Source organism: Protopterus annectens, chromosome 2.part0, assembly GCF_019279795.1.
Source record: "Protopterus annectens isolate FY-2018-M chromosome 2.part0, PAN1.0, whole genome shotgun sequence".
In the NCBI taxonomy this organism is placed as follows: Eukaryota; Metazoa; Chordata; order Ceratodontiformes; family Protopteridae; genus Protopterus; species Protopterus annectens.
The window spans coordinates 1042084993-1042157081 of NC_056728.1; positions in this window are offsets into that span (position 1 = coordinate 1042084993).

The window sequence follows — 72089 nt, forward strand, 5'->3', positions numbered from 1 at the left end:
TTCTAACCTGTCTCCAAATTTTCCACACTACTCTACATGCTTACCACATGCATAAGTGACATGCATAATTTCTTCACATCTCCAATAGTCCAATGTAAGGTCATAACCCTCTTTTACAAACCCACTTGGCTTTCTATACCATCTGCAAACTAACCTGGTATAAACATTCCCTGCTGGCTCTACCTTTCTAAGGTGACCCATACTATCCAGACTTTCCCCATATCTTATCATCACTGCAGTAGACATCCTCCTTGACCAACCACTCTCTCTCTTTTTACCTATCGCCTTTTAATGCATGTGCTTCCCTTCGGTAATTATGTAGCCACAGTGCTACCTTTTTCAAACATGGCTATCTTAACTATGATATCATGCACATTTTCCATTACCCACTAGTCTCCATTTTACTCCTTGTTGCACCCTTTCTTCTTTTTTTCAGTCTATCACTCTCCTATAAAAGAGCAAGTCATCAAACTTTACCTTGATTTTTTCTTGACCTCATTAAACCTTAACCATCTTCCACTTTCCTGTACCTCGAATCACCAACTCTCTTAATCTTCATCTTCTCTTAGCATATTAACCTATGCTTATCTTTCCCAGCAGCACTTGAGGTATTATTAGGCTGTAATGAGTTAAAACTATTTTAACCAGGTCCCCTGGTCCCATTCCTCTCCTTTTCCTTCCTATAAAACTCTTTCTCATAACAAATAAATACTTCTCTAATATCTTTATGAACAGTCCTCTGCATTGTCTGTGCCTTCCTAATCTCATTAATCCATCCATTTTCTCTTTGGTCTTTTATTTTCTCCATTAGCATCTTCAGTTCTCTTTCACCTTTTTTTCCACCATCCATCCTCTCTGTTAGCCATTCACATACTTAGTTTACATTGTTTGAAATTCTTTAATTGCTCCATTAGCTTTTTGTGTATCCTGTGTATGTCTCTCTTCTCCTAATCCTGTATACATTATTTTCACTACACCATTTTACTTTGTTTTTCTAGTCTTCCAGATCTCTTGTTGCATCTTTCATCTTTCTCTTCCTGTACTCCCTAGAAACTTTGTCCGCCATTTTGCTTTCAGACCATCTTATTCTCTAAGACTCACCTTGTGGTCTTCCTATAATTATCTTTTCTAACTGTCTCTACCATATTCTGCATCCACCTGCTATATTCTCCTTTTACCCAATATCCCAGATTCCATTTTCAACTCTTTCTGACTGTCTCTCCATCCTGAGAATTCATTCTAACTCATGATATGAAACACTTTGCTCACTGTATCTCAGATGTATAATTTTCCTCACAGTTTATCACAAAATCATAGCAGGTGATCTTCCAAAATCATAGCAGACAAAATGTGTATATGTATAAAGTCATACCCCTGGGAGTGAGGGCACAGGTATGTAAATGTACCTTTTATGAAGTACAACCTATAAATTTAGAACCCTTGTGGTGCTAACAAGTGAATACTTACATAGTTGTACCAAGAAAAATGTATCCTCAATGCCACTGTAAAAAGATATATGTGCATGTTTCCTTGGCTTGCCATACTTGACAGTCTCAGCTATAATTTAGTTAGCAGAATTAGTATAAACTTTGTATGTTTTATTTCTCCAAAACATGGTTGTGGAACTTCCACTAAACACCCATTTATTTTGCAAATAAATAAAACCATGAAGACCCTACAGCCAACAACTAAACCTGTGCTCCAAGTATTTCTAATGAAGCCACTCAGCCTGTAATTTTCTTTCCCATCTAGGCCATTTTTAATATTATTCTTTCTTCTCCAGAAAAAAAAAATCTTGTTCATTTTAGTTCCATACAATATGTCGATCCAGTTACAATAACATTCCATAATGTTATCAACTGTACAAAATATGCATGTAGTGCATGGAGCACCACGATTACACTCAGAAATGGCTAAATCACATCCTAGTTCAGCACTACTCTAGTGCGAGACCCATCCATAACAACATGTATGTGCTGCTAACATTGATACTACACTAAAGCAGATAGTGATGACCGGAAAATTGCAGCAGCAGGACATGGGTTTCCTTTCAACTCCTGTTTCTGTCTGCTGTCTGCTAAAGTACACACAGCATTTTGAAAATAGTGATACGTAAGGATGTCAACCACTCCACCACTGCTTCACTGGCTTTTAAAGCCATTACAAAGCATTGCTTTTTGTTTTTTCTTAATCTTACTTTTCACTAGTTAGTAGTACATGGAGCAGATAAATCTCCATGCACTTCAAAGAATTTTGATCAGATCTCCAGTTGTAATTATTATTTGTTCTTGACATGGATGACATGAAATTCACCATACATACGTACCGATCAGTGACCCAAACATAATCCTGTATTTTTTCACAGCACTGTATCCTTTTAGCTCATCCTAATATTATAAAAGCTTTGCAGAGTACAATTACACATACATACATAGACAAAAAACAATGTACATGACCATCGCTTGCAGCTACATGCATGACCTTTTGAACACTAGATGTCTGCTAGCAATCAAATGAACAAATAAATATATAAATAATATCCCATACAAATTTAAAATTCGTTCATGATTTTGGGTCTTTGTTTGTGCTAAGAGGTTGAAAGGGTATGGTGGGGGGGGGGCTTGCAATGGGCTGCACAAAAGGCTTCCAATAACATCAAGCTGAAATATATATCTGGGGCATTCTTTATGCATTTATTCATTCATTTGATTGGAAGCTGTTATCTAAGGTCTCACACACACACCAACACACACACACACACACACACACACACACACACACACACACACAGACACACACACACATGCACACATTCCCCCACACAGACACGTGCGCACACATTACCAACAATTACATCCACTTGCATGATTTGTTACATCTTAGATATCTTCTTGAGATTAGGTAAATGCATAAATAAATAAATAAATAAATACATAAATAATGGCTTAGAAATGCATTCTAGTTTGCTACTGTCAGAACCAACACATAGCATTTTCAATGTGTCTAGTGATTTCCAAACAAGCGAGTATAATCAGTTGTTGATTGATAGAACAAAAGAAAGTGTACTTGCTGAACATGACACTTTTGCTAAACCCCTCTTCTCTGATAAGTATTATGCCTATGCATAATAAATGTATTGACAATATAGTTAGATATATTATGAAGTATAATAGGCATAGCACAATGATTAAAAATGAAATTTGTAAGAACTGGGTAATATTGCAATGTAATCCTGATATCAAGGAAATAATAGGTGCTAAGCCTTCCTTTACTTTTAGTAAAGACAGAAATTTGAAATCACAGTTATGTTATAAAGATCTGATGCTAGATGAAGTTTGTATATATAAAATGAATATTAACAGAACTATTCCACGTTATAATTGTTCTGTTTGTAGCAGTATTAATGTTGAGACTACTTTTGTACATCCTATATCTAAATGTATTTTTAACTTTACAGCATTTACCACATGTTCTACTGAAAATATAGTTTATTTGGCAAATTGTACAAAATGTGAACATTTTTATATTGGGAAAACAAATCAAAAATTAAAAGAAAGAATGCAGTCACATTTATCTGAATAAGATATATGCACTATTTAAGCATACTATGACTAAGGGTAATGACTATCGTTTTAAATTTAGAGTTATACAAAATATCCTATGCAGCCCGACTGAAGAACCTCCAGTTGTACTAGGTTGCATACAGCCTACTCAGAGGTGATCTCTGCCTGACATACAAGGCCATGTCCAACCCAGAACTGATGGACATGCTTCACCTAAAAACCTTATTGCCTCGAGCCACATGCTCTAGGGATCTAAACCTCACCACAACAATAAATAGGACATGCTGGAGGGATAGATTCCTTTCCCAGAGACTTCCCATGCTTTGGAACAAGATCCCAATCTACATTAGGCAGAGCTCCTCGCTAACACTCTTCAAAAGAAACCTTGACGAGTAAAACAGAAAGTTTACCCCGGGGATCACTTCAGTGGCTCTGCTGGACAGAGGCACAGGGAACTAATCTAAGGGGATGGTGAAAGCCAACACATTCTGGCTAGGCTTATAAATGCCTTCAGGCAGATAGCTTAGTACTCACCTATGAACCTATGAACCTTTATGTTAATCTAAGGAGCGGAGATATAAGTACTAAAACTGAAATGGCAGAATACAGGTGGATCAATTACTTCAGGGCAGATAGACCACCTGGATTAAATGTTAAAACCAGCATTAAACATGTCCTGAAATTTAAGAGAGACTTTTTATAATCTTTTATAAATTAAGATTTTTTAGCAGGCATTTTATGTTTTCTAATATTCCTCTTTATTATGTCAATTATAATTGGTTAATTGATTAATTAGAGAATGCTGGCAACTAGTGTAAATAGATTAATTGCAGAATTGTATTTTGTTCTAGCATTGATAGAGTTGTTAACTCAAAAGCTTTAGTGTTTTTATCTATTTCTGCATTTTACTAAAGCTTTGATGATTGAGTCCCTGTTTGTTTTTTTTGTCAAGTCAAAATATTCCCATGCAGATTCTTCAATGAAAACGACTTGCAGCAGATAAGCACTATGCTTCAAGAGTTGGCTTTGAAAATAGATGGATTCCAAGAGAACTTAGAAAATGTGAGAGAAAATGGTCTAAAACAAACAGACATTTTCAAGAAAATGATTCAGCAACATTAAATTAAAATTACAGTCATCAAAATGCCTTATTGGATGTAGAGGGAAGACTCGAAGAAATACAAACTGAAGTTTTACTAAAATAAACACCTGGGTACTAAATAAACTAGACACTAAGGGGAATTCAATAAAGCTTACATGATAATGTTTACCATGTGTACATCACAGTGCAATGTGCACATGGGCAAGAAAACTTTTAGATTCAGTAAACTCTGCCTAGCGGTGTGCAGTGGCTCGCATGTACATGCAAATACAGAAACTTTTGTGGCATGCAAATTACAGCATAAGTAGTTGAATTTTATGCTAATGAAGTGAGTTAACACTGTGGAGTGATTCAACAACCTGTAAAACAACCATGTAGACTCCATGTCCATGTTGGCTGTGTATTCCAAAACCTTCCGAAAACAGCCATGGAAATGAGTCTACTTAGAAACAAGGGCAAGTAAATCCTTTTACATTTGTACAACATTGCCCTTAACATGTAGCACCACACATATTCTGACCTAATTACATAGGGTGGATGCTAGAAATTCAGTGCAACAATCATAATAATTCCATTTTAAGTGCAATGACATAAATACAGTTTCGCTCCCTCACCCCCAGATGAAGAATATACTTGTAAGTAATGCAAGCTGCTAAAATGTGTAAACCTCCATGAAACAGAGTATTATACTGTAACATAAGCATATGCAGAATGTAGTCGATGGATTACAGTATTCTTATACTACACTGTTTCTCTGCATAAACAGTTACCAACTGTATAGATTCCAGGCTGTCAGCACAGTGAAGATGTAAATGAGGTCAAGATTCATTAGAATTGTTGAATCACAAAAAAGAGTAATTGTGTAGGGATGTTCACTTCATATAAGCACTTCCACAGTGTTCATGTTGAATGCGTGGAAACAAAGAACACTGACATCAGGAGGGTGTATCAGGTTACATTTGCAGAGGTGAACATGTATGACTGTGAAGGGTGAAAGTGCATGTGAGCAGTGCACATTTCCTAAGTTCTGTGTCATCCTGTTCATTAAAATGTATAGGATCTGTCTGCATTAATTTAAATTTTATTTTTTTAATTTTTGTCCTTGTTTGCACGATATGGTGCTTAGCACAACCATGAGAAACAGAAGACTGAATGGCAGGTTTCTCTGTGTTATGTAATTATTTCTGTGGCAGCACATGTATGTGTTAGGGCTGAGAAATAGATGGTCCTTGGTTCGACTCCAGGGTATGCACCATTTCTTCACTTTTTATGGTCCATGTTTGTGTGATATCCTAAGAACAGAGGAAATATCAATTTTACATATGCTTATCTAATTTACTTGAAGGTGCACAGAGTTTACCATGTAGTGCACTACCCTGAAGTACTGGGTGCCATAGATTTCACTCATATATACATTAAGGCACCACCTGGTGAACAGGGTACAATCTACATTAACTGCAAAGGATACCACTCCATCAACTGCTAAGTCATGTGTAATGCCCAGGGAATTATCTTGAATGTGTGTGCTGGCAACCCTCGCAGTTATCATGATTCCCAGGTCTGGCACACATCACAGCTGTACCAGATGTTTGCTAGGGGGACATCCCACAGGGCCATTTACTCAGAGATGAAGGCTATGCCCTGGAACCATGGCTGATGACACCCATCAGAAGTACACACACACCCATGGAAGAACACCATAATGAGGCACACATTCAAACTAGAAACGTCATAGAGCATGTGTTTGGGCTTCTGATGTCACAGTTTTGGTGCCTAGATATATCTGGTGGAGCTCTGCAGTATAATCCACACACATGTACACAAATATTCACAGTATGTGCTATGCTCCACAATCTGATACTACTGAAACAGCTGCAGCAGGATCAGGAAGGGAAAGGGACACACATCCCCCCACCAACACCAAGGTCACTATAACCTCAGTCTGAGTAGGACTTGGAGAGGGAATCACCAGCTGCTGTGGTTGGAGGCAGGCAAAGGAGTGTTAGGTGTACCCTTGCTTTGGCTAAGAGACAGTGCATAGCATATCCACTGACCATCTAGGTACCTAATACCTTTCTCTCTACTCACATACATATAGTAAAATTGATGCCAGGCACCTCACACAACTTTTATCTCCCTATGTATTGGCTGTGTACTACTTGTATCAGAGTCAGCCCTGAACTAAAACTGTGTCAACCACTGCATTTGCAATGTAAGTCATGAACATAGAGCGTATTCTTTCATAATATTATGGCATATCCTTGCATTTCTTAACTTGATACAGTAATCAAATAAATGTTGTTGGATTTTCTATCTTAACATGTGACAGCAGAGCAATGATTTTACTTATATGTTCCAATTAGTAAGTCTTAGGCCTCAGGCATCAAAGATTCACACAGTCAACCCTCTCAAAGGTACTGCTAATCACTGCATGCACTCAGTTTACCACAATACCTTTGTACTGGTAAATCATTAAAGAGAAAAGTTAGAAAGCAATGATACACATGTAGCTTTTGACTTCACAACCCTTCCCAAGAGCAAACAACAGGCAAGATGCAGTGCAAGGAGAGTAACCAGACCATCATATCTTTGTTTGTGCCATAGCAGTAATTCACCTTTGCTACCACCAAAAGAACAGTATATGATTGTGTGTGCCATCCAACTTGGCCTGTAATTGTTGCCAACTGCATATCATATAGCTCTCAAAGTTAATATCCTCACATGATTTAAGGCCAGAGATATTGAATGGCTTACATTCCGCATGTCTCACACTACAGGTCAGATGAGTGAATTACCAAGAAACACAGAAATGTAAGACACAGCTATATATTTGCAAGGATAATCATAACAGGTTGTATGCTCAGTAAGTGTGACACCTCCAAATATAATAATGATAATGAAATGTACAAATAACAGCTTATGGTTTGATAGCAGTGTACATTCCTTTGCAGTTGGTTGTGTGAAGAATGACTACAGTCCTTTGCTGCAAAGCTGTTTTGGTGGCAAACAGGAATAAGGCATCCATCCTGCTTTCTGAACATGCATTGGTGTGAAAGTTCAAATCCCAAGCTATGTAGAAATATCTCATGTATACTATCATGTTCTACTGTGTATGTCATACATTGGTTTTCCTCATTTCAGGTATTTCTCCATTTTTTCAATTTATTTATTTATTTATTTAAATTTGTTGACCGGGAGTGTCCGACTGGACGTAGGTCCATTTTCAGCGGAGGCCCGGGGAGAAAAGCTCCACAGTAAAATAAACAGACAGTAGTTACACTGGATTACATAGTGATTAACAATTTAACATATTTTACTTACAACATATTTACAGATGAAGAACATAGTACATCAGTAGACAACTAGAATCTATATCTGTGAAGTACATAACAGACAGTAACAAATGTTACAATGAGAAGTTCCTGCTGTATAATAAGTACTAGGCTTATGAGCATCTGAGCTTGCTATAATCAAGGCAGTTAGTCGAGTGGAGAGAAAGGTAGTGGTTGGATGGGGTGGATGATATTAGAGTGGGAGTTGCAAGGGCATAGCCAGCATGTTTTTAGGTGCGCTTTTAGTAAAGTTTTGAAGTGGCTGCATGATGGTTCGGAGGTAATTGTGGGTGGGAGTGAGTTCCATAATTTGGCTATGGCGTGAGAGAATAGTGCTTCACCAGCAGAGTTATTGGCTTTAGTGATCTGCAAGTGATTTTTGCTGCTGGATCTTAGTGGGCTGATGGTGCGATAGGGTTGGAGTAGATTCTGGAGGGATGGGACATTTAGTGGATGGTTTGCTAGTTTGTGGGCGAGTGAGAGTTGATACCACTGAAGGAGGTGAGGGAGTTCAAGCCAGCCCAGTTCAGCAAGTGAGAGACAGTGGTGACTACGGTAGGATGCCCCTGTGGCGAATTTGGGGATTTTGTTGTAGCAGGTCTCTAGCTTGTTTAGATCACATTGCCTTAGGTTGGTATATATTGGAGAGGCATAAAGTAGGGTGGAGATAAGGTGGGAATTTGCTATTGAAATCTTTGCTGCTTTGGTGAGAAATTGCTTATTTCTGCATAACGCTCCTAGTTTTTTGTGGACTTTTTTTATGGCCATGGATATGTGAATGTCAAATTTTAGTTTATTGTCTATTTCCACTCCTAGCAATTTGGTGTGTTCAGTTGGGTATATAGTGGTGTTGTCTTTTGCTGTGATGTTAAAGTGAGAGTTGTTTTGAGTATGTTTGGTGGGTTGGAATTTCTTATTCCTATTGCAGAAATAGGACAAACCAGACAACCTAGGAAGCAGGCAACCTCAAATATAAACCAGATATATTCAATTATTACTCTTGGGCATCACAAAAACCAGGCCTGGAGTACAGATGGAACTATCAGATGTTTGCAATGTGACTCATGTTTATGCACTGCTTACCTATGTGCAAACAGGTGTAGCTTGCATGTGTGTACACTTTGTTCACCATCACAAACACCAGCTGCTCACTGCTCTATGGGACTGTATACATCATGCTTTATTATTGGTGTTTATTTTCCATTTCTTTTGCCTGACATCAACCTACATGCGGAAACATTACAAACAAAGGCCTGATCTAACTATACATCATATATTTACAATACGTTCATGTGTTAGTCCACTCAACACCACCAAGCACTACAACACTGGGGTCTCTGTACTTTTTCCACACAAATATTAACCACACTACAAAGTGTAACATACTGTATAATATTGTGTGCTCTGTCATGGGCAGGGACAATTGGTGGCACTCCCACCCTCACTCTACTAAACTCAAACATCCAACTATGCTCAGTAAGGGTACTTGTGTTGCTACACAGCTAGGTTTCTAAACAGCCTAGTGCTATAAGTGCTATTAGGCTACAAGCCTCATAAAACGTTATGAAGCTATGTACCTAGGCTGGCCTCCCAAGCTGCTTTGCACCACATGGCCTGCTGATGTCATCAACTATAAGTGCACCTCCACTCTTGTATAAATCAGACTTGTGTCACTGGTGCTTGTGTCAAGTACTGTGTTCTGTAGTCTGTGCACTTAGATAGGCAGGGGTTCAGTTCTCACTGCAGTCAACTGTGTGTTGTGTGTGTCTGCACACGTGTCTAGTCAGCAGAGTAGCCACAGTATCCGACAGTGACTTCTCTAAGAGTATGAATTGCCAGTATTTTCATACTTGCACAAGCCTACACATCCATTTCATGCAGCCGTGCCAACCTATCTGTTAGAAAAATATGTATTAACATATGTGTGCAATGCTTATTTTAAATAAGGGAAGATTAACACGTTTTTATTCTATATGCAGCATTAGTTCTATTTAAAACTGAAAACATGCTTTTCTGAAATTGTGCTTTCTGACACTGCAAGATGCACTCTGACTTAGTTTGCTAGCACAGCAAAATACATGTTTATGCCTTGGAAATGTACTGGAAAGCAGGTGATTTTCTGTTAGGTCAGGAAATTAAATGAAGAATAATAATAATTTCTGTAGATCCATTCATTATGGACAATAAGCTCTGTTCCTGCTAATGAAAAAGTGCACAAACTGCAAGAAAGTTAGATACTATGAACAATGAACTGCTTCAGAAATCTGTACTTGCATTGTGCTTGAATTAGCCATAGTACCTAGACTTGTAACATCACATAGCAAGAAAGTTATAATTGACCGGTGGTCGTCAAGGCCATCCTGTTTACTGAAAAATCTTTTTTAAACTTTGAAGAGTCAGCTAGAAATGTGAGAAACATCTGTAAAGTAACAGAATTGTGAACTGGTGATCTGCTACGTCAGCCGTAGTGGGCAATGTCTTGAAAGAAAGGTATAATAATTGTGACACTTCCTGATTTAGTCAGACAAACTCTGTAACTGCATTTTTTGTCTCCTTGCGCAAGAATAAAGATACCTGAACTGAACCTTATGCTTTTGGTCTTTTGAAGTATTTTTCTTTGACATTTTTTGGTCCTTTGGAGACGGAAACCCTTGTTTAGCCTGGGATCAGATGATCCAGGTGGCATGAAACTGCGCAGGGAAGATACCACATCGGATCTTCTTCATTGAAAGACCTCTGACTGAATTGTCATGCAAAAGAGGCCAGCCACTTTTCTGATCTAAGACTGAAGACGGGTTCCGTTTGAACAGTGAGTGACCAATCGCTGAGGCTCAGGTAGGGTGAATCTACTTTTTTCTGTTTTAGATCAGGGACTTGATTGTATTTGTTCTGTGAGAATTTTTGTTGAAATTCAGGGACAGAAATATTGCTATCTTGTCATAGATCAGGGAAACAGAATAAGTAGGCAGGTAGTCTGAAGAGACTGTAAACACTTGGTGGTACCACATTAAAAATAAAAGGGTTATGTAACATTTAAAGGTTAGAACAAAATGGGTAATACGTGCACAAAAACGAAAAGACCCCAAAGCCCACTGTTAACCGAAGATGCAAAATATATGCAATCACAGCACGCCAACAACGTTAGATTTTATACTAAATGGGTTAATAAATATGAATTTGATGGGAAACTAGAAAGATCCTCACTTATCAAACTTATTAGACAGCTAAAAACTGATTCTAAAGGTCGGGTTAAAAAACAGCGTAAATTAGGAGTTCCTCAGGCACACAGGTGGATTGAGGTAGCAAACTGAAGAGAACAAAAGAATAAAAATTCAAAAGCAATGTTTCTAGACAAAGAGGATAATAACTTAGTTATAGCATCGGCCCCTCCGCCCCCTCCGGTTCCGGTTCCCTTACCAGTTCCCTTACCGGAATATGAAGCAAAAGAACAAACTGGCCTACCTCCACAATATCCAGTTATTCCTATAAAACCACTACCGTTTGTTAGAGATCCTATCGAGACTAGGTCTCGAACACGTAATTTAAAAGGGGGATATTGAATTATATCAAATGAATGGAAATTCACGGGCTATGAGTGAAGAAGAGATATGCCCACTCATAGAAGTACCAAATCCTCAGGCAGGACAAGACGGGCAGGACCCAACTCTCTTAGTATACAGACTGTGGACACTGGAAGACATCCGGAAAGCCACAGAGGGAATTCCCCATCCAAAAGTTAATTTTAGAAAGTTCTTAGAAGACTTACAGGGCATGAGATTAAGTTATCACTTAAACGGAGAGGAAGTAGAAAAAGTAGTCAGACAGATAGTAGGTCCAGATTGGCACATGATCAGTGGCAACTGGAATCCCCATGACGCTGCACTTAGGCCCCTCCCACATAGCAGCGCAGAACTAGATAACAGAGTGAAAGGTCTGACAGACCGAATTTCTGAGAAATGGAAGCCTAGGGCAGACTGGACTTGCATTAATCAATGCATCCAACAAGAAAGTAAAACTGTTGATAGATATTTTGCCAGATTATTAGAATGTTTTAACAATCACTGTGGAATGCAGGTGCCTGGAGACCAGACACAAGATTCCCCATATGAGCAGCAGTTAAAGAATGCATTTTTGAAAGGCAGTATTGCACCCATAAGTAGTTTCATTACTAAACATATGGTAGACCATCGGACAAGCAGATTACAATCACTGCTTGAATATGCTAGACATGCCAAAAGGCATTTTAATAACAAAAAGAAAGCCCAAGTATTTGCTGTGGAAGATGGAGAAGTTTATTTAGTACAGTCCGGACAAAAGGGCAAAAAGAATGCCCAGGGAAAAAAACAATCTGATCAGCGATCAGAGGACTTTGAAGGGAGAAAGAAAAGAGGTGAGTGCTTCAAATGTGGGAAAAAGGGACACTTGGCAAGGGATTGCAAGAAAAATAAGAAGGCAGCAGTGGAAGACAAAAACGATGAGGGTGAGGACTGACTATATGAAAGTCAGGAATCACTAGATAGGAATAATAGAGAAAGGACAAATGAGAATGTGATAGAAGAAGCAGAGAATGTGATAATAGAGGAAGTGCAGGAAGCTACTGATAGTGAAGAAAACGAAATATTAGACCTAGCCTTACTAAGCTTAGAGCTCTATCTAGCTGACACAAAACCAGAAGTGACACTCCTGGTAGAAGGGAGAGAAGTCAAATTTTTGTGCGATTCAGGGGCATCACGAACCTTGGTACATCCCTCCAAACTACCAGAAAATTCAGAATCACATGACTTTATACTAGTAAAAGCAGCTAATGGACAGCTGTATCGGGAGCCTCTCTCCCATAACATTACAATAACAGATCCTGTTTCAGGATTAACCCAGAAAAGCAAAATTGTTGTTTCTGCAAAATGCCCAGTGAACCTTTTGGGCAGAGATCTTATGCAACTATTAGGCATAGCAGTAGTTCCAACCATGCAGGGTATGGAAGCACAATGACAAACTAATACTTTTGCAGTGCAAACGGAAGGTGAGACATTTTACTGGTACAGCCAGGACTTAGTTATGACTGGCCCTGGAGCAGTAACTGGAGTTAATGAATGTAGCTATCAGTAAGTTCCCCTCCCTTTGTATTGACATACAACACCTGCTGCACTGTACTCTGTATTATTGTAATACACCAGGACCTGACAAAGAATATGAACAAGAATTGTTTAGAAATCATGCAAACAGATTAGTACTGTGTAATTTGTACTGGGACATGAAAGGGAACAGTGTAGTTAGCTGTTCATTACCCCAGGAGTTCTTTTCACTTTACAAATCGAATCTAATACCGCATGTTAGTTTAACTAAAGAGAAAGATTTAAAATGGGTAAACCTAGGAGAAAAAAATCACAAAATGGGAAAAACAGACAGAATCAGAACTGTCAGAACAGGGAATACAGAGACAGAAACTGAACTGGATAACACAAACACATCCAGCTGTACACTTGCAGTCCAGCAAAGACAGCTGAGAAGCCCTCTTATTAGAAGAGGAAGAAAAAGCTTTGTTAGACATACCAGAAACTCTCTGGTCAACAGGAAAGTCAGACGTAGGACTTATTCGCACAGCAGGACCAGTTACTATCATGCCAAAGTCAGCATTTAGACCACAAAAGAGACAGTACCCCTTGAGAAAAGATGCAGAGGCAAGTATTAAACCTATCATAGCAGCTTTGCTTAAGAAGGGAATACTAGTGGAATCTCCTGATTCGCCATGTAACACACCCTTATTCCCAGTTAAAAAAGCAAACGGAGAATGGCGTATGATCCAAGATTTACAAGCTGTAAATGACGCAGTAATACCAAGAGCACCTACGGTGCCAGATCCACATACCTTGTTGAATGATTTAAAACCTCAACAGAAGTATTTTTCTGTGGTAGATATCAGCAACACGTTTTTTCGATACCGATACACCCTGATAGCCAGTATTGGTTTGCATTTACATTTCAGGGGAAGCGGTATACATATACATGACTACCACAGGGCTATAGTAAAAGCCCAATGATATTCTCACAAGAAATGGCAAGTAATTTAGCAGGATTTATCCCACCGAGAGGTAGTCAAATTTTACTTTATGTTGATGACATCCTGCTGGCTGCCCCTACCCAGCAAGATAGTAAGGAAGATACTATAGCATTATTAAAATTCCTAGCAGTTGAAGGACACAAAGTAAGCAAAAATAAATTGCAGCTTTGGAGAAAACAAGTGAAATACCTTGGATATGTAATATCCAAAATGGCAGAACATTAGATGAGGACAGAAAAGTAGTGATCTTACAAGCACCAAAACCCACAACCAAGAAGGAAATGATGTCCTTCCTGGGTACGACTAATTTTTGTCGAAGCTGGATCCCAAACTATGCTTTGGAATCTGCACCTTTAACCGACCTGATTTTTAAGAAGCCTATGGCAGCACAAGATTTAATACAATGGACACCAGAAGCAGAATTAACTTTCTGCAAACTGAAACAATTGATAGCATCATCATTAGTTTTAGAATTACCAAATTATCACAAACATTTTTTCCAAACTGTAGATTGCAAGCAAGGTTATATGACATCAGTATTGACTCAACAGCATGGGGACAAACAACGTCCCATTGGTTATTATTCATCACAACTGGACCCAGTGGTGCGGTCTCTACCCCACTGTGTACAAGCAGTAGTTGCAGCTGCAATGGCAGTACAGGCTTCAGCCTCAGTAGTGTTATTCCACCCTCTCACATTGAGAGTGCCTCATGCAGTCGCAATCATTTTACTGCAAGTAAAAGTAGCATATCTTTCCCCTGATAGACATCTTTCTTGTATGACTATATTGCTGAGCCAACCTCACATGACAATTGAACGATGTACTACTTTGAATCCATCTACCTTGCTCCCAACTCCTGTGGATGGCACACCCCATAAATGCCTGCAGGCAATTGAGCAAAAGACACTGCCTAGAAAAGACCTCACGGATGTTCCCTTGGATGATGCCGAGGTGACATATTACGTGGATGGCTCATGCAAAAGGAGTCCTACAGGACAGAACCTAACAGGTTATGCAGTAGTTTCTGATACTGAGATTGTAGAAGTGAAACCTCTACCACATAACTTATCTGCACAAGCAGCAGAGTTGATTGCCTTGACACGGGCATGTACCTTAGCAAAGGGTAAAAGCATAAACATTTTTACAGACAGCCAGTATGCTTTTTCTACTGTACATGTTTTTGCACAACAGTGGAAGAATAGAGGAATGGTGACATCTACTGGCAAACTGATTAACCATGCACAGTTTATTTTAGATTTGTCAGATTCTATTCAGTTGCCTCAGAAAATAGCTATTTGTAAATGCATAGCTCATACAAAACAACAAGATAGGATTTCAAAAGGCAATGCGAGAGCTGACACAGCTGCAAAGCAAGCAGCCTCAGAAGCATTTCTTTTGAACGAGGAATTACAACCTTCTGAGATTTTAGACTTAGAAATGTTGAAAACAATGCAGACACTTACTACACAAGCTGAAAAACAAAAATGGAAAAAACAAGGAGCAATTCTCAAGGAAGGGCTGTACATCTTCAAAGAGGGAAAACCGATATTACCGTCTAATTTATTTAGATATGCAGCTTTGTTGAGCCATGGGCAGAGCCATGTCTCAACAGGGGGGATGGTACAGTTAGTGAATCGGGTATTCACTAAGTACGGGTTTACAAAGTACACTAAAAAATTTTGCCTGTCATGTTACACTTGTAATAAACATCATGCACAAGGGGCATTAAAGCCCAAGCAAGGGAGTTTTCCTACACCACCGTATCCATTTCATACTATCTGTATGGATTTCATAGAATTGAGCAAATGTGAAAATAAAAAGTACTGCCTTGTCATTGTGGATATGTTCTCCAAATGGGTGGAGGCCTTTCCGACTAGTAAACCAGATGCAGCCACTGTTGCAAAGACCCTAGTAAAAGAAATTATTCCTAGATTTGGTATACCGGAAAGGATCTACAGTGACAATGGTACACATTTCGTTAACCAAACTATACAACAGTTGAGTCAGTATTTTGGGATTTCTTTAAAACATCACTGTGCATATCACCCTCAATCTGCAGGGTTAGTAGAGAGGCACAATGGAGTTTTAAAGAATAAACTTAAAAAATTCATGGTAGACACACAGAAGAACTGGGTGTACTGTTTGCCCCTGGCACTGTTGAGCATGAGAACTGTTTCGAATGCAAAAGGACTGACACCTTTTGAAAAGATTTTCGGAAGAGCTTATTATATACCTCAGTGGAAACCTCTCATGCCTGCAGACCAGGAAGCAGATTGGACACTTGCAGAGTATATGAGGAGTATGCTGAATAACAAACATCTTTTACAGTTTAATTCTGTTTCAGATAAAGACCAAACCAAACCATCCAAAGTAGCAGTGGCCCCAGGCACTTGGGTCTGGGTGAAGACAATCAAAAAGAAGAATTGGACGACACCAAAGTGGGAAGGTCCGTATCAAGTACTGCTGAGCACGCCCACAGCAGTCAAAATTGTGAAATGTTCATCTTGGATCCATTTGACGCACTGTAAACTAGTCAAAAACTTTGAACTTGATAAAACTCTTGCTAACACACAGCAGCAGTATAATGACAAGACCCAGAGATAATAGGAATGCTGAACGACTTCAGCAGTGTTTCATAATCATCTTAATAACTGCATTAGTGACAATGTTCTTTTTGCTGTGGCTTTTGCTGTGGCCTTTCTTTTCTTCAGCCACACCAGCTACACTGAACAAACGTGATTCAACACTCATAGACTGGCATCCGAACGTTAACACTTACCAAGCAATCAAATATGTGTATGCTGAGACTTTTAATATTTCAAATTGTTGGATTTGCACAGCTATACCAACAGCATACGGGGGCTTATTGATGGCTGCTGTCCCCCTAGGGATCAATGAGACCTGGGAAAACTTGATTTTTGAGACTACACCTGTAAAATCTAGAGACAAAATTGCATTATTCCTACCTGTTACACAAACAGGAATTGTATGCTTTTTTAAGAATGACACGATTCAAGTAGGTTGGAGTAAATGTAATGTAACAGTTTCTTATAAATGTTATATCAAACCTAAAAATGCTAAAAATACAGGAAGAATTTGTGATGCAGATTATGACTCATACTTTGAGTCCTTGCATAAAACTGTCAGTGATATACAACATAATCCTGTTCTTTTAAAGCAACTGTCTATAATAGATAAGAAAATGTTTCATGCAGGGAAGGTGTATATCAATACTAAGGTAGAAAACTGTTATTTCATATGTGTGAAAAAGGGATACAAATGGTTGCCTGAGAATTGGTCCGGCAGTTGTTTTTTGGGTTACCTGGTCCCGGCCATATGACACACTACAGCTTTTCCTCATGGGAGAATTCGAAACGTCAGAGACGTCGCAAAGAAACCTGAAAATCCAATCAAGAAACCTGAGAATCCGATGGGACAGATCGTAGCAGGCTGGAGGAAACCATAACTCTGTGAAAGACAAAAGTAAACTAGCACACATGGACTTGAGTGACACTATCATATCCTGGGCTGGTATAGCCCCTGCATATGGTGCAGTTAAATCAATTTGGGAACTGAGAAAGCTATCCAAACTTCTTGAGGTCATGAGCAATGCAACTTTTTTCCGCTCTTGAATTAATGACTGATGAACTAAATGTGATGAGGACTGTGGTGCTTCAAAACCGCATGGCTCTTGACTTCACCCTAGCGGCAAGAGGTGGTACATGTGCTTTAATCAAAGATGAGTGTTGTTCTTTCATTCCCGACAATAAACATGAAATCAACGATCATTTGGAAGTGATTCAGCAAGTGTCAGACATGACCAGGCCAGGCCTGAACCCACTGACGGACTTTTTCCAGAATTTGTTTGGGGGATGGGGTTCCATCCTAATTAACATCCTGATTGCCATTTGTGTGGGATTACTTTTTTTAGGAGCATGTATTTGCTGTGGTATTCCCTGCATGAAAAAATTAATCAAAGGTTTTATAGACATGTCAGTTTCTGAGACTTTGTATCAAAGTACTGAAATTGAAGAACTGTTGAAAAAGAAAACACTTTCATAAGTTTAAACTGAATGACTCTCTTAGCTGCAAATCCTCAAAGGAAGAGGTTAGGAGAAGAAACAAACTGTTTATGCTTTTGAAATAGAATAAAAAGTATTAACAGGGGGGAAATGTTAGAAAAATATGTATTAACATATGTGTGCAATGCTTATTTTAAATAAGGGAAGATTAACACATTTTTATTCTATATGCAGCATTAGTTCTATTTGAAACTGAAAACATGCTTTTCTGAAATTGTGCTTTCTGACACTGCAAGATGCACTCTGACCTAGTTTGCTAGCACAGCAAAATACATGTTTATGTCTTGAAAATGTACTGGAAAGCAGGTGATTTTCTGCTAGGTCAGGAAATTAAATGAAGAATAATAATAATTTCTGTAGATCCATTCATTATGGACAATAAGCTCTGTTCGTGCTAATGAAAAAGTGCACAAACTGCAAGAAAGTTAGATACTATAAACAATGAACTGCTTCAGAAATCTTTACTTGCATTGTGCTTGAATTAGCCATAGTACCTAGACTTGTAATATCACATAGCAAGAAAGTTATAATTGACCGGTGGTCGTCAAGGCCATCCTGTTTACTGAAAAATCTTTTTTAAACTTTGAAGAGTCAGCTAGAAATGTGAGAAACATCTGTAAAGTAACAGAATTGTGAACTAGTGATCTGCTACGTCAGTCGTAGTGGGCAATGTCTTGAAAGAAAGATATAATAATTGTGACACTTCCTGATTTAGTCAGACAAACTCTGTAACTGCATTTTTTGTCTCCTTGCACAAGAATAAAGATACCTGAACTGAACCTTATACTTTTGGTCTTTTGAAGTATTTTTCTTTGACACTATCACATGGCTTGCTGCACTCCTATAAAAGTCAGACTTATGCCATGGCACTTAGATTAAGTTCTGCAGTCTGTGCACCTAGCTAGGTAGGTGTTCCATTCTCACTGATGTCAACTGTGTTTGTGTGTGTCTAATCAGCAGACCATATGTGGTATCTTACAGTTACTTTCCCAGTATTTTGACACTTGCACAAGCCTACACATCCATTTCATATATCCCTCCCAAACCTATTGTCTCCCACGTGGCCTGGTGATGTCATCTAGTATGTTAACCTGCACTCCTATAAAAGTCAGACTTGTGCTGTGGTGTTTGTGTTAAGTACTCTAGTACATGCACCCAGATAGGTAGGGTTCTATTCTCATTGCAGTCAACTGTGTTTGTGTGTGTGTGTGTGTGTGTGTGTGTGTGTGTGTGTGTGTGTCTTACTATTCCTTGACATCACCAGGAGACTTTTACACCAGTGTGTGGGTCACTTATTCTGTCTTTAACAGACACTACTGATGTCATCAGCTATAAACTTTCATCTAACACACTCCAAGTTAGACTTAAACTGTGATGCTTGTGTCAAATACTGTGTTCTATAGTCTCTGTACTTAGATACATAGGGCTTCTTTTCTCATTGCAGTCAACTGTATGTGTCTGTTACCAACTGCATGACATTAGTGGGAGCCTTTTGCACCAGCATGTGGGACACTTATTATGTATTTAACAGACACTGCTGATGTCATCAGCTATAAACTGTTGTCAGACACACTCCAAGTCAGACTTGAGCTGTGACACATGTATCAAGTAGTCTCTGTACTTAGTTAAGTAGGAGTTCTATTCTCACTCTAGTCAACTGTGTGTCTGTTAGCATGTGGTTGACATTATCAAGACCCTTTTGCACCTGCATGTGGGACACTTATTCTGTCCTCAACAGACTCTGCTGATGTCATCAGCTATATGATAGTCTTGGATCTGCATTAATCCCAGCAGGTTATGGTCAGACAGTGGCCTGCAGGCCAGGCAGATGTCATCTCAGCCTATACCACACAGATTACAGTGACATACCTTTTAATATCTATGCATACATCATGGCATGGTTTGTAGCCTCTGTGTTATGTTGATGAGAAAGACCTGTAGTCTATCCAGCTACTGCATGTGTCTGGTGATGGTAATGCAAAAGAGATCATTACACTGTTTTACTGTTCTGATCAGGTTTCACTACAGTGCTGTCATACAATCCTAATATCTGAATATGGAGCATTACTTATAATGTGCACCATATGTTTGTACTGGGAAATACTTAAAGAGAGAAGCTAGAAATTAATGATACACATTGCAGTTTCTTACTTCACAACCTTCACAGTTGAAATCAGTATAAGGTTGTGACATTTTGATGCTATAAACTGTTGAACTTTTCAAGGAGAATATACTTTCAAGGTGCAATGACCACTTAAACAACACAAATGCAGATATATTAAGCACTAAGCTACCTATGCACTGTGAGCATCAGACAGAAAGCATTTGTATCCTTGAATCCATAAGATAGAAAACAGGGATATGCTACAGTTATCATCACTTGCAGACAATGTCATTTGAGGGGTAGGGGGCAGGAAGCCAAGGCTGACACACAAGGTCAGTGAGTGTGTGTGAGTAAGAAAGAGAAGAAGGCAGACATATATCTAAAGCAACAAATGGCCAGTGAGACAAAATGAGTTACTGTGTTGTGTGTATCTGTAGGGGGTCTCCAGGTAAAATAGTTGTGTGAGTGTGTGCATGACCACAGCTAAGCTTTGTGTTCACTCTACATCTTGGTCTGTCAGACAGGTGTGATCCATGAATTGTAGGAGTAGCAGTTCATTGCTGGTATCCCCAACCAGGAGAACTGGCTCTGTCAGAAGTTGCACTGGCACGTTGACATCTAGGACTACAGTCAGATGCAGTGCTGCTACGTGAATGTGACTGATGTCTGCTGGAGTAGTTCCAATCACAGGGACACCCATGACCATGATGCCCAAGGCCTGCCATGTCTGTGTGTGTGGACAGCACACCCAATGATGGAGCACTGGAAGTACCAGCACTATATGACAGTGATTAGACATGGTCACATTGGTGTATTACCAGATAATGTGGTTGACCTACGACCATAAAGATGCTGTTTCCCTCCCAGCAGAAATTCCATAATAGACACTGCCTGTTCCATAACAGACACCCCATGGTCCTTCACAGACACCCCTCATTTCCACACCTCATTCATCCAATGCTGTGAATATGCAATGGGGTGGAGCCAGTCACACATGGCAGACTGTGCCACGGTACTCTGAGGCATACACTGTGTAACAAATTCTATATCATTCTCCTTATAATCTGTGAGGATATGAATGGAAAATCATATAATATGCAGCTGCAGGAAATGAAGGGTAGCTTGGATGTTAAGGGACATAACCTGCAAATTGTGTGCTACTTACCTACATTTCCAACCTTACATGCAACACTTTCTAGATGGAAGCTGACACAACTAGTGGAAGTAAGGCAGCCTGCAGTGCTCTTGCAATTTTCCCTTCCCAAGCAGTAATCACTCACTGCTGCAATCCATTAATAATGTACACCACATCAAAAGAAAACCCTGTAGCTAGGCAAGCTGATGTTAGTTCTATATGTCTGGAACACTGAGAACAATTATTTTCATCATGATATCTCTACAGAGGAGTATTCATTCTCACAAGGTATGGTTCCATTTTGTCACCTGCATATTGCATATACTGCAATGTATTTAACAATATTGTGAAGCACAGGCTTTTACAATGTTATCTGTTACTTTAAAGTGTACTGATGTCATGGCCATGTTTGTCCAGCCATTTCAGAGGTAGACATGACTGGCAAGACATTAAAATAAATGGAAATGACTGCTGTGTAAGAAATATGTAGAAATGTTTCAGGGACAGGTCCTTTGACAACACTTGTAGCATTTCTAAGATATTTTGTTAGCCAAGAGGATCATTTCCCTGTTCTTTTCATAGGTTCATAGGTAGGTACTAGGCTATTGGCCCTAGGGCCTATATAAGCCTAGCCAAAAAGGTATCCTGGCTTTTGCCACCCAAGAAAATTATTTTCCTGTGCTCCTGTCAAGCAGAGCCACAAAGGTGATCCCCAGGGTGAATTTCCTATTTCCCATCCAATCATCAAGATTTTTATTGAAGAGTGCTAATAAGGAGCTTTGTTTGATATAGATAGGTAGTTTGTTCCAGAGTATGGGAAGTCTCTGGGACAGGAATATATCACTCCAGCATGTTCTGTTTATTGCAGTGACACGGTTTAGGTCCCTAGAGCGTGTTGCTCAGAGGGATTGGGATTTCTTTAAGTGGAGCATGTCCAACAGCTCTGGGTTTGACATAGCTTTGTATGCTAGGTAGAGATTGCCTCTGAGTAGGTGATACGCAATGGAGTAAATCTGGAGTTTTTTGTTGCCATCTGCATAGGGCATCTGTTTGAGGCCAGTAATCCTCTTTGTGAGGCATTTCTGCAGCCTTTCCAGTTGTTGTAGATTTCTTCCAAAATCACAAATACTCGAACACAAACTGTATAATGAAGAAATCCACCTAACTGCTAAATCTTTGCAACACACTCTTTTATTATTAAGCGCTTTTCTTCCAACTGAATCATTGGACTTCCTCAGATAAAATTAATTTAGAAACTTCAGTTTAAAGAAACCTCTAAAAAGGTCACATAACCTACATATTACATATTTAAAGCAACAAAACTAATTTTGTTACAATCCATTAAAAATGTGTCATTAAAACATCTTAAAGCCAGCCAAAATATCCCACCAAAATACTTTCAATAAAAATATATTTACAATAAAAATATATATTATATATACATATGCCTATGAAATTCAAAAAATTCACAAAACCAAATATTTGAAATATATTCTAGTAACAATATGTGCCCAATCTTACCACCACTTATTATTCATATATTTGAAAAAATATAAAATATAGAAAGAACAGAAATACATATATACATATATACTTATATATATGTGCCAAAAATATCTATCTAAACTTTTTAGTTTTAATAGGCACATAATAGAACATTTATCATTAAGCCCAAGGTATGTATAGGCATTAAGTCTTATTTGCCAAATAAATTCTAGTTTCTCTCGTAACAGAGAAAAGGGGCCACCCCTGGGATCATTCATAACCTGGTCTATGACCTTAAACTTAAATTTATGATCAGAGAAAGTAGATATATGCCTTGCTAAAGCATTTTCTTCCTTGTGCTTATTTATTCTGTACAAGTGTTCATACACTCTGTCCCTTAATCTACAATCTGTCTTCCCAATATAAAATGATAGACAGACTTGACATTTTGCCACATACACTACTGCCTTAGAATTGCAGTTAAATTTACATTTACTAGTTATTTTAAGACCATTAATAACTGTACTATTTCCTTGCTCCATTATGTTGCAATAAGGACAATTACCACACTGAGTCATGCCTACTTTTGTAATAAAGGGCTTTTTCTCCTTCTGTAACAAGTTCTTAAAATTTAAGCCCTTTTCCAAAACAAAATTCAGGGTGTCACCCAATTTAGATGCCAAAGTCATGTCCTCCTTAAATATGTTCCAGTTTTTGATGATAATACCTTTGATGTTCTTAATATCCAAGGAAAAAGTCAAGATACATGCCAGATTGAAATTGACCCCCCTTATGTTGTTCTTCAAGTATTGGAGGAACCATGTTCCTGTCATTGTTGTTACCAAAATTATCTATTTGCCTTTCCTGTTTTAATATGGGCTTGTACTGTCCACTACTTCTTTTTGATTTAACTTCCTCTATTAATTCATCTATTAATTTTACAGGGTACGCCCTTCGCATGAACATCCTTTTTAAAATAAGGCATTCATCAAAAAAATCATGTTCGGTAGTAGTCATTCTTGCGGCTCGCACTAATTGACCCTTCACTACTCAGCATTTCTGATGGAAGGGATGTGCACTAGTATAGTGCAAAAAGGTGTTAGAATATGTAGGTTTTTCTAAAAATCCTAGCTTACAAATTGTTATGTTCCCTGTTTTTATTTAGTTCCACGTCAAAATAAGATATGGACTGATTCTTAAAAATGTGTAAAATACAAGAATTCAGATGTGGTGTTTAACCATTCTACTAGAGTGTTTGCAGCATCTTTATTTCCTTCTATTAGCATAACGATATCACTCAAATATCTTGTATAAAATTTAATTGTGTTCTGAAGCTTCTGATTGCCTACAATATATGTATGTTCCCAGAATGACATTACTAAGTTCGTATAACTGGAACCACATGGAGAACCATATATAAGTATATATGTATATATGTATTTCTTTTCTTTCTATATTTTAGATTTTTTCAAATATATGAATAATAAGTGGTGGTGAGATTGGGCACATATTGTTACTAAAATATATTTCAAATATTTGGTTTTGTGCATTTTTTGAATTTCATAGGCATATATATATATATATATATATATATATATATATATATATATATATATATATATAATATATATTTTTATTGTAAATATATTTTTATTGGAAGTATTTTGGTAGGATATTTTGGCTGGCTTTAAGATGTTTTAAGGACATGTTTAATGAATTGTAACAAAATTAGTTTTGTTGCTTTAAATATGTAATATATAGGTCATGTGACCTTTTTAGAGGTTTATTTAAACTGAAGTTTTTAAAATAATTTTATCTGAGGAAGTCCAATAATTCAGTTGGACGAAAAGCGCTTAATAATAAAAGAGTGCGTTGCAGAGATTTAGCAGTTTGTTGTAGATTTCTTGTGAGGTACATACCAAAAGGGGCATTGTACTCTATAATGGGTCTAATGAGTGATGAGTAGAGGTAAACAATGACCTCTTTTTTCCTGGATGAAAAACCTTTTGTGATGAGGTGTGCCACATAGAAGGATTTCCTGACTACTGTGGTGATGTGATTATCAAAGGAGAGACTACTGTCCACCTGTGTCCCAAGGTCTCTTATCACACTTTCGGTGTTAAGTAGACTACCACCTATGTGGTAGCTTATGGGTACAGAGTTTTTACCAAAGGGGATGACAGTGCACTTTTTGGCATTGAGCTTGAGACCATGGCTTTGAAACCAGGCATCTGTCTCTGTGAGGCCCTTTTGTAGACTGTCCACATCATTAGGAGTTTCGATTATGGCTCCTAGTTTGTGATCATCTGTGAACTTCATTAGCCAAAGACCTTCTGTGTTAGCCTGTACTTCAGAAAAGTAGATACCAAACAGGAGAGGACCCAGGACTGAACCCTGTGGTACTCCACTTGTCACTGGTCTGAAGTCAGATTTGGAGTCTGCTACTTTCACAGTGTAGGTTCTGTCAGTGAGCCAGTTGGCAACCCATCTTGTGACTTAGGGATTTATACCTAGTTTAGTGAGTTTATCTATAATTCCAGAGTGGGGGATGGTGTCAAAAGCCTTGGGTGAGATCTAGATAGGCTGTGTGAACCACCTTACCCTCCTCTACGGCTTTGGTGACTGCTTCAAAGAAGTCTATCAGGTTTAGGAGACATAATCTGCCTTTTACAAACCCAAACTGGGTGGGGTCCAGAGTTTGGAGATTACCAATGTATTTGTGTATAAGATCTATGATGATGCATTCCATGGCCTTGCAGACCACGCTCGTTAGGCTAATGGAGTGGTAGTTCCCAGGGTCGATGGTGGTTCCCCCTTTGGGGAGTGGGATAACCGTTGCTGTGCGCCATTCAGTGGGCACAAAGCCTGAGGTGAGGTTATGATTGAACATGGTGCTTAGGTGGGGTGCCAGTTCATTCTGCAGTTTGTGTAGAACACAGCCTGGGATGATGTCAGGTCCCATGGATGCTGTGTTCTTGACTTTGGAGAGCATGGTTTTTAGCTGTGCAGCCAGTGATTACAGGAATTTTGCATTCTTCCAGTATAGAGATGGGCCCTTTAGGGTGTGAGAGGGGGGTAAAGTTAGCACTGAACCTATCCTCCAGGATGTTGGCAACATCAGTTGGTTCTGTATATTTAGTGTCATTGTGCTGTAATTCAGAGCAGATCTGAGTGTTGCTATTGAGATCCTTGACATAGCTATAGAATGCTTTCTGGTTGCCTTTAGAATCAGTGGTGATTTTGCTTCGTAATTAGCTTTGGAGTATTTTATTAGGGATCTCAGCTTCTTACTGAGGCTGACCAGGGAGTTCCTCTAATCATGGGATTTTACTCTTTTTTGCAACAGTTTATTTTTTCTGTTGTAGAGTTTGTTTATGGCAGGGGACCACCAGATTGGCTTCCTTTTTTTGGAGGATAGCATCTTGGTAGCACGATCCATGCACTTGTGTAAGTGCTTGTAAAGTGCATTTGTGTAGGATTCAGCAGTCGTGTCTCTATTGTCCATCTGCATGGGTGTTGTGAAGTTTGTCACTCTGTCTTAAGAAGTGTGAAGTTGGCTTTGGAGAAATTTTTTACAGTGGTTTCCCTAATGGGGGGGTGGGGTGGGATGTGGATGTCTAGTGTGATTAGCTTGTGGTCAGATCTGATCAATGAGGAATTGACCTCTTGTGTGGAACACCGGTCACCATGTTGGTAATGACCAGGTCTAGGATATTGCTGCCCCTGGTGGGGGTATGGATAAGTTGATCTAAGGCATTGGAATTTATGAATTCGAGAAAATGTTGAAAAAAAGAGTTGGTACATGAGTAGTTTTCCCAGTTAATGGTGGAGTAGTTGAAATTGCCCATTATTAGGGTGTTGGGTTCTACCCTAATATTTTCCAGTGTATCAAGAAATGAGGAGTGGGAATCCTGGGGCATGGTGGAGGATCTGTAGCAATTTACAATTTGGATTGTGGTCTTGCCCAGAGTTAGTTGCACTTGGATAATCTTGGATGCATTATGCTGAGCAACTAGCCTGGAGGTGTGGAAATCCTTAATGAATATGGACATGCCTCCGCCTTTAGTGTTTCGGTCCAGGTTAAGTGGCTGAAAGGTGTGGTATGAATTATAGCCTGGTAATGCAGGGGTGCACTCTGGAGCCTTGAACCAGGTCTCTGTCACTGCACAGATGTCGATGTTCTCCATTTTAAGGAGTGCCTCGAGTGAGCGCATATTGAGGTTTAGACTTCTAGCATTGAGTAGCATTGTCCTCAGATTTTGCTTGCTTGTATCTGTTAGGGTGGAGAATTTGTCATTTTCACCTTGCCTAAAAAAGGAATGTATAGGGGTGGCAAGAGCCTTAGCCAGTATCTGGAATACGAAGGGCGATAGGTGCAGGCCATCTCTTCTAAAGTATCGTGGTCTGTCGATCATGTCATCCCAGGCAGACAGATACTGGATCCCCTTAGAATGACACGAAGCTTAGCCAATTGTTGAAGTCAATCAATTTGTACTTGTACTGTGGTATCATTCTGGGTGATGGCAGGATGCTACTCAGGGCTAGGGCCACATGATCCAAGGGCTCCTCCATGTCTCTTTTCATGTAGTCCAGGGAGGTAGGTCTCAAGTCATTCACTCCAACATGGACAATAACAGAGTCGTATTTGTACTTGTTGTGGAGTGACTTGAGTGCATGCATTATGTGGTAGATCCTGGCACCTGACAGGCAGCTGACAGTAACTTTCTCCTTGTTTAGCCTGGTGAGTGGAACATCAGTGTGCCTGACTATAGAGTCAACTATGACTAGAGTGTTGGGTACTTTGTTATGCCTTTTGGGCTGTGGTTGAGTGGCATACTGAGTTTGTGGGCAATGTGTCATTTGGGTTGTGTTGGGGGGTGGAGTTTGCTTGCGTTTCTACTTTTGAGGTCTCTGTTGCTTGAGCAGATTTTTATTGAAAGCCTCCGCAAATGTAGGTGTGTGTTCCATGTTTCTATGTGTGTGTTTTGGTGGTGTAGGTTTTGAGGGACTATGTAATGAGTGTGGTGTTGTGCAAATGTTTACCTTCTCCTCTTGACTGTCTAGTCCAGTCTTGGGTGAAGAGATCTTTGCTTCCAGTTTGGCTATATAAGTGCATCTCTTAAAGGTTGTAGTTTTGGGTGGTAGGAGGAGAGGGCTGTCTGTGTACATGAGGCAATTTCTGCATTGCCCCAAGATGCCCAGATTCATCAGGTAGAGAGGAGAAAAGACCTGGAGCTGACCCTTAGACATGCCTGGATAGGTGCTTATTTATTAAGTACTAAAAACTGTTTTCCTCTAGACAAGTGAGGAAGGTTGAGTGCTGTAGTAATTTGTAGCTTATTTAGTGCTTACAACGAGTTCTGAACAAGTGCTGAGCTCAAAGGAACAGATTTTAATGATAAAACTAAAAAAAATGGCTCTTTCTAGAAGGATGTAGGCTACCTGTCCTGCCACAACAGTGCAGACCACAAACCATCTTAATGTAAAACAACTTGTTTGAAGCCCAAGTGCTTCAACCAAAGGCTAAGAATAACAGCTACAATTTAATCAGGCTACTAACAAGCAGTAATAAATGCAGCAGCGTAAATGCAATTAAGTACTTTTAAGAACAAGCAGCAAAAGCAAAATAAAGTAATAAAGTAGTAAGAAATAAATCCGAAAAAAGTGCTCAGGCTCGCTGGTAGTAAACGGAGGAATTTATTAACACCAAAATCCACAAAATAAAGTGCTCAAATGGTAGAGCCGTACAAAATGTAACATGAACGCTCTTCTAAATCCACCAAATGCTGCGTTTTCATCAGTATGACTTCATCAGACACGTGTCTGATGAAGTCATACTGACGAAAACGCAGCATTTGGTGGATTTAGAAGAGCGTTCATGTTACATTTTGTACGGCTCTACCATTTGAGCACTTTATTTTGTGGATTTTGGTGTTAATAAATTCCTCCGTTTACTACCAGCGAGCCTGAGCACTTTTTTCGGATTTATTGGTTGGTCAGCAAGTGCTAGTATCTGTTGTTTGCAAAGTAGTAAGAAACACAAATGCAGTAAAAGCAGATGAATGAAGTGCAATTTTTTGTTTATATAACAATAGAAAACGAGCAAACTGAGTTAAACAAATTACCCAATTAACCAGTGAAAAAGCTCAAAACTGAGCCCTGTTCCAGCAGTCTTCAATCAGACAAGCTCTAACTGCATACTCCTGCCACTAAGGTGCAGGGGAACCTTCTCCAAAAGAGATGGCCTGGATTAGTGCTCAAGTTATACAAACAAAACTAGATTCAGGATGCCTGAATCTAGTCTATGCTTCAGCAACCAAGGTGCACCAATTTCTGAAAGAAACAGTTCATATAAGCAGGCACAATAAGCCTTTAACCAGAAATTCCCATCTCAGATGGACAAAATCTAGCCTCTCTTCCCACAAGAGTGCAGACCACAAACCTTCTTAATGAAAAATAACTGGCCTGAAGCCCAAGCATTTTAACCAGAACTAATACACTTTTAGAATAACAGACACTGAGCCTTCAATTAGCAATTCCCCACTTAGAAGGATGAAATCTACCTGTCCTGCCACAACAGTGCAGACCACAAACCTTCTTAATGTAAAACAACTGGTCTGGAGCCCAAATGCTTAAAATAAAAGGCTTAATGTAACAGTTACAATTTAATCAGACTACTATCAAGCAGTAATAAATGGAGCAGAATAAATACAATTGAGTACTTTTAAGAAGAGGCAAAAGAAAAATAAAGTGTATTTTATTTATTTTTTTTTAGTCAAGTGCAAGGAGAGAGAAAGAAGGAGCAGAAGAAAAATTCAAGGTTAAGAACCTAAGTGGGTTGGCCTTTTCAAATGTTCACTCTGTATTAAGTAGAGTGAACACCAGACTGGGAGGGGTGCCCCAGATCAAATTTACAGTAGGGGTGGGCAACTGCAAAGCCACCAACTATAACACCACTGCAAGAATAGGGTGGGGGGAGTGGGAAAACAGTTTCAGGACAGATGAGAAACAAAAAACAATGCCAGAAAATATATAAAATAATTCAGTCAGGAAAATTTAAGACAATGCAGAACTCTGAAAGGTTGAAATTCCAAGAAATATACTTATCAATCAGCAATATATTTTCAGATTGTTTGAGAATCACACTGCAGCCAGAACACCAGGAGTTTCCAACAGTGTATGGAGGAATTTGCAAACAGAAACAATTTTTAAATCAGCAAGCCTTGAAGCAATCAAATAACACAAACGCTGTTAGACCAGTTTTATAAACTTCACCACAGGAATAGGGGGGAAGCAGTTTCAGGACAGATGAGAAACAGAAAACAATGCAGTTTCAGGACAGATGAGAAACAGAAAACAATGCCAGAAAATATATAAAATAATTCAGTCAGGCAAAATTAAGACAATGCAGAACTCTGAAAGGTTAAAACGCCAATAAATATACTTATCAATCAGAGATATATTCCCAGATTGTTTGAGAATCACACTACAGCCATAACACCAGGAATTTCCAACAGTTTTAATTCTGTGTAACATGTATTTATTTGGTTGGGAGGCTGAAGACTGCTACTGTTATAAGCTTAGCCTGAAGTTGTCACCCACTTACTGCAGCTATAATGGGGCAAATGTATTACACCCTGTGTTATAGTTAATTGTGATGTTGTTGCCCTTACCTCTTGCTCACCATCTTCAAGACCATCTAACTTCCAGGAAAGCTTGCCTTCTGCATTTGGTAAGCCAAATAGCTTGATGTCAGTACTGCTGTTTAATTAAAACAAATATTGCAGTGTGTGAGTTTGGTCTCAGGTGTGTTGTGTGTATTGCTAGACTGTAATAATGCACTCTTTCCCGCGGCACTCCTAAAAATAGAGAACATCGATATCTGTGCAGTAACTGAGACCTGGTTCAAGGCTCCAGAGAGCACCCTTGCAATACCAGGCTACAACTCTTACCACACTTTTCAGCCACCAAACCAGGATCAAAGCACTAAAGGTGGAGGAGTGTCCATATTTACCAAGGATATTCACACCACCAGGCTAGTTGCCCAACACAATGTGTCTGAAATTATCCAGGTGCAACTAACAGTCAGTAAGACTGCAATCCAAATTGTAGCTTGCTACAGATCCCCCACCATGCTGCAAGATTCTCATTACACCTTTCTAAACATACTGTAAAATATTAAGATAAAACCAACACCCTAATACTGGGTGATTTCAACTAACCTGCCATTAACTGGGAAAACTACTTGGGTACCAACACCTTTTCCCAACGGTTCTTGGAATTCATAAATTCCAACACCCATCCATTGTCCCACCAGGGGCTCCAATATCCTAGACCTTTTCATTACCAACATGGGAGATAAATGCTCCACACCAGTGATCACCCCCTCATTGGTCAGGTCTGACAATAAGCAAATCATCCTTGACATGAACATTCCACCCCCACCCCCCCAGTAAGGAAACCTCCGTAAAAAACTTATTCAAAGCCAACTTCATGTTACTCAAGTCTGAGTGACAAACTTCATGACACCCATGCAGATGGGAGCTGAAAGTTCGACTTCTGAATCCTGCACTAAGGCACTGTACGAGCACATCCACTCGTGCATGAATCGTCCCATCCCAAATATAACCAAGACACTCTCCTCCAAAAATAGGAAGCCAGTATGGTAGTCCCCTGCCATAAACAAACTATACAACAGAAGAAATAAACTGTTGCAGAAAAGAGGAAAATCCCAGGATGCAAAAACCTCCCTTACCAGCCTCAGTAAGAAGCTGAGATCCCTCATAAAATCCTCCAAAGCTAGTTACAAAAATAAAATTGCCAAAGATTCCAAAGACAACCACAAGGAATTCTATAGTTATGTCAAGAATCTAAATGGCATTGCTCAGAGATACTCTGAGCTACAACAGAATGGCATTAAATATACTGATTCCAAGAATATTGCCAATATCTTGGCAGATCAATTTAATGCCAACTTCATCACCCTCTCACCCCCTAAAGGGCCCATCTCAATACCAAAAGATTGCTAAATTCCGGTAATCACAGCCACACAAGTAGAAACCGCACTCTCCAAAGCTACGAATATAGCATCCATGGGACCAGATGACATCCTGGGCTGTGTACTACATGAAAAACAAAATAAACTGGCACCTCACCTAAGTGTGATATTTAATCACAGCCTCACCTCAGGCTTCATGCCCACTGAGTGGCACACAGCTACAGTTATCCCACTCCACAAGGGGGGAATCCACCTTGGATCCTGGTAACTACCATCCCATCAGTCTTACAAGCCTGATCTGCAAGGGCATGGAACACATTATCATGGAACTTATAAACAAAGACATTAGCAACCTTCAAACACTGGAACCCACCCAGTTTGGGTTCGTGAAGGGCCGATCTTGTCTCCTGAACCTGACTAACTTCTTCAAATTAGTCTCCAGAGCTGTGGATGAGGGTAAGGCAGTCCACACAGCCTATCTGTACCTCACCAAGTTCTTTGACACCATCCCCCACTCTGGAATCATAGATAAACTTACGAAGCTGGGCATAAATACTTACGTCACTCGGGTTGCCGACTAATTTACTGACAGAACCCAGTCTGTAAAAGTAGCCGACTCCAAATCTAGTTCCAGACAAGTGACAAGTGGAGTACCTCAGGGTTCAGTCCTGGGACTGCTCTTGTTTGGCATCTACTTCTCTGAAGTACAGGCCAACACCAAGGGACTCTGGCTAACAAAGTTCGCAGATGACTGAAAACTGGGAGCCATTATTGAATCCCCAAATGATGTGGATATTCTACAAAAGGGCCTTACAGAAACAGATGCTTGGTGCCAGAGCCATGGGCTCAAGCTTAATGCCAAGAAATGTATAGTTATCCCCTTTGACAAAAACCATGTACCCATGAATTACCACATAGGTGGCAGTACACTAAACACCGAAAGTGTGATGAGAGACTTAGGGACACAGGTGGACAGTGATCTCACCTTCCATAACCACATTGCCACAACAGTCAGGAAATCTTCTATGTGGCATACCTCATCACTAAGGGCTTTTCATCCAGAAAAAAGGAGGTTATTGGCCCACTGTACACGTCCCTCATTAGACCCATTATAGAGCACAAGACATCTGCAACAGCTGGAAAGGCTGGAGAAATACGTCACTAAAAGAATCACAGGCCTAAAGCAGATGCCCTATGCTGACTGTCTAAAAAAACACCAGCTATACTCTGTGGCATATCATCTACTCAGAGGCGATCTCTGCTTAACATACAAGGCCATTTCAAACCCTGAGCTGTTGGACATGCTCCACTTAAAGAAATCCCAATCCCTCAGAGCTACATGCTCCAGGGATCTAAACCTTGTCATCACAATGAACAAAACATGCTGGAGGGATAGGTTCCTGACCCAGAAACTCCCTATACTCTGGAACAGACTGCCCATACATGTCTAGCAGAGCACCTTCTTGGCCCTTTTCAAAAGAAACCTTGACAATTGGATGGGAGATAGGAAATTCACTGCAGGGATCACGTCAGTCACCCTGCTAGACAGGGGTCCAGGGAAGTAAATATTGTGGGAAGAAATATCCAGGGAACTGTTATGGCTTGGATTATATAGGTCCTAGGGCCGATAGCCTAGTACCAACCTATGAACCTTAAAAGACTTATCAGTAAAAATATAATTACAAAAATGACAAGCATTGTATTTATATGTTCCTACTTTAGTACTAATAAGTTTATTGACATATTTTTCTTGATTTTTGTAACATAATAAATTTTTCAAGTTACTAGAGCATTTTTATATTAAAAAAATATGTTCTAATCACATATTTGAATGTCTTTTCAAGGGTTGTATAAGTGCTTTACAAACTTTTTCAGCCATTGTTTTGCCTTGTTTTTTTTTTAATTTTTTAGTTGTTTAGTGATTTTTGTTGATATCTTAGTTTGTTTGCTCCAGTTGTCATTCTATGGTGGAAAATCCCTGTACACAGTGCATGCTGTTTGAGTTGCCCACTCACACTATTCCCAGAAATTTTGTGGATTTTACTCAGAATTTAAAATCTATTATTACTGCAGCCAATCAAGAAGGATTTAAGCATGGTATTAACCAAGAATTGGGCATGTGTACTTTACAGAGATTTACAACTGCAGAAGTGAAACCAAAAAAAGCTGTGCATGGACTTGTTTATAGTTCTTCCATACATAGCAATAACATTTTGGCTTATGTTTGCAAAGATACAGTTAATCTCTTCTCTACCTGTTGTGAAGCTATAACACAGAGTACTACAGTAAGTACTGACTCCAATATATCCCTTACAACTGAATATAACAATCACAAAACCAATATATACAAACTTGAACATTTGTCAACAAAATATGTGAATTGCAACTGAAGGTTTTATACTTCAAGGAATGGATTACTCGAAGTTGTGTTCCACATGGATTAAGGGTATACAAGTTTCCAAATGGGTTGTAGTATGGTGATTCATTGTTTTCAGAACTGGTAAAAATATTTAATGACAGCAGTATACCTGTGATGAAAACATTATGTAACAGTTACAGAAATACTTTAAAGGCAATTAAACTTCAAACGACTACCTTGGATCAGACCATTAAGTCCAGTAGTGTTTTTTTCTTTTTTTATTACATTGTACGCTGGAATTGGTGCCAAGGTGGACAGATGTAAAGCTAGTATTATTTCTAGAAAACAAGGTAAACTGAGAATGGACATCACTTCATATTCTGCAGAACTGGTTTATCCTATACAAAATTGAATATATCTGATAACAATACACCAACTGAGAAAGGTGGCAAAGGTAACAATTCAGGTGTAACAGTTGATGTTAATATTATAAACACTGTTAGACTGCAGTTAGCACCAATCCAGGTCTTGTAGATGTAGACAAATTGCCACCTTTGCCTGTAACATCTACTGGGCCTTTTTTAATGAATCCAACAGGAGTGATACAGACAGTGGAGTGGCAGGCAAGTCCAAACAACAAAGGGAAAGGAAAGGCAAGAACTAGAAAAAAAATTAGAGTATGAGTTTAATATTTTAAACCTAACTGATGAACTTTTGTCACCTGAATTGATTTTGGTTCCTAAAAAAGGTTTCAATTTTATCCCTAGCAATTCAGTTAACATTCCAAGACTTATTGTAGACTTCACATTGTATGTAAGAAAACTCAGCTTGAGTTTTGTGATGGCACAGGTACCCTGTATTGTGAGAGAGGGAGGGAGAATTGTTGAGAAAGAGAAGCACTTTTGACCTTCCTTTAAAGAGTACTCTTCAAGTTTTCACCAGTCTTTGTGAAAGTGGCTTTAGTAACCAGCTCCAAAGGTGACAAGTGAGAGACAATTTGACTATACCAGAAAGAAAGGATTTACAAGAGTTTATTGTAAGGAAAGATTTGTGACCAATGAGGGCAGATAAAGGAGGTATGCTTGTGATTATGACTAACGCAGATTATCAGCAAGCCATCATGGAACTGTTGAGTGATGAAAAAAATTATGTTGAAGTATCTGACATTGTGATTAAAGAGAGCTATCACAACATAGATTTGACACGTTTAGACTTATTCACTCAAGAAATTTTAGAACAGACCACTTATAACTTTTTACAAGTTTATCGTCCAGAAATGGCTTCCCTTTTTAGGATTCCTAAGGTTCACAAAGATTGGGTTAAGCTGCCTTTTAGACCAATAGTCTCTGCACCTTTATCCAAGAATGAATCTATTTCCATCTGGTTGGATCAACAGTTGAATCCCATTGTCCAAAAATATATATTCTATTTGCGTGATTCTTGCCACTTGCTGAAATTGCTTAGGGAGCATGTGCAGATCAATGGGGAATTCTTTTTTGCCTCTCTAGATGTCGCATCTGTCTATACAGTCATCAACCAGGAAACTGGCATTGATTTTTTATGGGAATATTTAGTCAACAACTCCATCTTTGATGGTGTCAAAGTCAATAGCATATGTGAGTTAATGGAGCTGGTGTTCAATCATTTTCTTCTGCTTTGGTAAGGAAATATTTCAAGCAAAAGACAAGGGGAAAGGGTGGCCCTGGCTTGTCATGCCCACTGGGGAACAATTTTTTTTTGGAAAAACACAAGCTATCTGGTAAGATTTTGTTTTATAGAGAATTTATTGATGACTTAATTTTTTTGTGGAAAGGAAGTAGAGAGGAATTTTGGAGTTTTGTAATCTATTTAAAAAAAACACTTTTTTTTAAGATTTATTATAGGAGGGTTTGGAGATTGTCTGAATTACTTAAACATTCAGTTGTAATTTGATGTCCAGACTGATCAATCTTGTCAGCAAAATTTTCAGAAAAGAAAGTTTTACAAATCAATATTTGCATCATGACAGTCTCCAACCACACCACATGAAGAGGAACATGGTTAAAGGTCAATTCATTCAGTTAAGTAGACTGACTTCAGATAATGAAGTATTTTTTTCTGAAGAAGCAACATTACTCAAAAAGTTATTCATAGAAAGAGGTTACAGTGAAGATTGGTTAGTGCAAATAGAACTTGAGGTACAGAGATTAAGATTTGGTGTCACACATCCGATGTTGTGTTATGGTGATTCTCATACACCAACTGGACAATCGCATTTTCTGGATGCAAGTGGAACAGATTGTAAATATTTTTGACTTTCCCATTGCCCATATGTCAAGAAATGTGGGCAGTTAAACAGTGGATACAAGAAAATTGGAAAGTTATCTTGGGCAGCAAAGATTTAGCAAAAGAAATAGGTGACAGGCCTATGTTTTCTTTCAATAAAACTGTCAAAATTAAAACATTATGTGAGAGGAATGAGAAGTCAGAATTAAAGAAAATACCATTACTACCCCCAGGGACTTTCCAATGTAGGCACTGTAAGCAATGCTGTCAGATTTGGAATTCTTCTTTCATCCATTTTAAACATTTGGACGTGACTATATGGGCTAGAGAGAGATATGACTGTTTGTCTGACAATGTGGTGTATGCAGCTATTTGTAAATCATGTTGCAGTTTTTTATATAGGCAAAAGCTATTAGGCATTTAAAAAGAAGAATCTGTGAACACTTGTTAGCCATCAAGAAGAAGGATTTGTGTAATGCTTTGGTTAAGCACACTGTTACATGTAAAGATTTCAAGAATTTTTTTGTATTAGATTCTGTTTATGTTGAGGATTTTAGTGGTGACATCAAGACACTACTAGAGTGTAAAGTGACACTCAGGCAGATTAGGCTGAATGCCGACAACTGCCTGGTTTAAATGAATCCCTTAATATCAAGTGTTTTTTACTAAGACAAAGGATTTGAAGATGAGATTTTTATGGTATTTTAGTTATAAATTAATTGCTAACAAGCAATACTGCTTAACCAAATTTAACTGCATGCGCTTTAGAGCAGTAAAGAATAATAACTGATAATATTATGTTTCTGGGTCTAAGCCCACTTTTAGATTGTTTGCATTGGTTGTCTTTATCACGTGATTATTTGAATGTCTTTTTAAGGGTGTGTGTGCGTGTGTGTGTGTGTGTGTGTGTGTGTTTTATAAACTTTTCTGATGAAGTTCTTGTTGAAACATTAAAGAGAACAAAAGAGCTATGAAAAAGTGTTTGCAGGTTCTTTTTTAGCCACAGTCTTGCCTTGTTTTTTTTTTTCAGTTGTTTAGTGATTTATGTTCTTTCATAATATTCTTGAAATATAGGATGTTGCTGAATCATTTCTTTAACTTTACTTGTGTTTCTATCATATGTTAAAATAAATCAGAATTTTGAATAATGCTCAGTTTCAGCATTATCTATAATGTTATTTCCAAGTGCCACATACCTTTCTGTAGTGATATTATTCCTAGTTAATGTTTCTTTTTCTGCGCATATCGGTTTTGCTATATTATTTCTACTAGACTGTATGTCTTTCTCCATCTGCGTAATATCATTCTTATTATACCCTCGTTGTGTGAAATCTTTAACTAGATTATCTAACTGCACATTTTTTATTTCATCTTTCGTGTTTAGTCTAGCTGTATGCAGCAGTTGGTTTTTAACTATATTCTTAAAAAAATATGAGGTGGTAGGTACTGGTTTTATGGTGGTAAGTATTCTTTTTTATTTCCTTGTTATACAATGTAGTTTCAATGTTTCCTCCAACTGTCTTTATAAGTTTTATATCTAAAAATTAATTTCTGAAAAGTGAATTACATTTTTAAATCTAAGAAAATCTGTAGAAGTATTTATATAGAGAAGAAATCCTTCAAACTGTAACAAAGAAACATTCCAAATAAGAAATAAGTCATCCACAAAACTTTTATAATAAATAACATTAGCAAAATACTTATCATTATTTGATAGAATAAACTCTAGTTCCTACTTATTCATAACAATATTGGAATAACTGTTTGCCACTGTAGTGCCCATCGCTACTATCATCAGTTCTTTACAAAAATTGTCATGAAATAGGAACACATTGTTACATAGAACAACTTCCATTAGGCTACATAAAGTATTAATATCAGATGCTGTATATGTTGAATGTGAGGTGATAAACTACTTGTGCAATGTATTCAATAAATATTTACAGTCTCTTTGGTCACCTTGGTGCTAGAATACTTTTATATTTTATGCTACATGTAGTTTTTCTGACTTTATCTATGTGGCAGCATTTTATTTTACCATGGGTCTCTAACAGAAACTGCTCCTTAACTGACTGTGTGGCAGGCGGTGTTAATGGAGTGATAACTTCCTTTTTGGATCCACATAGTACTGGGTTCAAATACAGCTGTATCTAATAATTTTAACTAGTTCTACAGTACAACTTGTTCTCTTTAAAGCATTATTGTGCAATAGTGTGCATCGCGCACATTCATGCAAAAATGCTTTAAAGAAAATAAAAGTGCAAGATAGAACAGTGGTGAAATAGGAAGCAAACAGGGTGAACCTAACTCTCAATCTCTTACAGCTATAAATCTGGACAAAACCATATATAAGGGGTGAACAAAGGCACAACAATAGGAACAATATTTAAATATGAATTTAAAAAATAAAGAATCAGTGAAGATGGGACTGTGTTGAAACGTTGAGTAAGCAGGGGACAAACACAGGCAAATCTTTCAGAAACTGTATGACATTTACTATTGACTGTATGAAATACAGCTACTGCATAACTGACTCTGTGGCAGCAGGTGTTAATGTATTGTTATTGGAGGAAGATGGTATTGGGTTCAAATACAGGTGTAGGTATTACTTTTACAAATGTGTATGATACTTTTAGGTACATTTAAATATAGTGCTACTGATCACTGTTTCTGCATGTTGGTGCATTATGTGCACCATTACTCAATCATTCTTTAAAGAAAAGAAATGGAGGATAGGAAAGTAAAGAAATGGAAAAGCAAATGCCATGCTGTCATACAATCCTTGGGCAGAATCAATGCTATCTGTATCATAGCTTTCAACCTTCAGTCTTCAGAATGAGGAACAGTAGCCCTCATAATGTGGAACAAATGGGCAAAATAAGGAAAACATACTAATGGCTTAATAAAACCTGAAACTGGGAAGGTTATATGATGGTTAAATGTGTTAGGTTTACATACATAAAAGATCTTGTAATGAATTAATGTGATTCATTTCTATTTACCCTGGATATCAGTGAGAAATGTCGCAACACTGTGTGTGTGCCAGACCCTTTCAATGGGGAACTTCATCCAACATAAAATTTTTAAGATCCCAAATGAGGTACATTCCTCATAATGAGGTACACTTGAGAGGTATGATATGTGTAGTCCTAGTGGTCATTGTGGCAGTTTATGCAAATTCACTCATCAGAGCTGCTTGGACTTGCACAGAATTGCTATCCGTGTTCATTTGCAAGTTTTCATGGCCATCAGCCTTACACAGAATTGCTATCCACATTCACCTAAGAGGTTTCATGACCAGCAACACTGCTGAAAGTTTCAAAACCTTGCTTAGGAGTGCCACACATCATTAATATCCATTGTGCAATGCAATGCAATTATCAATATTGCATCCATGGGAATCACAGGGAACATATTTTATTAAAAAAAAAAAAAAAAAAAAATATATATATATATATATATATATATATATATATATATATATATATATACACACACATATATATATATATATATATATATATATATATATATATACACACACACACACACACACACACACATATATATATATATATATATATATATATACACACACACACACACATATATATATATATATATATATATATATATATATATATATATATATATATATACGTTTGAAGATATAGACTGGACATCACCACCACAACATCCTTTGACATGAAGAAAAAGAAGCAAAAAAACTAAACTCACACTAATCTCACCCAAAAATTTGTAAGAATTTTCAAACAGAAGGAATAAAACATAGCCTCTTTATCTCATTAATATATGTAGCAATAATTATTTAAGTTACATCCAACAGGAAAAAGACAAATGAAAAGTAAGACATACATGTTATATATGCAACAGAAAAGTATTACTCTTAATCGCAAATAGTCAGGTAATATTCCTTATATTTTTTATAAATGCTTTTTCTTATTACTATCAATACATTCCACTAATTATTTCCTTAAATTATACCATATATGTAAATATATTAGAACACACAGAAGAAACCACTAACATGTCATTTAAACACAGCAGTAGTTTCTGTCAGTTGACTTTCATAGTTTTATTTAACTTGCAATTCTAGCTAAAGTAGTTGAGTATGTTGGGTTTTGACTATAATTCTTGGTAAAAATTCTAGTTGATTAATTAGGCTTGCAGTGTTTTCTTTTATATATATGCTGAGGGGCTGACTGAAGCGAAGGGAAAAGGAAAGGATAAGTGACCATAAATTCACCCCAAAGGTGGCACCTCTGTCTCTCATGGACAAGGGTAGTTGGTGCTGATCCTAGAATTGTTCTGCTAACAATGACCTTATAATTATGGTCAATTAGGGTACATGATTTTTTTACATGGCTAGGCTTGTAAAGGCCTTAGGACCATTAGCCCAGTGACCTCCCATGAACCTAAGAAAAGATTAAATATCTTATTTATAGCTGAATGGTCATATTGTACTCAAAGGAACACTAAGTTAATCATTTGGGATGGAGTGTCTCTTAAAGCTTTTCCTTTCCTGTGCAATGCACCAGTCTTGTTGGTCGTACTTATGTCAGACTTTCTATTAGATGGCAGGCATAGCACCTGGGTTGTGCAGAGTCTTTCCTCTTAGATTGCTAATTTTTAAAGATAGTATTGAGTTTCTTTGATGACTTCAAACTAGTTGATGATAATTAATTATATTCTTACAGGCAATTTTGATTTGCATGGTCAGTGGACCTCCCCAACAGTGGGCAGGATCCACATCTTACTGTAGCAGTGATGTGGTTGAGTGACAGAGTTATTTGCTGTTATTCCAATTAATTATTGGATCTGGCATGCATTCAATGTATAGACACTTCTGTCTGTAAGTATGACCCAGCTGATTTTTTTTTTTAATTCAGGGGTTGATACCTAACTTCACTAGTTTGTTGTTGCCAGCCCTATAGAATCTGCATTGATCACAACTGAGTGATAGTTGCATACTTTGTGACTTGCTTGTGACAGGAATTGAAAAATATTATCTGAATCACCTTAGGATGAGGGAATTACAGGACATTCCCTATGATTTCATTTTGAGTAAAGGTCTTGGGTATGATAGTGGATAGGGAGTTGGGGAGTTGCATGACTTGGCTAACACACATCATTTCAGTCTTGAACTTTCACTAAGATGTGAATTCTGTGTTTGGTGGACAGCCTGAGAAGAGTAGTGTTAGAAAAATATGTATTAATATATATTTAGTGCTTATTAGAAGCTAAAAGAGTTAACACATTTCATTCTATTTTATGTACAGCTTAATTCTGTATGAAATTATAAGATGATTTTTCAAACTACAGTATGCTTTCTGAAACTGCAAGATGCACCCTGACCTAGTATTTGCTAGCACAGCAAAATTCATGTTTATGCCTTTTGGAAATGTACGGAGAAGCAGGTGATTATCTGCTAGGTCAGGAAAATGAATGAATAGTGTATGAATAGAACAATACTGTTTTCTATAATATGATTAAATATGAACAATCAGCTCTGTTCGTGTTATGAGAACATACACAGCTGTGGAAAAGAAGAGATACATGAAACAAAAGACTGCTTGAAGAATCTGTACTTGCTTTGTGCTCGAATTAGCTATAGTACCTTGAATGGTAACATAACATAGTGGGAAGCTATATCTAACCGCTGGTCACCAAGGCCACGTTGTTTTTCTTAGGAAGTTTTTCATAAAATTGATAGTGCAAGCAGAAAATCATGGACAAACAGCTGCTATGAAGTAATGATGTTAAAACTTGTGATCTGTTACGTCAGCTTGGTAGGCAATGTCTTGTTAGAAAATGTATAAAAATGACCTTACTTCCAGATTTTAGTTAGACAAACTCTGTATTAGCACGTTTTTGTCTCCTTGCTGCAAGATTAAAGTGCCTTAACCTGAACCTGCCGTGTATTGATCATTTTGAAGTTTATTTTTCCTTTGACAGATTGGTCCTTTGGACCAGAAACTCTCACTCTAGCTCAGGTCAGATGGGCCTGGTGACATGAAACCATATGGGGAAGAGGCCACATCGGTTCTTCTGCTCTGAAAGACCTCCGACTGAATTGTCGTTCAAAAGAGGCCAGCCACTGTTTCTGATCTGCGATTGGAGGGCCAGTCAATGGTTCCATCAGTGAGACGGTCAATCACGGAGGCTCAGGTAAGGAGGAATTTACCTTTTCTCTGTTTCAGATCAGGGACTTGTTACAGTATTTTTTTTTGTCAAGGAGATTTTGTATAAATCAGGGACAAAAAATGATTGCTGTCTTGTCATAGATCAGGGAAACAGGATAGGTAGGCAGTTATTCTAGATAAACTGTGATAAAAAAAAAATCATGGCACCACGTGCTAAGAAGGGTTACATAACAATTTCTAACTAAGTTAAGACAACATGGGAAATAAGTGCACAAAAAGATCCTGAGATCCGCCATTAACCGAAGACGCGAAATATATGCAATTACAACATGCCGATAACGTTAGGTACTATACAAAATGGGTTAATAAATACAAATTTGATGGCAAATTAGACAAACCTTCACTCATCAAACTTGTCAAACAACTTAAAACAGACGCAAAAGGTCAGGTAAAAAAGCAACGCCAATTGGGAGTTCCTCAGGCACACAGGTGGCTTGAGGAAGCAAACCGCAGGGAACAAAAGATTAAAAATTCAAAAGCAATGTTTTTAGACAAAGAAGACAATAACGTAGTAATAGCATCAGCCCCTCCACCCCCTCCACCCCCTCCACTTCCCTTACCAGAATATGAAGCGAGTGGACAAGCTGATCCACCTCCGCTATACCCAACTGTCCCTGCGAAATCAAAACCGGTTGTCAGAGATCCTGTTGAGACCAGGTCTCGAACATGTAACTTAAGAGGGGATATTGAATTGTATGAAATAAATAAAAATTCACGAGCTATGAGTGAAGAAGAGATATGTCCACTCATAGAAGTACCAAATCCACAGGTAGGACAGGCAGGACAGGACCCAACTCTTCTAGTGTATAGACCGTGGACACCGGAAGACATCCGGAAAGCCACAGAGGGAATTCCCCATCCGAAAGTTAATTTTAGAAAATTCCTAGAAGACTTACAGGGCATGAGGTTAAGTTACCATTTAAATGGAGAAGAAGTAGAGAAAGTAGTCAGACAAATCGTAGTTCCAGATTGGCACATGATCAGTGGCTACTGGAATCCCCGTGACGCAGAACATAAGCCACTCTCACATAGCAATGCAGAACTGGATAACAGAGTGAAAGGTCTGACAGACCGAATCTCTGAGAAATGGAAGCCTAGGGCTGACTGGACTTGCATTAATCAATGCATCCAACAGGAAGGTGAAACTGTTGATAGATATTATGCTAGATTATTAGAGTGTTTTAATAACCATTGTGGAATGCATGTACCTGAAGACCAAACACATGATTCCCCATATGAACAACAACTAAAGAATGCATTTTTGAAGGGTAGTATTTCACCCATAAGTAGTTTCATTACAAAGCACATGGTAGATCACCGTGCAAGTAGACTACAGTCATTACTTGAATATGCGAGACATGCCAAAAGGCATTTTAATAGCAAAAAGAAAAAGAAAACCCAAGTATTTGCAGTAGAAGATGGAGCAGAAGTCTTTGTAGTGCAGTCCGGGAAGAAGGGCAAGAAAAATGCCCAGGGAAACAAACAATCTGATAAGCGATCAGAGGAGTTTGAAGAGAGAAAGAAGAGGGGTGAATGTTTTAAATGCGGGAAAAAGGGACATTTGGTAAGGGATTGCAGGCAAAACAAAAAGGTAGCCACGGAAGATAAGGAGGGTGAGGACTGACTATATGATAGTCAAGAATTACTAGAAGAGAATAACCAAGAAAAGACAAATGCAAATGTGATAGAAGGAGTAGAGAATGTGATAGAAGAAATAGAGGAAGTACAAGAAATCACCAATGGTGAAAAAAACAAAATTTTAGACTTGGCATTATTGAGCCTAGAGCTCTATTTAGCAGACACAAAACCGGAAGTCACACTTCTGGTAGAGGGGAGGGAAGTTAAATTCCTGTGTGACTCAGGGGCTTCACGGACCCTGATACAGCCTTCCAAACTACCAGAAAATTCAGAATCACTCGATTATATATTGGTAAAAGCAGCTAATGGACAGCTGTATCGGGAGCCACTCTCCCATAGCATAGCAATAACTGACCCTGTTTCAGGGATGACCCAGAAGAGCAAAATTGTTGTTTCTGCAAAATGCCCAGTAAATCTTTTGGGCAGAGACCTTATGCAAATATTTGGCATAGCAGTAGTTCCAACCATGCAGGGTATGGAAGCACAGCGACAAATGGATACTTTTGTGGTGCGACCGGAGGGTGAAACATTTTATTGGTACAGCCAGGACTTGGTTACAACTGGTCCAGGGGCAGTAACCAAAGAACTGATGAACGTAGCCATCAGTAAATTCCCCTCCCTTGACACTGATAAACAGCATTTGTTGCATTGTACTCTATATTACTGTAGCATACCAGGACCTGATAAAGAATATGAACAAGAACTGTTTAGAAACCATGCTAACAGATTAGTATTGCGTAATCTGTACTGGGACACAGAAGTGAACAGTGTAGTTAGCTGTTCATTGCCCCAGGAATTCCTAGCACTTTATAAATCTAATTGATTATCACATGTTAGTTTAACTAAAGACAAGAATGTGAAGTGGGCAGACCTAGGAGAAAAAGTCACAAGGTGGGAAAAACAGACAGAATTAGAACTGTCAAAACAGGGAGTACAAAAGCAGAAGTTGAATTGGATAACACAGACACACCCAGCTGTGCACTTGCAGGCAAGTGAGGACAGCTGAGTAGCACTCTTACTAGAGGAAGAAGAAAAAGCCTTACGAGGCATACCAGAGACTCTCTGGTCAACAGGGAAATCAGATGTAGGACTTATTCGTACAGCAGGACCAGTTACTATCACGCCAAAGTCAGCATTTAGACCTCAAAAGAGACAGCATCCCTTAAGAAAGGATGCAGAAGTAGGAATCAAACCTATAATAGCAGCCTTACTTAAGGAAGGAGTATTGATAGACTCTCCCGATTCACCATGTAACACACCCTTATTTCCTGTTAGGAAAGCAAATGGAGAATGGCGTATGATCCAAGATTTACAAGCTGTAAATGATGCAGTTATACCTAGAGCACCTACAGTGCCAGATCCACACACCTTATTAAATGATTTGAAGCCTCAACAGAAATATTTTTCTGTGGTAGATATTAGCAATGCGTTCTTCTCAATACCGATACACCCTGACTGCCAACATTGGTTTGCATTCACATTTCAGGGGAAAAGGTATACATACACGTGACTACCACAGGGATATTGTGAGAGTCCAACAATATTCGCACAGGAAATGGCAAGTAACTTGGCGGGATTTATCCCACCGAAAGGCAGCCAGATTTTACTTTATGTGGATGACATTCTGCTGGCAGCCCCCACCAAGCAAGAATGCAGAGAAGACACCATAGCATTATTACAATTCCTAGCCACTCAAGGACACAAAGTAAACAAAAACAAACTGCAGCTTTGGAAAAAACAGGTTAAATACCTGGGATATTTAATATCCAAAGAAGGCAGAATATTAGATGAAGACAGGAAAATAACAATATTACAAGCACACAAACCGACTACCAAGAAGGAAAAGATGTCCTTCCTAGGTACGACTAATTTTTGTCGGAGGTGGATTCCAAACTATGCCTTGGAGTCTGCTCCACTGACCAACTTAATATACAAGAAGCCTATGGCAGCACAAGATTTGTTACAATGGACACCAGAAGCAGAATCAGCTTTCTGCAAATTAAAACAACTGATAGCATCCTCATTAGTTTTAGGATTACCGAACTATCATAAACGATTTTTCCAAACTGTAGATTGTAAGCAAGGCTATATGACATCAGTGTTAACACAGCAACATGGGGACAAACAACGCCCCATAGCTTACTATTCATCACAACTAGACCCAGTGGCATGATCCTTGCCCCACTGTGTACAAGCAGTAGTCGCAGCTGCAATGGCAGTACAGGCTTCAGCCTCAGTAGTGTTATTCCAACCTCTCACATTGAGAGTGCCTCATGCAGTCGCGATTATTTTACTGCAAGAAAAAGTGGCATATCTTTCTCCTGCTATGCATCTTTCCTGTATGACTATACTGTTGAGCCAACCTCATATGACAATTGAACGATGCACAACTTTGAATCCATCAACCTTGCTCCCAACCCCTGCAGATGGCAAACCACACTGCTGCCTGCAGGAGATTGAGCAAAAGACACTGCCTAGAAAAGATCTCATGGATGTTCCCTTGGATGATGCCGAGGTGACATACTATGTGGAGGCTCATGCAAAAAGGGTCCTACAGGACAGAATCTAGTAGGGTATGCAGTAGTTTCTGATACCGAGATTTTCAAAGCAAAGTCTTTACCACACAACTTATCTGCACAAGTAGCAGAATTGATTGCTTTAACAAGGGCATGTACCTTGGCAAAGGGTAAAAGTGTGAACATTTTTACTGACAGCCAGTACACTTTTTCTACTGTACATGTTTTTGCGCAGCAGTGGAAAAATAGAGGAATGATAACATCTACTGGTAAACCAATTAATTATGCGCAATTTATTTTAGATTTGTTAGAATCTATTCAGTTACCTCAGAAAGTAGCTATTTGTAAATGCGTAGCTCATACCAAGCAACAGGACAGGATTTCAAAAGGTAATGCAAGAGCTGATACAGCTGCAAAGCAGGCAGCTTCAGCTTCAGAAGTATTTCTTTTGAGTGAGGAATTACAACCTTCTGAGATTTTAAATTTAGAAATGTTAAAAACAATGCAGACACTTACTACAAATGTAGAAAAACAAAAATGGATAAAACGAGGAGCAATTCTTGAGAAAGGGCTGTACATCTCCAAAGAAAGAAAAACAATTTTGCCGTCTAACTTGTTTAGATATGCAGCTTTGTTGAGCCATGGGCAGTGCCATGTCTCAACAGGGGGGATGGTACAGTTAGTGAATTGAGTGTTTACAACGTATGGATTTACAAACTACACAAAAGATTTTGGTGCAGCATGCCATGTTTGTAACAGGTATCATGCACAGGGGGCACTGAAGCCTAAGCAAGGGAGTTTCCCTACACCACCGTACCCGTTCCATACTATCTGTATGGATTTCATAGAACTAAACAAATGCGAAAATAAAAAGTACTTCCTTGTCATTATAGATATGTTTTCCAAATGGGTGGAAGCTTTTCCGACCAAAAATCTAGATGCAGCTACTGTTGCAAAAGTCCTCGTTAAAGAAATTATTCCTAGATTTGGCATACCGGAAAAGATCTATAGTGACAATGGCACACACTTTGTAAATCAAACCATACAACAATTAAGCCGTTATTTTGGGATTTCCTTGAAAAACCATTGTGCATACCACCCCCAATCTGCAGGATTAGTAGAGAGGCATAATGGGGTTCTGAAAAATAAGCTTAGGAAATTGATTAGTGAGACAGAAGAACTGGGTGCACTGTCTGCCTCTGGCACTGTTGAGCATGAGAACTATTCCAAATGCAAATGGGGTTAACTCCTTTTGAAACACTGTTTGGGAGGGCATATTATATACCTCAGTGGAAACCTCTCATGCCTGCAGACCAGGAGGCTGACAGTTCACTTGTAGAGTATATGAGGAGACTTCTGAATAACAAACAACTTCTGCAGTTAAATTCTGTTTCAGATAAAGAACAGACCAGACCATCAGAAGCAGTAGTACAATCGGGATCGTGGATCTGGGTGAAGGTCGTGAAGAAAAGAAATTGGAGTTCTCCAAAGTGGGAAGGACCGCACCAAGTTTTGCTGGCAACACCCACTGCGGTCAAGATAGCTGAACGTGTGTCCTGGATCCATTTGACGCACTGCAAACTGGTCAAGAACTTTGAACTGGACAAAAACCTTGTTACTGTTATACAACAAGAACAAAATGACCAGGTATAGAATAAACAGGGATGCAGAACAACCTCAGAAAAATTGCATGATCATCCTGTTAGCTATACTGGTAACAATCATCTTTTTGCTGTGGCCTTTCCTTTTTTCAGCCACATGAGTTGAACTGAACAAACGTGATGCGTTACTCATAGACTGGCACCCAAACTTTAACAATTAAATATGTGTATGCTGAGACTTTTAATGTTTCGAACTGCTGGATTTGTACAGCTATACCAACAGCATACGGGGGATTAATAATGACTGCTGTCCCCCTAGGGGTCAATGAGGCCTGGAAAAATTTGATTTTTGATACTACACCTATAAAATCACAAGACAAAATAGCATTGTACCTACCTGTTACACAAAAAGGAATTGTATGTTTTTATAAAAATGACACTATTCAGGTGGGTTGGAGCAATTGTAATGTGACTGTTTCTTATAAATGTTATATCAAGGCTAATAAGGCAGAAACTATTTGTGATACAAACTATGACTAATATCTTGAGAAAATGCAAAAAACTGTTAGTGAAATACAGCATAATCCTGTTCTTTTGAAGCAACTTTCTATCATTGATAAGAAAATGTTTCATGCAGGGCAAGCATATATCAATACTAAAGTAGAGAATTGTTATTTTGTTTGTGGGAAAAAGGCATACAAATGGCTACCTGAGAATTGGTCCGGCAGTTGTTTTTTGGGTTACCTGGTTCCGGCCATACGACACACTGCAGCTTTGCCTCAAGGGAAAATTTGAAACGTCAGAAAGGTCAGCAGTAAACCTGGAAATCCAATCAAGAGACCTGAGAATCCAGTGGGACAAATCAAAGCAGGATGGAGAAACCATAATTCCGTGAAAAACAAAGATAAACTGACACACATGGACTTGAGTGACACTATTATATCATGCGCAGGCATAGCCCCTGCATATGGCGCAGTGAAAGTGATTTGGGAGCTGAGAAAACTGTCCAAACTTCTCGAGGTTATGAGCAATGCAACTTTTTCTGCTCTCTAATTAATGACTGATGAACTAAACGCTATGAGAACTGTGGTGTTTGAAAACCACATGGCTCTCGACTTCACCCTAGCGGCAAGAGGTGGTACGTGCACTTTAATCAAAGAAGAATGCTGTTCATATATTCCTGACAACCAGCATGAGATAAATGACCATCTTGAGGTGATCCAGCAAGTGTCTGCCATGACCAAACCAGGCCCAAACCCTCTGACGGATTTTTTCCAGAATTTGTTTGGGGGTGGGGTTCCATCCTAATGAACATCCTGATTGCCATTTGTGTGGGATTACTCCTATTAGGAGCATGCATTTGTTGTGGTATTCCCTGCATGAAAAAGTTAATCAAAGATTTTCTAGACATATCAGTTTCTGAGACTTTGTATCAAAGTACTGAAATTGAAGAGTTGTTGAAAACTGAAATGCTTTCATAAGTCTAAACTGAATGACTCTCTTAACTGCAAATCCGAAATGGAAGAGGTTAGGAGAAGAAGCAAACTGTTTATGCTTTTGAAAATAGAATAAAAAGTATTAACAGGGGGGAAATGTTAGAAAAATATGTATTAATATATATTTAGTGCTTATTAGAAGCTAAAAGAGTTAATACATTTCATTCTATTTTATGTACAGCTTAATTCTGTATGAAATTATAAGATGATTTTTCAAACTACAGTATGCTTTCTGAAACTGCAAGATGCACCCTGACCTAGTATTTGCTAGCACAGCAAAATTCATGTTTATGCCTTTTGGAAATGTACTGAGAAGCAGGTGATTATCTGCTAGGTGAGGAAAATGAATGAATAGGGTATGACTAGAACAATACTGTTTTCTATAATATGATTGAATATGAACAATCAGCTCTGTTCATGTTATGAGAACATGCACAGCTGCAGAAAAGAAGAGATACATGAAACAAAAGACTGCTTGAAGAATCTGTACTTGCTTTGTGCTCGAATTAGCTATAGTACCTTGAATGGTAACATAACATAGTAGGAAGCTGTATCTAACCGGTGGTCACCAAGGCCACATTGTTTTTCTTAGGAAGTTTTTCATAAAATTGATAGTGCAAGCAGAAAATCATGGACAAACAGCTGCTATGAAGTAATGATGTTAAAGCTTGTGATCTGTTACGTCAGCTTGGTAGGCAATGTCTTGTTAGAAAATGTATAAAAATGACCTTACTTCCTGATTTTAGTTAGACAAACTCTGTATTAGCACGTTTTTGTCTCCTTGCTACAAGATTAAAGTGCCTTAACCTGAACCTGCCGTGTATTGATTATTTTGAAGTTTATTTTTCCTTTGACAGTAGTAAAAGTGAAAAGATCTGTTGACTGAGATTGCATCACCTACTATAAAGCAATGCGGTTTCAACAAAAGTGACTCTGTAGTAGGCTTGCAGTAGAAATGTGTTGCAGAGCTCCTTTTGGAAGTTTTGATATGTTCTGTGAAGTAGTTGCTTGGCTTTATACAGCTTAACTTAACAAATATGAACTTTGGTTACATACTTGTTTTTTCCTTTCTCTCTATCCTTTATATGGGCTGTCTCTGCATGCTTCTTAATGCTCATTTTGTATTTGTTGGTGGTTTTAGGGGCTGTGACTTTCTTACTGGAACTTCTCTGAAGTCAAGGCCAATGTCAGTGTTTTCTGGCTGACTAAATTTGCAGATGATTGCAAATTAGGAGCTATCATTGAATCCCACAGTAATGCAAATGTTCTCCAGGAGGTGCTGACACAGACAAACAACTGGTGTCAGAGCCATGGACTAAAGCTAAATGCCAAGAAATGCATAATAGTATCCTTCGAGAAGTCATCCACCCCTGGTAACTATCATATTGACAACACACCCCCTAGAGATGACCCAGAAGTCAGGGACTTAGGGACACACATAGATAGTAATCTGGCCTTTGACCATCACGTGTCTACAGTTGGGAGGAAATCATTCTAGTTTGTGCAACTTATAAACAATGGTATGGCATTTAAGTCCCAGGAAGTCATTGTTCCACTGTATTTGGCATTCATCAGACCTATCATTGAGTACAATGCCCCCTTTGGTATGTACCAAACCAGGCATATCCAAAAATTGGAATTTCCACATAAGTTCCTTACTAAAAGAATACAGGGCTTAAGTAAAATATCCTGTGAAGACTGCCTCAATGGTCTATCTCTGTATTCTGTTTCCTGACATACAGGGCATTGTCAGACCCTAGTTTAATGGACCTCCTGCATGTCCACAAAGTAAACAGCACCAGAATTGCCCATTCTAAAGGCTTAAACCTTGCCTGTGATATAAATAGGACCTACTGGAGAGACAGGTATGTATCCCTGAGATTACCCAATCTCTGGAACAGGCTCCCCATCCACGTGAAGCAGAGTTCCCCCCTAACCTAATTCAGGTGCAACCTGGACAACTGGATGGGGAATAGGAAATTAATCCCTGGTTTGGCACCTAAGTCTCTAATGGACAGAGACAACTGGTAAATGGTTCATCTCCCAGGCCTTATATTGTAAATGTTTCATCTCCCAAGCCCTTGTTTACACTTATCAAAGGTATCAGAACTTGTCAGAGATTTGGGATGCATGGCTAGGCTTAAAAAAGCCCTTGTGGTCAATAGCCTAATAAACACCTATGAATTGTTGTTAGATTTCAGTTAAAGCATGGTTTATTTACACTGAAGGCTGCTATGTCCCTGTTTGATGATGTAAGATAAGAAATGGTTGTGAGTAATTATATATTTTACTGAGGCAATCTTATTTACTTCTATTAACTTCCTATAAAAAGGTCCTAACCACATTGAAAGATATCTACAAGGTAAACAAATGTTAAAGAATTTATTTGCCTTCCGCAACAGACTAAAACAAACTGAATTACTGTTCGTAAATGTTTATAGTACAGACACAGAAGGTAAATGCCCATCTTTTGTTATTTTCTAATAGACATAAGAATATATTTAAATGACATTTAAAACATATCTTGAAACTTATAATCATAAGGATTCATTTGGAAGGATAACATATTATACTGGAAGGGGGATGAAGGAATGAAATGAAAGTATAAAAGAAAAAGAAAGAAAGAAAGGAAAACTATCTTTATATTTCCCCTAATAATTGTTATTTCTATTGTTGCTTTAGGAGGAATAATGGTTCTATGGCCTTTCCTTATAAAATAAGAATGAGGAAAGTCACATTTTTCTAATTCAGAATTATCTTCTACTAATATCTCTAAGAACAACATCTCCTTTATGTATTGCAGAAATTAAATGCTTGTTCAATTGAAGGGTTACACAGCATCTTAAACTGAACGCATGGGCTCTAGTATTCTGCAACAGAATAGCAAATGATTAAGTGAAAAGTACTACAGATCCTAGAAGTGGTTTTGATAGCTAAATATGTTATTCTGTGATAGTTAAGTAGTAAATGTTTCTGAATTATATAATCTATCATCATATATATCTACATATTTAAATCTGGCAGTGATGTGATTTGAATTAGTCACCTATATTAATCCATAAAGCATATAACATACTCATAAAGCAAAAAAATTATTACCTGAAGTATTTTCTCTTCTTATATAAAGTAACTGGAATAACTATGTAACAAGTCCTACTGGATAACAGTAATTACAAGTATTAGTAAACTTAGTTATTGGTTACATGATATAGTTCTGACCAGAAAATCTTAGTTATATCTGTTGGAATACTATAAACTAAATCTTCTGGAACTGATATGTATTTATCGTTTTACGTTTAATGCATATATATTCATTGGTTTATTTAAAAATCCTATTAATAGTAAAATATCTAGCAATATAGTTTGTCAGTTCTTATGTTAACTAAATTATTTAGGCTACGGATTTTATATTTTCTCTTTCATGGAATGATATGTATTGTATAAATGACTATTAATAGCAAAAATATTCAAGAAGAGATAAATTAATCTGTATATCAGACAGTAAAGTATGCTGGGATGTGAAACAAGGAGAAATAAGCCTCCAAATTATTATCTAACCACTTCAGGCCTCTAATATCCTCCTGTGTCAACCTACTCTTAAGCTTTTGGCTGTTAGTGAGAGAAATTCAGTCTAGTGAGTTTTATTTCTATTAGACTTGGAATAATAACATGTATAGTTAATCACATTGTTTTGAACATCAGTTTTACTACAATGCTTTTGATTTGCTTGAAACTCTATCTTTTGCCCTTCAAACAACCAAAGGACATGACACATTTTATTATCTAACTGTATATACTAACAAAATCATTTGTTTTCTAAATCCCACCTTATCCATCCATGGAATTAACATTGTGATCTTTAAGTATCAATGGACTAAATAATCCAAAGAAAAGAACAAACCTGCTTCAATATCTAAATACTAATACAGCACAAATTATATTTCTTCAAAAAATAAATATTAACCACTCAGAAAAAAAATAATTGGAATCTAAATAAATATATAATATTAGCTCAATCCACCTTTAAAAAGCAGGAGAAGAGGAGTTATGATACTCTGGAAGAATAACATGCTATTATCTCAGGATATTTATAAATATGATGACCAGGGTGGTTTGATATCTCTTAGAGTCATAAATATAATAACAGTTTGTGGACCTTAGTAAATCTTTATTGGTTTCCTGTAATGGGCATAAACTTAGTTAAAAACACTTAGATAAAATCCTTAACAGCTCCAAAGGTAACTTAATATTAGCAGTTGATTAAAAAATGTTTACTGAATGACTCAGAAAGAAAACTAAGATTAACTTCTACTACTAAAGCAGTTAAAAACTGGATAGAATTTTGTAAAATAAAAGATAGATACATTTAGCTTTAGAGACAACAAATCTTTATATTTTACTCACAATGCATTCAATTATGGCACTCATATTAGAAATGGTAGGATATTAATCTCACATGGCATAATTTCAAGAATATTGGGATTTGACACCATTCCCTATCCTATTTCAGACCATAATGCCGTTATTCTAAAATTTGAAACTGATTTATAACAATGCCATTTATGACTAGAATTCCTCCTTATATAATTAAGTTAAAGAAATTCAAGCCCTGGCTACTCTCTGAAGTTGATTTTTTGTAAAACAAATAACACAGATGAAGCCAACATAATCAAAGTTTGGGATTCACTCAAATCATACATTTTTGATAAGTCATTGATCTGGTATAAAAAAATTAAAAGAATGGGAGCTAGAGCTAGTAAATACAAAACTAGAATACCAAACAGCCAAAGCTATTAATAAATGATATGATAAATCCACAATTGTAGTAAAATAAAATTTAAATTAAAGAAACATTTGATATCTTGTCACATAAGACAACTTTAGCATTGGAAAAATTTAAAATTACTTCATTTGCTATGTCACTAAAACATATGCATAATCTGTTCAAAAAAATGAAAATACAATCTAAATATCCTAATGCATAAATATTCTGGAAATAAAAAAATAGCAAAAACAACAATGTGTTTACAGTTGTTGGAGATATGCAAGATGAGTCCACTTCACATGACTGAAACTCAAAATTCTGAATTTCATTTGACTAAGACCACAATACCTAATTTTTAAAATACGGAAAACTCATTTGACTGAATCTCATTATACTGAATGCTTACAATCCTAAATTACAAAATACTGAATTTTAAACCACAGATATGCACACTTACAACACCAACAATTAACTCTTTCCAAAACTTAAAGACTACTTACTTACCCTCATAACAGAAACTGGACGATATAAAACCAAATTATGTGTGGGGGGCTACACTCCCACACCCTCACACCCCCATTGTGGGTTTTTTATTTACCTTACAGTTCTGTGCACACTGCCACTACTGCCAAGAGCAGATGAAACATCCACCATATTACTTTAGATACTTCCCATAAAAATGTAGAGACATACCCACATTCAGAAACATTACAACACTACTTTCTATGCTACTATCGGTAATCTGACAGTCGACACTTTAAGTTACAGTAATGTGTTTTTATCACAAGCAAGTCACAGGTGAAGGGAAACACACATCACATCTATAGCTTAAAATTCAGTATTTTGAAATTCTGGATTGTAAGCTTTCAGTATAATGAGATTCAATCAAATGAGTTTTCAGTATTTTGAAAATTAGGTATTGTGGTCTCAGTCAAATAAAATTCAGTATTTTGAGTTTCAGTCATGTGAAGTGGGCCCATGCTAGATATATTCACACACTATTATTTATCTTTAAATCAAGAAGTAAAAATACTGATTCTAACACAAACTTAAATCTTGATCACCCAGTTATAAAAAAATACCTGAAGTAAAAGAAAATCTGCTTAAGCAAATTACTTTTAATGAATTCTGGAATAAAATTAACAAACTAAATCCAACAATACACCTTATATTGATAGAATAATATTTGAAATATATATGTATTTGCTCCAAATGTTATTAATTTCTTTCATAATACTCTAATAGGAATTCAAACAAATTAAATAATTTTCCCTTCATGAAAATGTTCCCTAATCACTCCTGTACTTAAACAGAATAAGAATCCCCATTTGTGTTCTTCTTAAAGACCCATCTCGCTCTTAAACAATGATTATAAAATCTTCATGCCCATTTTGCTGATAGACTAAAAGAACCTTTAACTCATATAATTAATACAGACCAAACTGTCTTCATTCAACAAAGACAGGCTCATGCTAATGTTTAAAAAAAAAAAAAAACAGAAAAAGTTCATGTAGTGTATGATCCAGGGATAGTGCATCAGACAGCCACTGAGTGTAAAATAATACAAATGTCCAATAACTTATATCAACCAGAATATTTTATTCACAAATATATGCATCCAATTAAAAACAGGTTAAGTGGTTTCATCCTTTCCATGTTGTAGGACTTCATCAGAACCAAGGTAAAATTTGCTAACTGATTTAAATACTTAATTAGTCCCATCATATGACTATATAAAACTTTCTTAAAGAAGTACAACATTTCTTTCATTCTAACAGGACATTAAATAGACATTAAAAATAACATCCTAATACAGTGTGAAATAAGAATAAAAATAGATATTAAGAATAAAAATATATAAAATACATATTTATCTGACTGATAAAACCATTATGGTTTACTTTGAAAATTAAAAATGATGGTCAAGACTGCAAGCATCCCTTGTATGAATGCACTGTGCATTTGTACATACGTGTTTGACCTTAATACTAGAGATCAAGGTACAGCGTGGATTGGGAAATATACCTTTTCCCCACTGTAGTGCGATCTTGGAGTGGGAATATGTAATCTGCAGTGGTGTGGGGGGTGCAGATGGACTTGCCCCCCTGCAAAATAGTTCCCTTACATGATGTCCATTGCAGGACTGCAGTGTACGGATGTTGACAAAGGTTGAATTCACAACAGGAAGTGTGCTTGTGATATTCTAACCTTTTCAACATTCTGATTTGAATATGTGAGTCGATCTTTGTGGTAGGAATTTATTTTGATGTTCGACTATTTGATAGTAAACCAACCATTACAATTAATTGACCTGTTTGCACTCAACAGGAAATTCTTTTCATCATGTCATTCCTTGTTTACACATAAATGTGTTAAGGTGTTAACCCATGAAGCACTATAATTTCCTAGCTCTCAATTTTTATTGCAGGAAGTAGTGAAATCTGTTCATTTAATCCAGTTTGAATCAAAGCATGTAATCTCAATTGCCAAATCAATTCTCTGTTCTCTAATATAGCTTCCCAATCACCTCCCTGTTCATTGTGTGGAGCAACTTCTAAGATTAAAAAAAAAATCTAAAATTCATGCAGGTTAGTGTGTGTTTATAAAGAGAATTTTTTAAGTTCTTCCTGAAAATGTCATAGTTATGTTCATAAATTCATCTAAGGAGACATCTTTCTATTTAATTTTACTCAAAATATCAAGAGTCTTTTAAAATATGGGGGGAGCAGATTTAAGAGTGCTTTTAAGGGTCCAGTGCACAAATGCCATAGTGGGTATGACTTAGACCTCTATACTGATACAATAAGTATGTTAGAGGAGTCTTCTTGATCTTTATGGAATTTAGGAATTCCAAATACAGCTGATATAAGGGGACCCTTCAAATAAAGAAATGTGGAAGTCTCATGTGTGATGACCCCCTGCATTAGACAGTCTTCTAGGAATAAATCAGCCTTCTTATATGCTATATGGATTTTGTTTTTAGACCCTGTTGTATATTTAGTAGTGTCTTGCAGAGTATTAAAAATTTTACTCATATAGTCAGTCCTGTCAAATAACACTACCCCCCCCCCTTGTCGGGCTTCATTACCCTAATTGATTGATTATTTCTTAAGGATTTTAAAATTTGTTTTTCCTCTTTATTCAAATTCTGATAAGGAAAACTCTTACAAATCATAAAAATCTCATACACAACATTACTCAAACGTGGCTATAGTGGTGTTTAAAGGAAGGGTTAAATGTGGTTTTCCTCCTAAAAGAAATACCAGTAGTTGTTGTGTATTTCGGCTTTTGGTTAGGGGTCGCCACAGCGGAACTCCGGTCCACTAATGTTTGGCAGTAGAATTTTTTTTACGTGCCGAGTTGCCAGCCCTGATGCACAACCTTCAACGAAGGTATGCCCATTCACACATGTCTTCACACAGAAGATGCTTTAGCTGAGAATCGAACAGGACAACGTCTTACTGTGAGGCGACAATGCTACCGCAGCACCACCACCGCAGTTATAAAAGAAATACCAGTAGTAATAGGACCTATTTATTGTCCAGAAAAGTGTGTTGAAAGATTTAGTTTATGGGTGAAAAACTTTTGTTTTAGTAAGAGGTCATGAATATCAAGCAGGCTGTTAGGCACAAACTTGAATCCTTGACTGTGATATCTAAATTAATGTAATTAAATATTTTAAATCCCCTATAGCTGTGTACTTTCCCATCTTTAACTATAAATGTAATCTCTTCTGCATTATTTGTGGAAATAGCTTGACTTTTTTTTGTTGTTGTTGTGTCTTTCAGCTTTTCCCGGTTAGGGGTCGCCACAGCGAAACTCTGGTCCGGTAATGATTGGCAGTAGATTTTTACATGCTGGCTTGCCGGGCCTAATGCACGACCTTCAGTGAAGGAACACCTATTCACGCATGTCGCCACACAGAAGACGCTCTAACTTAAAATCGAACGGGCAACGTCTAACTGTGCAGCACCACCATCGCAGTAGCTTGACTATTAGTTGTAATTTCACTTTGTTATTCTTCTCTCTCTCCATCTCCCCTTCCTCTTTGTTTTCCCCTGCCATAGTTTACCTGATGTGGGGGGAGCATTGTAAAAATGATTAACCTGATCTTTAGGTCTATCTCCTAATCTTTCTGATCTATGGAGTAGGGGAGGGAATTCATCTGAATCATTCATTGAATGCTCGAGTGGGGAATTAATTACAGGACCAAAATAATTATGTTAAAAGAATATTAACCATTATAGTCATTTTGTATATTAGAAAAGCAGAAGCTCTTCTCACCAATTTGGTATTTAAGAAAGCCTTTGATTCCTTAAACTGGAATTACGTATTTGAAACTCTAGAGCTATTCGACGTTCCTCCACAATTCATTTCTCTTTGAATAAAAATATATAAAAGTAATAAAGCATACATTAAACTAGGAACATTCACTTCTTAGTTTTCCCTTGGCCAGAAGAACTAAATAGAGCTGACCTTTAGCTCCTATTTTGTTTGCTCTAGCTATTGAAACTTTGGTAATCGCAATTCAATCTAATCTAAAATAGAAATCTCTAAGAACTACAATTCCTAGAATTGTAATTATTGTGGAGAGGACTCTCATAGATCTTAAACTCTTTAGTAGAAAATTGAACTTTAAAATTTTATTTGGAGATTCTTTAATGTTGACCCACTCTTCTAGTCACTTGAAAAGAAAAAAATTTCGCAACCCCCCCCCCCCTTCATCCTGCCTTGAATATATTTTAAAAAGCCTGTGGGAGAGATACAAGGGGCCTGATAGATGATAGAAGCAGGAAAGACTTTTTTAATTTACCTAAGCAAGATAGCAATATCTTATACAGTATGACAAAGGACAAGAATATCAGGTGTATGAAGCCTGATAAGGGTGGAGGGTTGGTGGTTATGGACCACTTGGAGTACATTGCAGAATGTTTACATTACTGAATGATGAATCTGTGTACACTGTGGTCTCAATTACTGAGATGAATATTGCTTAGAGGGTGATTAACATAGCTCTTGATGAACGGCTGTTGTTTGACACAGTGTCCTAGGAGCTATATGATTTCCTTAAAGTTCATCATCCTATCATTCTGAAAATTTTTGGGATCCCAAAAATCCATTCAAGTATTTCAGACTCCTCTATGCAGGCAATTGTTGCAGCTGGGGGTTCTGTGACTGAACCACTGACAAAGTTTATTGATCAAAAACTAAAGAAACTTTGTGGTAAATTCAAGTACATTATTTCTCGTTCTTGGAATCTGTTGGATAAGGTCAGAGGCACTGAATGTGGAGATAGATTTTTGTTGGTAACATGTGACATTCAGAGCCTCTATACCATTACGCCTCACCAGAAAGGGCTCAAATGGTTTCGATATATGGTTACCCAATATGGATCTCTCTCAGACATTGATAACATGCTGTTTTGTGATTTCATTGAATTGGTGCTGCAGAACAATTTTCTTTCATTTGAAGGAAAATATTACAAGTAGTTGAAGGATGTAGTAATGGGGGGATGCATGCACCCCCATTTTTTCCAGTATGGTCTTGTTGAGATGGAAACTGGAAATGATCTTCAAGCTTATTCTCTTTTCACATTGTGTCAGATATTTTCACTACCTGGATGACCTTTTTATCATCTGCTTGGGAAGCAGAGCCCAGTTTGATGATTTTATTATGATGTTTGTCATATAATTAGAAGCATCATTGTTCCTCAAATTTACCTACAGTGTGGATAAAAGACAAGTTCCTGGATATTGAATTCAGAAGAACATGTATTACTTTCATCTTTAGGAATCCGACATTTTGTAACATTTTGTTGTATTTCACCAGCTGTCATCCCTTTCATCAAAAGAAAGGGGTTGTTAAGAGCCAGTTCATCAGGGTGTGTTGTCTTACATCAGATGAGGAAACCTGTATTGTACAATTTGACAAACTTAAATCTATGTTCCTGGTTCAAGGGTACCCCTGTGCACTGATTTATGAACTGTATCATCAGGTCCTTCATGAGAGGGAAGGTAAATATGCACCTATAATTAGTAAGAGTTTGAAACAAGATCTGACTGTATTGAGTGCTGTGGGGTGTGAAGCTGAATGGAGGCAAGACTTTAATTCTAACATGACTTTGCACTATTCTGTCGATGCTAAGGAAATTTAGAAAATTCTTTGCAATAATTGGTTTTTGCTTCAATGTGATGATGAGTTAAAATCATTATTTGCATTTCCACCAAGATTCACATTTAAAAATAAACCAAACATTAAGAAGATGTTGGAGAGGTCAGCTACTCTGTGTTTGGAAATTGTTTTTCTGACAACAAAATGTGGGTAGTATAAACAATGTCATCACACTGAAACCAATCCAGAAGGTTTATTATATGAGAAAATTTTGGACCTTAAGCCACAAGTTAAATTTAACTGTAACAGTGAGAGGGTGGTCTATCTTACAAAATCCTGCGCCTGTACTGCATTTTATGTTGACAAGACTAAAAATGCCTTAAACAGAAGGGTCTATCAGCATCACTACAATATCATGAGGGATGACAATAAGAGAGCTTGGACAAGACATACTTCTCTTTGTGCTGACTTTACAAGATTCAAATTTCTTGTGTTGGAGGAGATTGCTACAGGTGCTTATTGTGGTAACTGGCAGAATTGTTTATTGCAAAGAGAGATGTACTGGCAACTTGATTTGAATGCTGACAATTCTCCTGATGTAAATTAATGTGAATTTATTCTTAGTGAACTGAAGCTAAGAGCTTCCAAATTTTAAAATTTCTTTTGTATTTAGAGTGCACTGCACCTTTAAATGCTTTTTTTTTTTTTTTTTTACAGTTTTCTACAGCCTCTTTCATTATTGGTTGTTTCTGGGGGTGTGTAATGATGTAATTTTCTATAAGTATGGTTCCTTTTCCTGTATGACATAGTTCTGAAGAAGTAATAAGGACAAAAGCATAAACTGTGTTGTTTTAATGTATTAAATACTTTGGTAGTTGACTTGTGGCTTCCTGGTCATTTGTTCTTTCGATACTTGGCATTTTTAAGTACCAGTTTCAGAGCTTGTGTGGAATTTTTGGTTTGTTTGAATAATAAGGTAATCAAATTTATGACTGTTATCTATTTCTATGCCCAGTAATTTAGTCTGTGTCACTACCACAATTTTAATATGATTTACAGATGTAACTGAGAAAGATTGTTTTTGTTGGAGATAATGTTTTGGGGTGAAAAACATCAGTTTTGTTTTATTGGGATAAAGGAGAAAGTTTGAATTTTTAAGCCAGGTTTTGATTGAAGAGAAAGAAATTTGGCTGATTTCTTGTAGTCTGGATGTTGTGGAGGCTGTATATATTAAACTCAAATCATCTGCATATTGTACTGTATTTGCTTGGTTTATGTCAGTGTGTAGTGTAGTAGGGGTACTAGTATAGAGCCCTGAGAGACACCTATGGTAAGTGGAAAAGAGGAAGAGAGGTCCTGTTCCATTTGACTGCTTGTTGCCTCCCAGATAGGTAACTGAGGAACTATTTAAGGGAGGACTGAGAGAGACTTAGAGGAGAGAGTTAATTTTAACTGTTGGTGTGATACAGTGTTGAAAACTTTGGATATGTTTAAGAACACAGTTGACACTAGGTTACCATTGTTCTATGCTGGTTTATAGTGTTGGCAAAGTGAAAGATGGTGGAGCCTGTGCTGTGGTGGAATCTGAAACCATGCTGTATTTCCAAGAACAGATTATTTGAGTTTAGGTGATGTAGAAGCTAAGCATGAACACATATTTTCAAGTAATTTTGATGGGGGGAAAAGATTGCATTGGGCCTGTAGTTATTAAACTCTGTAGATGTGCCACCTTTGTGCAAAAGTGTAATAATAATGGATTTTTTTCCAGATGGAAGGAACATTTTTGGATATAGATCTATTTATCAATAGAGAGTTTGGAAAAGCAATTGCATCTGCAGCTATTTTTAAGTAGTCTGAGGGGAGTTGTTCAGCAGCTAGGGTGGTTGGTTTTAGCTTATGTAGGAGTTTTGAATGGAGGAGGTAGGTACTGGGCTGAAGTGAAATAGCTGAGAATATTTAGCAGAGATTGCTGGTACTGAGAGGGTAGTAGAAGTATAAAAAATAGTTATACTGCATGGGAATTGAATCAAAATTATTACTGGATGAAGGGATGGGTGTGTAAAAGTTTGTTTATGGATGTCCAGAAGAATTTTGTCTTGTTTTGTCTGTTTTAGAGGATGTTGTAATATGTTTGTTTGTCCTGTTTTATTTGGTATTTTGTCTTATTCCTTAGTTGCCTGAAAAGCTAAAATGTATTTTGTGTTCTATTTCTGAGCCACTCTTTCCAGGCTTTGTTATGCTATACCATCAATTTCTTAGTTTCTTTTGTTAGCCATGGTGCAGGATTGGATTTGACTCTTTTAATATGTACTGGGGCAAGGTTATTGAGAATTTTTAGGAGTATCTTATTGAAGTATGAGACAGCAGAGTCTAAGGGCATATATTTTATTATTTGTCAGTTATATTGTAAGGATTTGATAAGAGAAGTGACTGTTCTGACTTGCAGCAACCTCCCGTCTCCTAAAAAAGACCACATACTATTATCATTACAGTTGTAGTTTTGTAGTAAATGCATTTCACTGATACTCCAAAATGAATATGTGCTGATTCCTCCTATAAGTTCAAGAGGCAGAGTCAGTAATGTGGGCTGTTGAAGTACTGAGATAAGCAATATATATTATTTTGGTAAGTAAAATGTTTGTCATGCCAGTATTAGTAATCATACCTCTCAACTTCTTAGCACAAGAAATTTGGACAAAGTCTAAAATAATGGGGGGGGGGAACAAAGGCCCCAAAAAATAGGGACAGATTTTAAATATTGTGCTTGTAAACAAAGAAAGTTGCTAGAATAGCATAATTTGTGTTAGAATGCATTTTCTGAAGGATGTGAAATCTGAAGCTCAAATATATGCCATTATTTAGTGACTTCACTCCTCACTGATTTGCAAAAAATCACAAATGTTAAGAGGAACAGACCAATGAAAATGCAACCACTCTCCACCAACTTAACAGAAGCAAAGCTATTCTGCTCCGTTATCTCCTATCTTGCTCTACTGCACTTTCCTGTTCTCCTCCAATCTCTTTGTAAACTTGATTTTCGATATATTTAGGCACAATTCACACTCTGTTTTACTTGTTATCTTTATATGCTGTTATATATTGAAACCTTACTTACAGCATTATAGACAAAATGGTAATTCCATTTAACTGAAATCTCCTGTGCTGTAATTATCCCAGAGCACTTTTAATGCAGATTCATTATTATACAATCACGAAAGTTGGTTGAAAAGCACAAAGTACAGATCATCACATCACTTACAGCTGTATGGGTCAGCATGGTGGCACAAAAACAGTTATTGTTGCTGCCTTACAGTGTTTGACTCTTTGCTCATTTCTCACCTTGTGTGCCTTCTAGGCACATTTATATTTCTTCCTTGCATTCACATTGCTTTTCACTAAGCTCTCTGATTTTGTCACGTATTCCAAAAGACCTGCTCCATATTGCCCTCATATGTGAGTGTTATGCATCTGCGTGTGTCTGTGCACTGTCTGTGTGTTTGTATATGCATATATCTATCTACCTAGTTAGATATCTATCTATCTATCTATCTATCTATCTATCTAAGTGTGTGTATGTATATATATATATATATATATATATATATATATATATATACATATGTGTGTGTGTGTGTGTATGTACATATATATATGTGTGTGTGTGTGTGTGTGTGTGTGTGTGTGTGTGTGTGTGTGTGTGTGTGTGTGTGTGTGTGTGTGTGTTTGTGTGTTTAAATGGATGGATGCATGAATGGACTGACTGATGAAAGGCTTATTAATTAATCCAGTGCTGGGTTAACTTCCTTACAGTGGGTGATATTTTGCTGCACAGTATGTCACATCACTCTGTGACCTTTGTTTAGCTTCTTTCTGATCAACTCAGAACAAAGGCTTACAAACATGACTTGAGTAATATGGAAGCACCCAAACCCTCAGCCTTGCATCTTCAACCTTACGTCTGTTAAAAGACAGCCAATTAAACGAAACAGACAAATCATGAGTGGCACAACTTTGCCATCATCAAGAACTAGAATCACCCAGGTACTCTTTAAAAAGGCAACTGTTTCAGTCACGAGATAAGCCTAACACAGCTCCAAAAAAAAAAAATTAGACAAAAACTTTTATATGAAAGCAGAATTCTCATACAAAGGACTTCCTCAGTGATTACAATTCTTGTACAAAAAGAAAGGATTCCCAAAGCAGGAAGCCCTTCTAATCAAGGAAGTGATTCCAGTTCTTCATCTGTTTTCAGATGTTCTGCTCTGCTTTCTCTATCTTTGTCTCTCTATGTCTGTCCTTCTTTTTCTTTTTCTGATTCTCAGATCAACATTACGGCAAATCAATGTGGTAATACGGTAACACTGACATAGTCAGACATAGAGGCAATGGATGAATTAGGCTAAAGCAGCTTAAAACACCCCAACGTTACAAGTAAAGCAGGGGTACTTTCAAACATGGATATCACATTTTTCTCATATGGATTCCATATGAAGTGTGGTCATGGCAATTAAACATTCAAAACATATGATGACAAAGATAGTTGCAATTAAAAGTCACTCACCTATTTTCTGCATTTCACCTATATTAAATCCCACAGTAGTAGTTCTAGTTCATAGGTTCATAGGTTCATAGGTTCATACTAGGCTATCTGCCCAAGGGCATTTATAAGCCTAGCCCATAGTTATGTGGCTTTCGCCACCCCTTTAGTTTGAATAAAAACTATGCCTATCATTTTTCTGTGCCTCTGTCAAGCAGTGACACTGAAGTAATCCCTGGGGTATATCTGCGATCTCCCATCCATTGGTCAAGATTCCTCTTGAACAAGGCCAGCGAGGTGCTCTGCCTCACATGTACCGAGATTTTGTTCCACAGCATAGGGAGTCTCTGGGTGATGAATCTGTCCCTCCAGCATGTTCTATTTATAACCGTGTCAAGGTTTAAGTCTCCCGCCCTTGTGGCTCTGAGGGATCTAGATTTTTTGAGGTGAAGCATATTCATCAAATCTGGGTTTGACATGGCCTTATATGTCAGGCACAGGTCACCTCTGAGCAAGCGGTATGAGACTGAATAGAGCTGGAGTTCTTTCAGTCGGGCAGCATAAGACATATTTTTGAGACCCTTTATCCTTTTGGTGAGGAACTTTTGGGGCCTTTCAAGCTGCAGCAGATGTCTGGTCAGATACATTCCGAACGGGGCATTGTACTCAATCATAGGTCTAATGAGTGATGAGTACAGGGGTACGATGACCTCCCTTGATCTAGATGTGAATCCCTTCATGATCAGGTGGGCAATATAGAAGGTTTTCCTAACTACTTTAGCAACATGAGTGTCAAATGAAAGGCTACTGTCAACTTGGGTCCCCAGATCCCTGATGACTTTTTCTGTGCTCAGTGGATTGCCACCTATATGGTAGCTAGGGGTAACCTTGTTTTTCCCGAAGGGTATGACTATGCATTTTTTGGCGTTTAACTTCAGGCCTTGGCTCTGGCACCAGTTATCCATTTCTGTGAGGCCCTTCTGGAGGATATCTGTGTCAGATGTGTTTTCGACTATGGCGCCCAGTTTGCAGTCATCTGCAAACTTTGTCAGCCATAACCCTCCTGTGTTTGCTTGTACTTCAGAAAAGTAGATGCCGAACAAGAGTGGACCCAGGACTGAGCCCTGTGGGACACCACTTGTGACAGGCTTTGAGTCTGACATGGCTCCAGCAACTCTGACCCTGTGGGTTCTGTCACTTAGCCAGTTTGCAACCCATCTTGTGATGTATGGGTTTACATTCAAGCTGATGAGTTTTTCGATGATACCTGAGTGGGGTATTGTGTCGAAGGCCTTTGCCAGGTCGAGGTAGGCTGTATGGACTGCCTTTCCCTCATCAATGGCCTTGGTGACTGTCTCGAAAAAGTCAACCAAGTTTAAGAGGCAGGATCTGCCTTTGACAAAGCCAAACTGGGTTGGATCCAAAGTCTGCAAGTTCCCTATGTCTTTATTTATGAGTTCCATTATGATCCTCCCCATGGCTTTGCAGATAAGGCTTGTCAAGCTAATGGGGCGGTAATTTCCAGGGTCTGTGGAGGCACCGCCCTTATGAAGTGGGACCACAGTCGCCGTGCGCCACTCCTTGGGTACGTATCCTGAGGTGGGCTAAGATTAAACAGCTGTCCTAACTGTGGGTTTAATTCCTCGTTGAGTTCATGAAGCACACAGCCGGGGACACCATCCGGTCCCATGGATGCTGTGTTTTTTGCCTTAGTGAGGGCAGTTCTCACCTGGGCGTTGGAGATGTTTGGGGGGCTACAATCCTCTGGAATAGATATATCTCCTTTTGGGGAGTTTGCACTGAACCTGTCAGCCAGTATGTTAGCAATGTGTGTAGGTTCAGTAATTTTCACATCATTTTGAACTAATTCTGAGCATATCTGGGAGTTTCCTCCTAGGTTTCTAACATAGCTAAAGAAGGCCTTATGATTGTCTTTAGAGTCCCTGGCGATTTTCTCTCAAAATTTGCCTTGGATGATTTTATGAGAGCTCTTAGTTTTTTACTTATAATGATCAAAGGTGTCTTACCTTTCAAGGATTTTGCTCTATCTTGTAGTAGCTTCCTCCTTTTGTTGTAGAGCTTGTTTATGGCTGGGGTCCACCAGACTGGATGCTTGCCTTTGGTACAGAGAGTCTTAGTTTTGTTTGGGATTGCCTGATCCATGCAGTCCTGTAGGTGCTGGTAGAAGGCATTTGTAAGTGATTCAGCGGTTTGAGTAATGTTTACCACTGGCTCAGGGGCCTTAAAGGAGACCACACTAGTTTTTAGAAGTGTGAAATCGGCTTTTGAGAAGTTTTTCACTGTGGTCTTTTTGTTTCAGGTGGGGGCGGGATGAGGACCTCCAGCGAGATTAGTTTATGATCTGATCTCACCAGTGAGGGGTATACTTCCGGTGTTGAACTTTTTGATCCCATGTTCGTGATGATGAGATCGAGTATGTTTTCTCCTCTTGTGGGGATGGTGACTAGTTGTTCCATGGCATTTGAGTTTATGAACTCCAGGAATCTTTGGGTTAGAGTGTTCGGGCTTGAGTAGTGTTCCCAGTCTATATTAGGGTAGTTGAAGTCACCTAGTATGATGGTGTTTGGAGATACATTTATCCCCTCCAATGTTTTCAGGAAGGCCATGTGAGGTTCCTGAGTTTGAGAGGGTGGCCTGTAACATGCTACAAATTGCAGAGCAGTCTTGCCTATGGTTAATTGCACCTGGATGGTCTCCGATGCATCGTGCATTGCCACCAACCTTGAGGTGTGGGTGTCCTTTATGAATATGGACACCCCCCCTCCTTTCTTGGTGTTGTCCGGATTTTGGGGCCGGAACGCATGATATGAGGTGAAACCTGTTAGTGCTGGGGTGCTCTCAGGAGCCTTGAACCAGGTTTCTGTCACAGCACAGACATCGATGTTCTTCATATTGAGAAGGGCCTTGAGTGCGTGCATCTTGAGATTGAGACTTCTGGCATTGAGCAGCATTACCCTTAGTTTTTTTCCTTTTTGGTGTTCTAGGGTGGTAGGTTTAGAATTTGAGCCTTGCCTAAAAAGGCACTATGGGGGTGGCAAGAGCCTTTGCCAATATCCGGAAGCCCAGGGGTGACAGGTGCAAGCCGTCCCTTGCGAAGCAGCATGGCTTGTCCAGCATGTCATCCCGGGCAGACAGACATTGGATCCCCTTTGAATGACACCAGAATTTAAGCCAATTATTAAAGCTGATCATCTTATCACTGTATTGTGGCATCATTCTAGGTGAAGGTAGGATACTGCTCAAGGTCAGGGTCATACCTGCCTGGGCTACATAATCAGAGAGCTCCTCGATGTCCCTTTTCATGTAGTCCAAGGAGGTACGTCTCAGGTCGTTGACACCAGCGTGGACAATGACTGAGTCGTACTTGTACCTGCTGTTGAGAGACCTGAGTGCTTGCGTTATGTGGCGGATTCTAGCGCCCGACAGGCAGCTTACTGTGACCTTCTCCTTACTCAGTCTGGTGAGCGGGACGTCAGTGTGTCTGACTATGGAATCACCAATGACAAGTGTATCTGGCATTTTGTTTGGCCTTAAGGGCTGTGACTGTTTGACACTCTGAGTGTGTGGTCTATGTGTTGCATGTGTTGGGTTGTGAGGTGGTAGTTGTTTGGGTGTCTGCTTTGGTGGCCTCTGCTGTTTTGGTAAATTTTTGATCAGAGCCTCCGAGTATGTCTTTGTGTGAGTATGTGTATGATTTGAAGTTGTGATGGTACCATGTGTGACTGGGTATGTATTGTGTGTTGTTACCTTCTCCTCCTGTCTGGTCTTGCCAGTCCTATGTTGAGAGAGCTCAGCCTCCAGTTTGGCCGTATAGTTGCATCTCTCGCATGTATTTGTGTTGTGGGAGAAGGAGAGGATTGTCTGTGTACATGAGGCAATTGTAACATTGCCTCAATATTCCCAGGTTCACCAGTTGAGCTGGAGAGGACACTAGCAACTGATCCCTCGACATACTAGAAGTAGTAGATAAAGAGACTTTCAAAGGACTCCGGGGGAAGTGGGTTTTAGGCTGGTGGGGTACTATCTATAATAAGAGTGCTTTATCAAGGTGCAAGTACTGTAGGAGTAAGTGCTAGGCTTTACAGATAGAGAATAGTCTACTTGGGAATCAAGTAGAGATGAACCTTTCAGTTATAGGATACATTGGTTAGATCAGCAGTACAGCTCGAGGAAGGTAGTTCTCAAGTTTAAACTGTAAATAAAAATTCCCTAAGCTATTTTAGTAGCATAGAAGGAGTTATATAATGTTATAACATAACAGTAGTAGTTCATATCTAAAAATGGAAAACTACACAGCTCACTGCCATACAGGCGTCACATCTTATGCTTCTATAACCTCATTGGTTGAGCAACAATAATGCATTAAAAATGTAAAGAAAAGGTCACAAGTCCAGTCTTGTATAATATGGGATCACATACCTAAACCAAGCCCAAGTACAAAATGTAATACAGCAGTGGTAACTCACAAACAAATTCAACTTTTAACCAAAGTATGCAAGTTACTTACAATATCCACCAAGTATATAGTTGAATGTTTTCATCTTTTATTTTTTAAAGACTTCATCAGAATCACCAACAACAAAATAAACCCCCTATTTAAAATGTTTGAACCAAGTATCATATGACTGGCAACAGGTTCACTTAATGTCATATGCCCCTTAAAAATAAACATTAAAATGAACATAGTGATTCCCTGCAATATAAACACAGAAGTGGAGTGCATTTCTTTAAAAAAATTATTAATCATTATTAAAAATGATATGTAAATACAAAATAATGAATTTAAACACAGAGAAATGTTTTATAACTTAGCAGATCTATGTTTCATGAGATGTAATAAATTTATATCAATCTGGGATATTTGTTGGGCTCACATTTTATTTGCCATTTAACTTTTTTTAATTCAAGGGTGTTTTGCCAGTCACTCTATTATCTACACCAACCTTTTCTAACACTAAAAATACATTTTTCCGAAACTATCACATTTCAGTGCATGTTTACTTAAAGCACTAATAGCGTCCCTTTTCTGGACACTATACAAATGCTGTTATTTTCTTGTTCCCCGACACTTCTCCATTTTGTCCACATAAAAAAATCTAGGCAGGTATCACAACTAGCGAGATAAACCACATTCTAGCCCCACATATGAATGTTTCATTGTGTTAGGACTCTCTTTTCATAGTGTCCTTGTTCCCTATACCATTGACATTTATAAATGGCATTGGCCACATATCCCATATTTTACTGTACCACTCCCATCACTGTTTTCAAATTCTTAGACCTAATATTACCCTCGGATTTATCTTTTATGATGACACCTCTCTTATAAACAAAACTTGGTCACATGCCAATCACTTCTGGGGGTATGTTAAAAGCACTAAAAAGCCCAGTATCTACCAACCAACCACTTCAGATTCTATACATCCACTGAATATTTAAGAATCATATTTCTTTCAAAAGGGTGGGAATCATTTTGGTTTTCTAACACTTGTTTGTCTGAACCATTAATCTGTCTCTTACCCTTTTTTCATGCATTGAAAATTAGATGAAACTTTCCATTTCTATTTTAAATAACTTTACCAGCGATGTTATTCAGTAATTCTTGGAGATAGCCACATTCCCCAATCATACCCTTTATAAATATTTACTCTTCATCTGAGGTAAGTCTGGATGACCTCATTAACTGTTCCTTCACCACATTTTTCTTCTAGAAAAAGGGTGACCAGTTTTATTGTGCAAATAAAAATTAATAATATTGAGTTTCCTGTAAATCTTAGATTGCCAACACAAATTAACCATGTTTTTGTAAATGTAATCCTCCACATAATTAACACCACAATATGAATGGGTATGGGTAAAATTTAAAAATAAATTGGGTGGACTCATTAATGTATGCAAGAAATTCCTCCATTTCTTGTGTACTATCTATCCACAATATAAAGATATTGTCCAAAAACATAAATAAGTTTCCCATTTCCTCTCCCACCAGACTAATACCATGTTAGCAAATAAGGGGGCACAATCCACCTCCATTGTCACTCCACTTACCTGGTTAAAATATTCTCCATCAAAATAAAGCTGTTACTTGGTAATCCTTCCATAAAAAGTTCCAACAACTTTAACTCATCATTTTGAAGTTTTTTAAAATCCAGGATGACATCCTTAAACCATGGCAAATTTCTGTTGTGGATGACGGAAAAAAGATTTTTATTGATACTTGTGACAAATATTGCATATCTGTTGCAAAATTATTATTTATTTTATTTTATTTTTTTTATTTTTATTTATTTAAATTTGTTGACCGGGAGTGTCTGACTGGACGTGGGTCCATTTTCAGCGGAGGCCCGGGGAGAAAATCTCCACAGTAAAATAAACAGACAGTAGTTACATTGGATTACATAGCGATTAACAATTTAACATAGAAATTACTTACAACATATTTACAGATGAAGAACATAGTACATCAGTAGACAACTAGAATCTTTATCTGTGAAGTACATAACAGGCATTAACAAATGTAACAATGAGAAGTGCCTGCTGTATAATAAGTACTAGGCTTATGAGCATCTGAGCTTGCTATAAACCAAACCTTGCTATAAAATAAACCTCATCTAAAATTTGCAAAAACTTCCAAGAATCCTTTAACAAATAGTTACTATCACATAAAACCGTTTACGTTTCCCATCAATGTATTT